This window comes from Castanea sativa, chromosome 7 (genome assembly GCF_040712315.1).
Source record: "Castanea sativa cultivar Marrone di Chiusa Pesio chromosome 7, ASM4071231v1".
NCBI classification, from domain to species: Eukaryota; Viridiplantae; Streptophyta; class Magnoliopsida; order Fagales; family Fagaceae; genus Castanea; species Castanea sativa.
Genome location: NC_134019.1, coordinates 37,714,170 through 37,775,117, shown reverse-complemented (window position 1 = coordinate 37,775,117; position 60,948 = coordinate 37,714,170). Strand labels below are relative to the sequence as shown.

The 60,948-nt window shown below is 32.6% G+C and overlaps 6 protein-coding genes across 9 annotated transcripts; 3 read left to right on the top strand and 3 right to left on the bottom strand.

Moving 5' to 3' along the window:
- The first annotated feature begins 728 nt into the window (after positions 1-728).
- LOC142643141 (uncharacterized) lies at positions 729-5,546 on the top strand. 2 transcript variants are annotated; one of them, XM_075817681.1, is made up of 5 exons: positions 729-892; positions 1,666-2,083; positions 3,761-3,807; positions 3,932-4,895; positions 5,023-5,546. In XM_075817681.1, the coding sequence occupies exons 2-4, from the start codon at positions 1,771-1,773 to the stop codon at positions 4,871-4,873; spliced, it is 1,302 nt and encodes a 433-aa protein (XP_075673796.1). In that variant the 5' UTR covers positions 729-892; positions 1,666-1,770; the 3' UTR covers positions 4,874-4,895; positions 5,023-5,546. The 2 variants fall into 2 exon arrangements, with proteins under 2 accessions (XP_075673796.1, XP_075673797.1); XM_075817682.1 differs by having other exon boundaries at positions 745-892; positions 5,005-5,546.
- Positions 5,547-6,420: 874 nt separating this feature from the next.
- Positions 6,421-8,122, top strand: LOC142643142 (uncharacterized). Its single transcript, XM_075817683.1, has 2 exons — positions 6,421-6,983; positions 7,658-8,122. Exons 1-2 carry the CDS (start codon positions 6,711-6,713, stop codon positions 7,925-7,927), a joined length of 543 nt encoding a protein of 180 aa, XP_075673798.1. The 5' UTR covers positions 6,421-6,710; the 3' UTR covers positions 7,928-8,122.
- A 6,290-nt stretch (positions 8,123-14,412) lies between these two features.
- On the top strand, positions 14,413-19,633 carry LOC142642298 (bifunctional phosphatase IMPL2, chloroplastic). Its single transcript, XM_075816650.1, has 9 exons — positions 14,413-14,884; positions 15,916-15,994; positions 17,030-17,124; positions 17,217-17,266; positions 17,719-17,843; positions 18,010-18,076; positions 18,506-18,595; positions 19,030-19,141; positions 19,295-19,633. Exons 1-9 carry the CDS (start codon positions 14,542-14,544, stop codon positions 19,363-19,365), a joined length of 1,032 nt encoding a protein of 343 aa, XP_075672765.1. The 5' UTR covers positions 14,413-14,541; the 3' UTR covers positions 19,366-19,633.
- Positions 19,634-25,331: 5,698 nt separating this feature from the next.
- Positions 25,332-26,750, bottom strand: LOC142643699 (protein CASPARIAN STRIP INTEGRITY FACTOR 2-like). 2 transcript variants are annotated; one of them, XM_075818404.1, is made up of 3 exons: positions 26,531-26,750; positions 26,089-26,144; positions 25,332-25,685 (listed from the first exon to the last, which is right to left on the bottom strand). In XM_075818404.1, exons 1-3 carry the CDS (start codon positions 26,610-26,612, stop codon positions 25,545-25,547), a joined length of 279 nt encoding a protein of 92 aa, XP_075674519.1. In that variant the 5' UTR covers positions 26,613-26,750; the 3' UTR covers positions 25,332-25,544. The 2 variants fall into 2 exon arrangements, with proteins under 2 accessions (XP_075674519.1, XP_075674520.1); XM_075818405.1 differs by having other exon boundaries at positions 25,332-25,673; positions 26,531-26,734.
- Positions 26,751-31,670: 4,920 nt separating this feature from the next.
- Positions 31,671-38,046, bottom strand: LOC142643564 (chaperone protein dnaJ 10-like). Of its 2 annotated transcripts, none has more exons than XM_075818245.1 (10): positions 37,860-38,046; positions 37,661-37,776; positions 36,104-36,163; positions 35,386-35,468; positions 34,742-34,907; positions 34,540-34,669; positions 33,023-33,181; positions 32,737-32,909; positions 32,132-32,212; positions 31,671-32,026 (listed from the first exon to the last, which is right to left on the bottom strand). In XM_075818245.1, the coding sequence occupies exons 2-10, from the start codon at positions 37,745-37,747 to the stop codon at positions 31,946-31,948; spliced, it is 1,020 nt and encodes a 339-aa protein (XP_075674360.1). In that variant the 5' UTR covers positions 37,748-37,776; positions 37,860-38,046; the 3' UTR covers positions 31,671-31,945. The 2 variants fall into 2 exon arrangements, with proteins under 2 accessions (XP_075674360.1, XP_075674361.1); XM_075818246.1 differs by having other exon boundaries at positions 37,855-37,912.
- A 20,269-nt stretch (positions 38,047-58,315) lies between these two features.
- LOC142644614 (bZIP transcription factor 44-like) lies at positions 58,316-59,888 on the bottom strand. The gene has a single exon (XM_075819194.1). The coding sequence runs from the start codon at positions 59,110-59,112 to the stop codon at positions 58,627-58,629; it is 486 nt and encodes a 161-aa protein (XP_075675309.1). The 5' UTR covers positions 59,113-59,888; the 3' UTR covers positions 58,316-58,626.
- Between the last annotated feature and the right edge of the window lie 1,060 nt (positions 59,889-60,948).

The following is a 60,948-nucleotide window of genomic DNA, read 5'->3' as shown; positions in this document are numbered from 1 at the left end:
CAAGTGGTAGTGGGTTTTAATCTCCACATATTATTTAGTTAATGGGTAATGTGACAATTTCTCATCAAAACAAGGATTTTACTAATGTGTGCCCTTAGGGCATACAATAATAATTTATTTTTAGAAAAAAATTTCTCGAAAATTGAAAAAGTATTGACAGTTTTTTCAATTTTCGAAAATTTTTTACCATAAATAGATAGGTTAATGTGTGCCCTTAGGGCACACATTAACCGAACCCTTAAAACAAAATGAGATTCATTTTAAAAAGGTAAGTCAAACCCTAGTTGTTTATCCCTTGATTCTTTTCTTTACGTATCTTTAGGATAGAGAAAATAGTGGACGATGATTATTACGTGTGAAAAAAAAAAATTTTTGATACATTAATAAAATATGATGTAAAATAGATTATAAAATTAAAAAAAAATATATATATATATATTAAAATAGACTAGAAATTTTGTACCAGCCGACCTGACAAAAATCTCCATGTACCACTTCTACTCATCAAGTTTACATTTTTTCCGACCAAAAATGTTTTATTTTATTATTATTATTATTTTATATATTTTTTGGACATTTACCCGACATACAAAATACTCAAAAATATTGCGTGGCATAAATTCCTACACAGTGCAATACTTAACGCCGTTAAAAAGTCACGGTCCAACCCTACCACAACCTCTAACGCCGTTACTCCCAATAAAAACCGTCAAAAACGACCTCAACCCAACTCCAACCCTCCCTTTCTTCTCTTCTCTGCAACGACAAAGAGAAGAGAGCACTCTCTCAACACAGCAGCCTCACTCTCTTTCTCTCTCTCTAAAAAAAACTTTCTCTCTCTAAAACTCTCTCTGTAACATTTTCTCAGCACTCACACACAAGAAAAAAACAGGTACGGTTCGAATTACCTCCGGTTCCTTCTTTTTCTTTTCATATAAATTAAATTCTTATATATATATATATATATATATATAGCTTTTTATTTATTTATTTGTTAGTTTTAATATTTCCAAATTTGTTTTCTGTGTTGTCCAAAATTATTTTTCAGTGTTGACTAAGAATTCCCGCTTTTCTAGCGTTAATTTCGGATCTCTCTCTCTCTCTGTCTTTCGATTTATAATTTTAATTTTAATTATTATTTTCCTATTTTTAGGGCTTTTTGATTTGGACTCACTCTAAAACTTTCCCTTAAGATTAGCAGATTGATTCGATTTTCAAAAACCCCTTATTTTCTGCTTCTATTTTCGTTTGTTTTTGTTTTTTTATAGTATTTTTGGTTTGGTGTGGATACTGAGTTTGTTGTTGAAAGCAGATAAAACTGTTTTATCCAATTTTGTGAAAATCAGATAAAAAATTTAGTGGGTTTTATTTTTTTGTTCACAAAGTCAAAGTTTTTTAATTTTTTAATTTTTTTGATTGACTTTGTAGATATAGAAATTGGGTTGCTTTAGATTAAAATGGAAATGGGTACTGCTTTGAACAAAGTGAAACCCTAGAAGAACTAATTCAATTCGAATCGAATCGAAGTGTAATTAACAATTGAAATTGATTGCGTTGTTAGGGATTTGTGTTAAGAATTGAGTTTTACTTTTGAAATCAATGCTATAGTTAGTGTTATTGTGGAATTTGATTAATTTGATTGTTGTTATGGTGATTGCTTTGTAGAGCGAACAGAGTATTGGGTAGTGGTGCCATAAGTGTTATGAGTGAGAGTTGATGGTTTGCTGTTAAGAGTTTGAAGTTGTGGTGGTGTGTAAAAGTGTTTTGAGTATGGGGTCTGTGTGTTGTGTTGCTGCTAGAGACAAGACTATACAGAATGGATCGAGTGGTGAGATTTTGCATAGGAACATTCGGTATTCGCCAACGTGGAGCTTTCGGTGGGATAACCGGGGACGAGTAGCTGGTGAGGAGACTTCTATTGGTTGGTTATCGGATGGGATAAGCCGGAATGATGGGTCAGAAAATAAATATGAACCTTCCTTTGCTGAGGAGGGAAGTCCTTTGGAACATTTTCGAAGATGTACATGGCAGAAGTCCCTGATTTCTGAAGGAACTGCTAGGCAAGTGAGGACTCCTGCTTCAGGTACTTTTTGAAAAGGGAAGTTCTTAATTTAAACTATATGGTGTTTCCTATGATGTTGGAGTGAATTTGTTAGATATGAAAATCTGAGTTAATAAAATCTGAGATAAAATGCCAAGTTTTTTTTCCACATGCTGCACTGGGTAGAGTAATTCCTATTCATATACCTTTCTTTTTTTGGAATGTTGTATATGATAAGTAAGTAATGTATTGAAAAGCACAAAACAAGTGTAAGCCTAGTTCACACGAATCATACAAGAGAGTAATGCCTATGATTTAATATCTTAAATTAATTTCTTGCATAATTGGAAAGTGTAAGATCTTTCATGTTTGCTTAAATATGTTCTTTAGTTCCTTATCAATTACATATAAAAATTTAGTTTCTCATGCATTTTTATTGATTTTAGGATGACATTTTTATAGGGGACTCAGTTGAAAATAAAGACAAAGGCCTTTCAGTCAATTGTTATATAGGATATCATTATAGGCTAATAGCCATATGGAAGAAATTAGACAAGTGGAAGGATTTAGGTTATAGTCGGGGTGTACAAATCTAAATTTTTAGGCGATCAAGGAGAAGGAGAGGCGAGTGTTTTCATTTTCTTGTACATGGTTCTTTTCTAAATGATGCCAGAGCTGAACACAATTGACTGTAAGTAATGATAGTCTTGCTGAAGAGTTACATGATGAATAAAGTGAAGGAAACTGGGAAATGAATGGTCAACTGCTTGAGGGGTTGTTTTTATTTGATAGAGACATTGTGAAACGAATATTTGGAAATTGGATGTTGCATTTCTTTCTTCTCTTACTTCCCCCCTCAAGAACACACACACACGCCAAAGAATTTTACGAGTATTACCTATAAGGCTACATTCCCTTTAGTTTTCCCTATATTGCTGAAATTCATATTACGCCTTGTGCATATATGTAGTTTTCACAAGTAGTTTGGGACATGAGACGGTGTACAATTTTGGTACTGTGTTGATATTTGTTAACTGTTCATGGCTATATCATCATCACTATTAGGTAGTTTTCTTCGTGAGTTGTTGATAGATAATCTCATTGAAGACATTTATCAACAAAAAAAAAAAAAAAAAAAGATAAACTCATTGAAGACAATGGGGTTAGATCCAGTCTTGGTGATGCCCAAAAGTTGTTGTCCACTAGGCGGGCTTGTTTTTCATTGCATAGTTCTTTTAATATTTCAAATTTATTTTTTGTCATTTTATATAAATATGGTCAACTCAATATTGGTTGTAAAAATAAAATTGAACTTTTCAGCTTTATAGGTAAAAAAATAGTTTTCTTTTTCTGTTTCTGCCAGAAACTGGTTTTTGTGGAGCTGTAACACCAATCTGATGGATGTCCTATGGATTTTGGATTTTCATTTTGGCTGGCCGCCTATAACATCTTAAGGATGCATGCATACATACGTATTTTATGAAAAGAAATGCATTCATACATATATATATGTGTGTGTGTGTGCATGCATAAGTTTCTATTCTACATTTTATTGAAAAAAGTGTGCTCAGCAATTAGGATAACGAGATCTATACCTATCAAAACGATGACCTTTCAAGTACATCCCCCTACCCCACCTCTTGTCTTGTCTTTTGCTGATTGTAATCTTCAGTAACTGTGAATTGAGGTATCTGATTGGTTTTTCTGTGTATATATCAGATCAATCTATTTCAAGGAATGTTTCTATGGATGTGAGTCTGGATCAGGTATAGCTTATCCAATGAAGGGAATTTATTCATCTGCTTTATGACTCTCTCTCTCTCTCTCTCTCTCTTATACTCTTTGTTCCAAATATGACTTTTCCCCCAACATTTCCGGATCATATTGTAGGTTAAGGAATCTCCAACAGTTTCATTTCCATCTCCTATTAAACCATCACTGTCGTTGCCTTCTACTTCTTCATTATCTGCATCCCCCTTGTCATCCCAAGGTCAATTGCCTCCAGCTAGCACAACTCCATCAAGGTGGCCCCGTCGTTCTCCAGGACACCAGCTTTTAAGGCAAGTATCTGATAGTCAAATCCCCGGATTCAAGTCACCAGACAGCTACTCAGTTTCCGAAGAAAGGCCAGTGCTCCCTTCTTGGAGTAATGAATCAGCTAGGGGCTCCCGGGGGGGTTCTTCAGATGGTTGGTCTATGCATGCCTTTTCTGGGCTTATGGCCTCTTCTAATAGAGACAGGTGGTCTTTTGATAGTGAGTCCTTTGGCTTTAATCGTGAGAAGTTAACCAGATCCAGTAGCCGAATATCAACTTCTCCCTCTGTTGATCTACAAACATGTGGGGTTTGCTCAAAACTTTTGACTGAGAAATCCTCATGGAGTGGCCAGAAGATTATTGCTAATAATGAGCTTTCTGTAGTTGCCGTGCTTACTTGTGGGCATGTTTATCATGCTGAGTGTTTGGAGACTATGACATCTGAAATTAACAAGTATGATCCGGCTTGCCCAGTTTGTACTTTTGGGGAGAAACAGACCCTGAAATTATCTGAAAAAGCATTGAAAGCAGAAATGGATTTTAAGGCTAGAAATAAGAGATCAAGGAACCGGGTGGTGGATAGTGATCTTGATGGTGATTCTTTTGTGCTTGAACGTTTGAAAAGTAGTCAAGGGAAAGGACCCAAGATGGCCTCCAGTTCCAGCATGAGAAGTTCCTTGGGGAAGCCTTTCTTGAGGCGGCACTTTTCCTTTGGCTCAAAAGGATCTAAAACCTTATCAGAGAACCACTCTACGAGAAAGAAGGGGTTCTTCTGGGTGAAATCAAGTAAGGAGTGAGCAAACTCTATGCTGTTAGGAGGTGAGCATTTTCTGTCTCTTATATATGCTTGCTTATGTTTATTTTTGAACCTCCAAATACCCAACACACAATTCATAATTGAAAATTTTGGGATTCTTGTTGGACTCAGTGTTGTTTATACATACAGATTCCAGTGTTGATATCTACAATCTCAGTTTGGACAAAAGAATTATGAAGATTGCAAGATGTCATTCATCAAGATTTTGTTATGAAAAAATCTTCTTCTGCATACACACTCTAAACTTCAACAGAGCTTGTGGAGTTAAGGACTGTAAAGAAGAGAATAGAGAATCTATAGAAGGAACAGTTCAATATAAAAAAAAACGAAAAATATATTAGAATGAAAATGCATATCATTAGACTGGTGATCTCATATTCTTATTTTGTACAGATCAATTTGTTTTTTGCATGGACACATAAATGAATTGATCCTAATGAGATTCTGTAATCTGTATGGTTAAGGGACCGTGGAGGTGCCAAAGGGCAATATTATGCCCACTTACCATTGTGTGCATTGGTGGAAGGGGTGGTACTTGCTAGGCAATAGGTTTACAATGTGATTTTCTGTTGATGAATTACATCACTGTTTACATACTTGATGATGAATTATTAATCCTTGCAAAGTAATGAAGAATTGTGGTTGCTGATGAACATAGACAATAGCTCGATTAGACTACTTCAGAAGTGCCTTTTTCTTTGTCGTACCCATTTTATTTTTATTTTTTTGTTTTTCATTAAATTCTCGATGAGCATTAGAAAGGAATAAAGGAATAACGTACAATTTGTCTCAAAGCATAAAGTTGTGTTGCTTTCACGACTGGCAGTATTTTCTAGACAATTAAGTTTTGATGTGAACGTCTTTTATGGTCGACCAAAAAGACTTACTTGTGGATGCGTTTGAGTTTTGACTAATTGCAATTGCATTGAGTTTTGGTGAGGTCGGTGGACGAAAATAATTGCTATGGAGACCTTTTAACAGTATAGGTTTGAAATTTGGTGTCATTTTTTTTTTCATTTCTTTTTTGGTTAACCTAATTAAGCAACAAGTATTTGGCATTGAACTTGAAGATGACTCTTCAACCCAAAAAGCAATACTATAAATATAAAAACTTTGATTATGAGGAACGAGGAAGTCAATGTACTCCTCTAAAAGATCCAACAGGGAAATTCTTGGGTATCAGTTTACACTATTTGCCTCTTCTATTTGACCAACAAGCTCTCCTTTTAAATCATACTTCCAAGAGCATAGCCCCATTATTTCAAATCAGCAAGAACCAGAATGTCTTTGAACACTTTGTCATTGTGTTGTGCTGTATATGCTCCCATTTCTCTTTAAGAAACTTTGTGTAATGGTCTGAATCTGGCGTGTGAGCAAACACTTTGGATACGATCTCTCAGAGTTTATCCAATGCACTTATTCTACGAGCTATTTTAAGTATAGGCAAAAATAATCTTGACTCGGAATGTATACAAAGTGACAAACATATGTCAGAAAATTGGAAGCAAATCTCAAACTTATTTTGGATTGGAGATAACTATAACATATTTAGGACTCATCTCTACCCAAAAGCCAGAGCCATGAACATATGTCACTCAATAGAGCAACACATGCCCTCCCTTAGCTAACGTGGCACTGTTGTTCATGTATTTTTTGCACTCTTAATGACACTTGTGAATACTCAAGCTACATGCAAAAACACTACCGCCGTATATATCATTTTCCCTTTTAAAAATAAGCTCCACCCTTGGCTTCAATGAAATAACTTGTTATTGCTATTTGGTAGAGCTAGAATTTCTCTGAGTTATTAGCAAAGAATGGATGAAATACGATATCAGTATGGGAAACCAATTCAGCTCACTGATGAACATGGCAACCCAGTCCAACTGACCGATGAACATGGTCACCCCATGCACCTTACTGGTGTGGCCACCACAAAAATCCATGATGAACCAGATAGAGAAACCACTGGGGGAACTTTTGCTAGTACTGGTGTTGATGGTGCAAAAAAGCATGATCAGCAGCTGGATCAACAGAAGCAGCAACATGAGCTCGGGTTTTCTCGGTTCAGTAGCTCCAGCTCTGGCTCGGTGAGCTTTAGTCTAAAAATAGTAAAGAAAAAATTGACAGATTATTATTGAAGTAACTTTACTTTCACATGGGATCATCACTAACATCACAGATTATTATTAACATCATTTTTTCCATGTATCATTCGTAACACTATTTTTATTATGGGATCATTACTAACATCACAGATTATTATTAACATCATTTTTTCCATGTATCATTCGTAACACTATTTTTATTATGTACCAATAATATAACTTAATAGTCGTTTAAAGGTTAAAGAAAATTGTTTTCTTTAGATATATAGTTTCCGTATCTTTGTTTTAGATTAGCCTAAGTAGATGGTAGTTGTGATTGGAACAATTTTATTTTCACATGAGATTATCACTTAACACTACAAATTATTATTGACATCATTTTTACTATGTATCAATCATAATACTTTTTTTTTTTTTTATAATGTACCAATCATATAACTTAATAACTTAATAGTAGTCAAAGGTTAAAGGAAAATGTTTTTCTTAAGATTTATAGTTTCTGTATCTTTGTTTTAGATTAGCCTCAGTAAGTAACTAAGTATATGGCAGAGATGATTTACAAGTCAGAAGTAATAAGTGATTTTAATCTGTTTATGCTGAAATTTTTATTTTCCATTCTCTTTATATGTATGTTTGGCTTCATTTGCAGTCTGCAGTCTGAGGATGATGGGCAAGGTGAAATTGAAGGACAAGGTGGGGAAGTTAGGAGAAGGAAGAAGAAGGGTTTAAAGGAGAAAATAAAGGAGAAGTTAACAGGTGGGAAGAGCAAGGAGGAGCAGTCACAGACAGCGAGCTTTACAAGCACAGCCACAACCACTATATCCGCTGGTGCCATCGGCCCTGGTGCTCAACCTTACCCTGAACATGAGAAGAAAAGTGAGATAAAGAAAATCAAGGAAAAATTGCCAGGCCACCATAGCCATTAAAAAAGCTGTGTGTAAATGTGCATGTGCATGTAATTTGCTGTCTATAAAGTTTGTTTCTTGCCGAGGTGTGCATGTAGGTCTAGATTTGTATTAATAAATTTATCAAGTTTTTACTTCCAAGTATTGACATGTAATAAATTTGTTGTAAGTTCACTTTGAATCTTTGATTTGCTGGTTTAAGCACTTTTAATGCATAAAATGTTCTTTTCTTGTGATTTTGTAAATATAGTAATATACACACACAATATAAACTGTCTTAACGATTGAATAAATAAAAAGAACAAATAAAAAGAACAAACAAAACTTATGCCTACTAGAAAAAAACGTAATGAAAGGATTCTCTCTTATCAAGGCTAGTATTTTATACTATCTAATTAATATAGATTTTGTATCTTGCAGTGGTGTTTTGAATTTCTTGAACGTTTGTTTTCTAAGATATGATAATTTTGTGTAATTTACACAGAAAAAGCATTATAATCTGGGTCCATCTCTAAAAGACTCTTATTCATGAAAATATGAAAGTTAAAAAGTAATTAGAATATTGGACAGGCCAATCTAGCTCGCCACCACGATCAACCTATCCCCAAAAATGTGAGAGAGAAATCCTTTCTTTTCCACAAACCAAAAATGTGAGAGAGAAATCCTTTCTTTTCCACAAAAATGGGATGCCCCTAGGGTCCAATTCAATATCCAATAATATGGTATAAACTATAATCTTTATGACGTGGGATAATGTATTCACCTATACTTCAAGAAGATTCTTTTGGAGTCAATTTTTTTTTTTTTTTTTTGAAAATTGGAGTCAATTTTGACCCTTTAATTGTTTTGAGCGAGTGTATTTTGTAATGTATTTTCACCTATATTTCAAGAAGATTCTTTTGGAGTCAAAAATTTTTTTTTTTTTTGAAAATTGGAGTCAATTTTTGACCCTTTAATTGTTTTGAGCAAGTGATTATATGACGTTATGCTCTTCGTGGAAGAGAACATGACCCAATACAGACCCACCTTAAAAGATGGGTGGATCTCACTTTTGTTTTGGCTCAAAGTTGGTAACCGCTTCTCAAAACTTTTTTTTTTTTTTTTAACAGTCTCTTACATGAATGAAATTGACTAAAAGCAATACAAATAAGAATGTAAACAAAAAGAAAGTAAATGAAAAGTAACTATATGAGAGGTAACTTGTGGCTTTCAACCTTCATATGTGAAAGACTATTGAGTTTATTATCCCATTAGCGAACATGATGTCAAACTATTCAACTGTTTGTGTAAACCAAGACAACAGAATTCATATTCACTTTTGAACATAATTTTTTCTTATGATTCACTTTTGAACATAATTTTTTCTTATGATTGTGATTGTTTTAGCTATGAACAACTTATGTATTTCAAAAAAATTACAACTAGGTAGAAGATCCATCAATTCCAATAAAGATTCTGTAAGATGGATTTAATTTCACCATTGGCAGTGTCTTTTCAAGAAGAAGACACTTCAAGTGTGGACATTACTTACTTTAAGTATTGAGGTTAATTGTCTAACATATATATTAGAAAATCTGAACTAAAAGATTTTGATATGTTGGCCCTTTTACCACATCTTTGTTCATTCACTCATTCCTTCTGTTAACTCTTGATCAGAATAGTTACTAGTTATTGTCTCAAAACTTCTTTTAAAATGGTTTGTCTCTTAATTTACAAGAAAATATATGCAAATCTTAATTTCAAAGAGTGAGTGATATTTCATGAAATGTTTAGGGTCATCATTTCATAAACCTTAAATAGGTAAAGTTGAATTCACCTATAAAAAGAAAAAAAAAAGAAAAAAAAAAGAAAAGGATCAAGACCATGTAGAGTTCTCTACTTAGTAAAGTTCTTTTAATCCTAATTATTTAATATAAAATAAATTGTCTAGATTATGCCATATCATAATTTCATTAATACAATTCCTAAAATAATTATGGATAAAACAGCAAAATACATTTAACATTCATGAGATGAGGTTAAACTAACGACAGCTAGGTTTAAAATTTTTCAAAACGATAAACTTGGTTCCTAATTACTATGAGAGAGATAAGAAAAATAAGTAACAATTTAGGATCAAGTTGGGTTTAGGAACTAAATTAGTCAGTTTTGAAAATTCTTAAACCTAGTTAGTATTAGCCCAAACTTTAGACCGCCGCGCGCCTTTAGTGTGATAGTCACTCCACAAGTATAAATACTTATAAGGTGTGAGGAGTAAGGATTGGGGTTTAAGTCTCCAAGAAAAAGTTTCACACATATATATACACTTAAATTAGGCTAGCGTAGAAATTTTATCTTGTTTAAAAAAAAAAAAACCCAAACCTTAGGAGTGTTAACAATATTGAATATTTATCAGTTAATTTTTCAATTTATATTTATATTTATATTTTTTTTGTTTTCACCAATGTTTTATGGACGGGGAAAATGGGCCATTAGGCATGGATGCTGAAGAATATAGTTAGTAGGCTCCGAAAGGAAAGTATATAAAATACTAACATCTCGACTCTCAGAGAGTCGATTTTCAACCTAAAAATCGAGTCTTTAAGACTCGATTTCCATGTTCTAATCAAATCTGATGTGGCCATTTTCCACGTGGTGGCCACCTGGAAATCGAGTCTTAGAGACTCGATTTACATGTGAAAAATTAAATACTCTTAATGGACCAAGGGGGACTCCAGGTAGATATCGAGTCTTTTAGAGTCGGTTTTTAAAGGAAATCGAGTCTCAGAGACTCGATTTGTAATGTTTGGTCCACTTTAGTCCACGTGGCTAGGGCAGCTGCTTTTTATCACCCAATAATAAGTTTCTGAGGTCTGCCGTTTGCCATTGCAAAACAAAATCCAGCAGCTCTCTCTTCCTCTCTCACTCTCTCTCTCTCTCACTCTCATACAAAACTTCAAATCAAACTCACCCTCCATTTACACATTCTCATGTCAAGTAAGGTTTTTATACACCCTCTCTAGTTGTTAGTTTTTTTTTTTTTTTGAATAGTTGTTAGTTACATATATGTAATGTTAGGGTTTTTTTATGGGTAATTGTTAGTTATATATATGTAATGTTAGATTTTTTATGGGTATGTATCATGAGTTTTTTTGTTTGGTTTGTTATTTTTCTTTATATTTTTGATAGAATGATTTGAAGATTTGTGTGTTTAGTTTTTTTTTTTTTATTTGAGTATGATTAATGATTTTTTTTTTTTAGAAACAAATGGTAATGATTGAGTATATATGCTAATGTGGGGTTTGTACATGCATATGATGTAACAAGTTAGTGTATATATGCTAGGTTTTTTTTTTTTTTTTTTATAAGAAGTAAAAAATATTTAAGATATATATATTTGTATTGTTAGGCTTTTATCATGGCTATTTTTGTTGTTGTTTGGTTTAATATTTGTTATTATTTTTTTGTTAGAATGATTTGAAATTTTGTAGTGGGGGTAAGTGTTGTCTTTAGTTTTTTTATTTGTTTGAGTATGAAATGATAATGATTGATTGTGTTTGTATGTGATGTGGAGTGAGTATATGCAAATGTGGGGTGTGTTGGATGTAAGAAGTTGTAATTTTTGTACTTTGAGTACATAAAAATGTTTTGTAATTGTGTTAAAATATGTCACTAACATATTACCCTTGACTCTAATAGGTTCACAATCTCTGAAGAATATTGACATAAATGTATACTACGGTGGTCCCCTTTTCAATCCTGAACAGATTGACGGATTCGCATTTCAAGGGCCGAGTATCGAATGCTATTACATGATGATACGTCGTAAGTTGAAGACATTGAATGATTTGAAGATGAAAATAATGAAAGAACTAAGTTTGAGCCCTACTTGTTATGACATAAATATTATTTATCGTTACCCACAAGAAGTCCTTCATGAACGGATAAATTACAAATACATGGCGATCAAAGAAGATAAACATGTAAAGGTCATGTTTAATAGGATCCATAAAATGCCCCAAGTAAATGCTGCTGAGTTGTACGTAAGTTCCGAGCCGCTCGCAGAAGTTGATGTCGAGGAGTTGCAGCAACAAACAACTACATCTTTGCAATTAGACGATGGATGCACTACAATGGGAGGTTACACATTCCCATCTCAAGATTATGCTGCCAATACTAGTGAAACACTTCAACCTCAAGAGACATATTTGGGGGTGGAGGACGAAGATCATTTTGCGAATAGTGATGAAAATCTCGATGATATGGATGAGTACGAAGAGAGGATTGAGCGAGGCGACTTTGAGAAGGATGTGGATGACCATGAACTTGCTTCCAATTTTGAAGAGGAAAATATGGAGTGCCATGATGAAGGTGATGCGGAAGATGATATTGGCGTCCAGCATGTTACAAATACGACCACTGCCTATACACCTCCTGCCGAGTCATTCTCCGCAAATACTTGGGAAAATATGGTTGATCCTTCACGTCTTCAGATACCATTTGTTTCTACTTGGGAAGATGGGATGCATTTTAATAAAGGGTTGACTTTTGTAAATAAAGAGGCGGTGAAGCGTGCATTGATAATATACGCAGCAAAGGATAATAGAAATTTTATAATCCGGAGGTCGACCAAAACTAAATTGTGCGCCGCGTGCATTGACACCAACTGCAAGTGGTACATTGGGGCATTCATGAAGGCTAAATTAAATGGTCTGTGGATGGTCACGTCTTATGTGGGTCCACACAGTTGTATACCCTTTGGCCTGCAAAGAGACGGTAAAATGATGGATTCTAATTTTGTTGCATCAGAAATTGTGGGAGAGGAAACAAAAGGGTTCAAGGTGTTAAACAAATTGGCATAAACTTCAAGAGCTCTTTTTGCAATCAGCCTTTTGTTTTTTGATAAGTAAGAATTAAATAGTTTTTACACCAAATGATCTTTCTTCTTCGTCTCTGACATCTTGAAAAAAAATTTACTAAATACTTGTGTCTTGTGCTTCAGGCTTATGAGAAAAGGTACTGACCTGATATATCTTTTAGGTCTCTGTGTAATGCTAATCTAGGACACTATAAACATTTAGTACATCTTCTGAAAATTCCTCACATGTGATTTCTTCTGTACTGCCCCCAGCTTTTAGAGCTACAGGCAGAATCTGTACAAACCATTATCACCCATTTTGTCCTTCAGTTAAACCAAACTGTGGCCTGCAACTTTTAAGACATTCCTCTCATCCATCATTTTTCTTAACCTCTCAGCATCTCCGAACTTTCCAACACCTGCAAAGATGTTGGACATGAGTACATAATACCCTCCATATGCCCTCTCCATCTCCAATATCTTCATGGTTACCCTCTCACCCATCTCAGCATTACCATGAAAGCTACAAGCACCCAAAAGCGTCCTCCAAATCACAACATTAAGAATCTCAGCAGGTATTTCTAATGCCATCTTCTCTGCTTCTTCTAACCTCCCTGCCCTTCCCAGCATATTTATTTGTCTATTGGTTCATTCTTTGAAGGAACCACACAAGTTAATGTAAACTTTTGGCTGTTTGGAATCCTAATACTGTATCTAATGCATGAGCAAGTTCCATTTGTGACAGTTGGATTCTACAGTAGAAAGCAGAACACATTCACGGATGACTAGGCCTCAATTGCTTAAACAGCCTATGAATCCGGATAAATATTTAACTTTGAGAACTACTTTTTGAGGATTCGTTGTAAATTTCACAATAATGCACGTAATTACAATTTGCCAAAAATAAAGATATATATAATATAACCCCAACCTATCCAGAGCTACAATTTTATTCTCTCAAAAAAAAAAAAGCCAAATATCATGCAATAATTAAATCAATGACATATATTTCCTCCTAAAATCAAATAAAATATATGACAATGAATATGTAGAAGAGCATACCTGAGAACTGAGTGAGAGTGGAGAGTGGAGAGGGTGCTTGACAGAGAGTGGAGTGACAGCTCAGGGGGCGAGTGAGAGAGGCGCGAGCGTTAGAGGGTGGAGAGCTATGAGCGTGAGAAGGTGGAGAGGTTGTGAGAGAGGCACGAGAGGGAGAGTGAGAGGGTGAGTGACAGAGAGTGGAGAGAGGTCAGGTCTGTGCGAGAGAGAGGCTTAATTTTGAAAAACCCTATTAGAAATCGAGTCTCAAAAACTCAATTTCCAGGTGGATCAACTTACTTCAACTAGCTTCCACGTGTTGTACACGTCACATGTAAACCGAGTATTCAAGAGTCGATATATAAATCGACTCTTAAAAACTCGATTTTCAGGTGGCCGCCACGTAGAAAATTGCCACATCAGATGTGATCAGAGCATGGAAGTCGAGTATATAAGAGTCGATTTATAGGCTCAAAATCGACTCTCTAAGAGTCGAGATGTTAGTAATCTATATTCTTCTGAACCACTGCCTACTAATTACATTCTTCTATAAATATGGCTAATTGCCTATTTTCTCCTTTTATGGACTGTGTTAGTGGAATTATGACAAGATTTTGATCCCATTTGATATAGTTCACTACATCATTCACCTCCCTCACTTCTGCCCCTCCACTCTCTCTCTCTCTCTCTCTCTCTCTCTGCTATTATTTAAAACCTCTCTTCCCTCTCTCTCTCTCTCTCAGTCTCAGAGTCTCTACAAATGATCTCACACTCACAAACCCACCTTCTCTCCCAAACCCCACCACTCCTCTCCTTCTCTCCCACCTCTTCTTCTTCTTCTTCTTCATTCCTCACTCTCAACACAAACATCTCCAACCTTCGCTTCCCACAAACACTCTCTCTTTCTCACTCTCGATCACCGGCTCCAATGTCCATCAACTCCAAGCTCTCCAATGGAATCGACACCCTTCAACTAGACCTCCCCCAACAATCCGAGCTCGATCGTATTGCCCAGGTCGCCAACACGGTCGCCGACGCTGCCGGAGAAGTCATTCGCAAGTACTTCAGGAACAAGTTCGAGATTCTCGACAAGGAGGACCAGAGTAAGCCTTTCTTTGAGTTGAAAATTTTGTTGGGTTTTGTTTGAATTGTTGTTTTTCTTTGAGGAAAATTGAAAACTGTAGAGATTTTTGGGTTGTTTTGGTTATAATTGTGGTAAGAAGTTAGTAATTTTGGGTTGTTTGGTTTGTGAGAAAAGGTTGGGGAAAAACGAAGTGATTGCATTTTTGTGTTGTTGGCTGTACTGCATTGTTAAGAAATTGAAACGGATATCAAAATTTATGTCTTTGATAAACAAAGTGATTTAGCTATATTTTGGCATAGAAGTTGGGAATTTAACTTGGGAGAATTTCAGTAAGTTAAAGATTTTATTTATTTATTTTAAAGAGTGGGTTGACTTTGGAACTGTGTGATGTGCTTCAAATGGTTGATGACAGGATGGAGGAAAAGAAAATGAATGGAATATCTGGGTCATGTTTGTTGCCTCAACCAATCCAAATGGTATGTGAGCTGGGTTGAGTGTTAAATCTTGAAAAATGGGAAAATTAAGAAGAATTTATAAGAAGAAAAAAAATATAAAAAGAAGAAGCTTAAATGTCTGTAGGTTATGCTGTTTTGATGTTCCAAAATACTTATGCATTAATGTGGTTCAGTTAATCTGCTAAATCTTCATTGGGGTTCTGGGAAATCTGAGGAGGATAAAATCTCTAACTTGATGAACTTTCATGCCTTATGCTGATTTGACTTCCTTGAACTGAAGTGCTTACATTATAAAAGGCTTAGTTGAAGAGAGACTACTACTTGTCCCAGAAGTGCATAATTTTAGAGAATCACAAGTTAAAGTTTTTCTTTTTGTACTTTTCTGAACACCCAGGCTAAGAATAATGGTGGTAGGTTTATATGATCTTGTTGCTATGCGCTGCTAGTACACTACCTGTGTACTAGGTGTTGTTTCCTTTTCTTTCTTTTCGTGTTCTATAAAATGTACTTGTAAAAAAAGGTTTATATGATCATAGTTGTCACATTAGTTCTTTTTACTTGTTGCTTTAGTCATGTTTCACTCGATTTGCTGTAGGTCCTGTAACAATTGCAGATAAAGAAGCAGAGGAATCTATGGTTTCAATTATTTTGGAGAATTTTCCTTCACATGCAATGTAAGTTATGTGAATGTGATTACTACTTATGAAATGCACCCCCCCCCCCCCCCTTCCCCAAAAAAAAAAATTCCTACTTAAAATAAGCAGAAAGAAAATATGCTGAGTCCTTGTACTTATTTTTTAGAGCCGTTCATTAGTCCGTGTGTCGCTTTTTTTTTGGTGGGGGTGGGGGGATTGGGAAGGGGGTTTGGCCATACCGACCTGATTGATTTTTCATGTTGGAAAGTCAAGCTTTGGTCTGCAATTTTCCATCAGTGCAGTTGGTTTGTGTTGCCAGTGGGCAAAAGGAAAGGAACATTTTTGTAAAATGCCTGCTGCGAAGAAACCAAATCTGATTGCTGGTGGGTTTCTTGACAGATTGGAAGCAAGCTCAGACAGTGAGGGTTTTTTGGCAGCCAATCTAAGTGGGTAGAGGGGCAGACAATGAGGGGTTGGCTGGATGAGGAAAAAGGATGAGAGGTGGCAGAGGGGCGGAGGGATAGAGGGGGAACAAAAGGGGAGCCAGTTGGTGTGGTATTCGTTGGTCTTCAAAACCTCTAGCTGAAGACTGCAACTAATTGGTTTTTTCAAAAATCCCTTCCGACCACTGCTTTGGACATCGTTGCAACAGTTGTTGCCAGTGGCCTCAATGTAGTTTTGTCAGTGCTGGCCGATTTGGTCAGAGAGTTGAACAGCCTACTTCTTTTTTCTTTTCCTTAAAGGATTGAAAAGATCACCTAACCTACGCCAAGTTCTTGTATTAAGCTTGTGAAGTCTAGACTTCCTTCTCTCAAGTCCCACATTATGATAATCTAAAGTTAAAGATATTATTATTTCTTTTCCTTCCCTATGTTTTCCTTAAGGACCTTAGCAATCCAATGGAAGTACTGAAAATAGTGGTGTGGGGTGAGGTTATGCATTCAAGACCCATTGTGTGCATTTGTAAATTACTAATCGAAAAAGAAAAGAAAGTTCAAGTTTGTATTATTATGAGAGATGATGTTTCATTTTTTATTTCTTACCTCTAACTTATCACAAGATTTGTAATTGCAGTTATGGAGAGGAAAATGGATGGAGGTGCAAAGAGAAGTTTTCAGACTATGTTTGGGTTTTAGATCCAATAGATGGGACAAAGAGTTTCATCACTGGTATATTTATTTCTGTTCTTTAAATATTATCATCATTGAGCTTAAGCTTTTCAAGCCATATACAACTAATTCTGTACTTCTCTTTGCTCCAGGAAAGCCCGTGTTTGGTACCCTTATTGCATTGCTCTACAGGGGTACACCGGTGAGAATTCCTTAAGCTACATTTTTTAGTCTAAAGTTTGAAATCACAAAATTTTGGCTTAAGAAAGCAAGTGTTTATTTTTTTCTTTGGATTTGGAGTTTTAAATACTCATTTTAGAGAATGTTAAAAAGTAAGAAAGGAAGAATGGAGGGAAGAAAGTTGCCTTGATCACATCAGTATATGTATTGCTACCAATTGATAAGGGTTTTGTCTGTATTCAAGTGGCAATTTGTAATCTCTAGGGCATGTGAGCTGTCTTTTCCCATTAACATATGTATGTGTGTAGAACTGTATATCATGCCTGTCCTTGTGCTAGATTTCAACCGTTTAATTGTCACCCTTGTTCTCATGAGTGGAAATATGCAAATTGATTTTAGATAATTACATGGTCAATTCAATTTGTGAAATTAATCAAAAACTTCTTGAAATTATAAGCATTTTTTTTTTTCCAGATTCTTGGCATAATCGATCAGCCTGTTCTGAGAGAAAGATGGATTGGGATAAGTGGAAGGAGAACAACTCTAAATGGACAAGAAGTGTCTACTCGCTCTTGTCCAAAGCTGTCACAAGCCTACTTGTATGATTAGATATTCTTCTGAAGCAAAAAAAAAAAAGAAGTTGTATGGGAAGTAAAACATGATATATTTTCCTTGCATCGGCATTTTAGGTGGACTGATATTTGTGCATTAGTTCTGTGAGTAGTGATCTATATCCTGTTTCATTTTTGTATTTTTGCTCTTTAGGTATACTACAAGTCCACATCTGTTTAGCGGAGAAGCCGAAGAAGCATTTGCTCGTGTTAGAAACGAGGTCAGTGTTTTCTGCTTAAAATTTATTTTGAAAAGGAGGTTTTTTATGGTATTAAAAATACTACCCAATAATATCTGGTATTGCTGGATGTGCCTATAATGTGATTTATTAAAAAAGAGAATCATGATAACTTGGATATATTGACTGCTTTTGTAGTTTTTTTGTTACTCATCCTTTTCCTCGTTTACTTCATTTTAAGATTGTGCTATGCCAGCATTTCTGACAAAATATTTGGACCAAGTTTGAGTCATGTCATTGGATAACTTGCCGTATAAAAGGTGCTTATATTTTGAGAAAAAATTAGACTTTTGACCAAATTACATAGTTTCCTCAGTAAATAATTCTACATAACATCTCTTACTCTGCCGAACAAATTGAAATATGGCTTATTGATACCCAATATTCTTTTATTGTTTCTATAATCTACAGGTAAAAGTGCCATTATATGGCTGTGACTGCTATGCTTATGCTCTTTTGGCTTCTGGCTTTGTGGATCTTGTTATTGAGTCTGGTCTGAAGGTAAGCCGCTTTCATTTTCATTTGACATTGTTATATTCCTAAGACAATCCCAGCATGTTTGGCGATGGTTTATCTCTGTTCTTGTCAAGTACAAATAAATGTTCCTAGGTATTCAAACAAAGGCAACTAGTGAACATGGCATGAGTAGCATCTTTCAAATAGATATTCCTGTCTGGGTTTTTGTCCAAGAAAACAAATAGGCTGGAGGGAATTTTCTGATCATTTTGTGATGGTTATTGGGGAAACTAGCTCAATCTTATTTTCTGTAATATTGACACCAGGGTTTTTCCATTCTGATTTGTGGTGCCCTTGACTCAATCTGGAATGGATAACATAATGTGACTATGTTAAAATCTTGTTGCTTTGTCAATCATATTTTGTGGAACATAGAGCTATTATGCCCCCACCTAATCGACATTGTAATTTTATCTCAGCCATACGATTTCCTTTCACTAATTCCCGTGATAGAAGGTGCTGGGGGAGTCATAACTGATTGGAAAGGAAATCAGCTTCACTGGGACGCTTCTCCTGATTCAGGCGCAACAAGTATGCTTATCAACTGCAAAGCTTTCTTATATGCTGTGACTGTACTAGTTGTTTCATTATAGTTTGGCAGAATTTATTACTTATTTTACATGGTCAAATCAAATTGATGAATTTAGTCATAAAATGCTTTCTTGTTTTTGCTTTATTTTCCAGGGTTTAACGTTGTGGCAGCTGCAGACAAACAGGTTCATCAACAAGCTGTAGATTCATTACAATGGCAATGAAATAATTGACAGCAAAAATCAGTTGGGACTTGGGAGGAACTGCTTGTCTTTTTCTATTTTAAAGATGTGCATATTGAAAATAAATACAGGCTACTTTTCAATTTTTCTTATGTCATAAATTTCATTAGCCATATTCTCCTTAATTTTTTTCTTTTTTTGATAATTTGATATATACAATGGGGGGAGTGGGTATTTAAACAACTGTCAGTTGAGCTACAAGGCTCTTGTCCCTTCCACCTTAATTTACTTTGTTGTCAACTCTTAATTATTATGTCTGCATTTTAATTTTCATCTTTTGTCATAAACACTTCTAGACAAGATTCAAACTCTAGAAAAAAAAATGCTCTTTTCATGGATGAGTGGCTGTATGCATGTATACAACAGTAGAAGTGTGAAACAATTTAAAAGCAATGCTTTTTCGATAGATCCACCAGTACTACGGTGAATTGGTGTTTGGCTCATGTATTTCTGCCTTGGACGGTTTGATGTCAAATGGTTGATCCAGAGAAACAGAGTAGTTCTTAATATATTATGGTTATACGTTTGTGATCAATAATACCTTATGGCTAGAGCACGAGTTGATTCAACATGAACTTAAAAACAAGTAGTTTATTGAAACCACCAAAAAAGCTGGCCTTAAATGTATAAGTAATGCTATGGACACAACAAATTTCACAATTTTTTCACACCTTATTGAGTTTGCAGAATATAATTGGTGGCAACATTGTCATATGAGATCACTGACCACCACTATCTTCACTTTATGATATACTAATTACAGATTGTTACATCAATAGGTGTGAAATTAGTTGTCACATTTTATGTACTTAAGACTTTCTCTAAACGTATTTGAAAAAAGGAAATGTTAACGGATGTCATAAGGGCATTAGTTTAAAAATATATATTTAAAAAATTTCTAATTGGAAAAGGAAAAGAAAAGAAAAAACTAATTTTTTTGACAACTTTATATATTTCTCATAAAAGTGGTATCAAATTTTTTTTAAAATGATCTATTAACAGATGCACAACTATAGCAAAAGTTGCACAACCTTTGCAAGAGGAAACCTCAATTTCCATCTCTCAACCACAATCTCTCTCAGTCGAAGCAAGCATAAGGCCTGCAAGCAGCATTTTAGTCTTCTGCCCTCACAAGTTGTCACCCAGCATAAAAAGGCCATCCATAAAGGTCATGCATGATCAATGACACGAGTAAAGAATTGTATTTTCCTGCGTAAAATTTTTGAAAGCATTTTACATTGAACTTACTATCAAAATGGCACGTATGGTCATTTCCATCTATACTTTTTTTTTATTTACTGAGTCTCCAAGACTCTTATTAGGACATCTAATTAATTATCTAGACGAGTATAGAAAGGAGATATGGCAATTTCACCTTAATTTACCATGCCTTGCACATGTTTTGCCATGCCTCATGAGTTTTTCCTACCCTTAAGAGGTAATGGATTAACGTAGGGATAGGGTGTAATCTTTGCCTTGACCATTGGAGTGGAGCAAGGATGGATTTTGGTCACCCTACCTACTTCGAACATATTTATTGAAATATTATTGTATTTTTTATAATTACAAAATTACCATTATGACCATTAAAAATATTTTATTTTCACTTTATTTTAATGGGATGTTGTATTATGTTTTGTTAAAGATTTTGAGTAAAATTTGCGGCTTGGTATTGGTGTTAAAATTTGTTTATTATTATTATTGAGGATTATTACTTTTTTTTTTTGAGCCAAGAGGATTATTACTTAGTAAAAACTTTAGTTGCTGTAATTATGTTGGTACATTGAGACTTAGAATTATTGTTTCTTTAAATAATTTGGTGTATAATTTTTTATTTATGTTAGTGTTAAAGATTTGTTTTATAACTTTGAGTTAATGTCATCAATGGGCCAGGCCGGGCCGGTCCGGCCCATTTTTACTCGACCCATGGGCACAATGAGCTGGGCATAGTAAGCAATTAACTAGATAACGGGCTGAATTGAAAGAGAAAACCCCAGCTCATGACCCTGCCCATGAGCAATGTCCATTTTGTCTTTAGAAAGCTGGGCTACTTGGTTGAGCTTAATGGACTACTCATGCGCTTGTGTTAACATCTTATTTTATTATTTTTATAAGAAAAGAATTAATTTTTTATAAGAGAATAATCAATCTATTTTTTTTAATGGAAAGAATCAAAGAATTTAATACTTAATTAAAAAAATTTATGGTCAAATCTATTTAATTTTTTTTTTTTTTTGTTGATAGAAACATATTTAATTTTGTTTATTAAGGCTTTATATGGTTTTTAATTTTTATCTTTAATAATAAAAAAATGTCATATGATTAATTCAGAGTTGCTAAACTACTAGAAAAATATATCTTTAGTAAATTAAATTAACATAATCACTCTACGTATCTTAGTGGTTTAGAGAGTTCTCTTAAGAAATTCTTTTATAATGTCTCAAGATTAATCCTTCATATTTATTCTATATATTTTGTTATGAATTCTAAGTTATTGAGTTGGGCAACTGGTTGGGCCAACGAGCTGAGTTATTGGGCTAGCCCACCGAATGCCCATGGGCATAAAAACTAGCTCATGGCTTGACTCACTAGGCTAGTGGGCTACCCATGGGCCTCAATAACAACGGGCCAGGCCGGCCATTAACCTAGTGGGCCATTGGGCTTTTGGGTCAAGACTTGAACCATGGGCTATTTAGTGACCCTTACTTTGAGTATTATTATTTATGTAAAGATTTTGTTTATGTTATTAAATATTGATCTTTGTATTAATGTATATTTATGTAAACATTTTTGTTATGAATTCTAAGTTATTGAGTTGGGCAACTGATTGGGCTAACGGGGTGGGCTATTGGGCTAGCCCACCAGGTGCCTATGGGCATAAAAAAACTAGCCCATGGCCTAACTCACTAAGCTAGTGGGCTACCCATGGGCCTCAATAACAACAGATCAGACCACTCATTAGCCCAATGGGCCATCAGACTTTTGCGTCAGGCCTTAGGTCATGGGCTATTTGGTGACCCTTACTTTGAATATTATTATTTTTGTAAAGATTTTTGTTTATGTTATTAAATATTGATCTTTGTACTAATGTATATTTTATATTAGGTGTAGGAGAAGTTAAGATATGTTTGGTAACTATTTTTTACCCCTTATTTTCTATTTTCAAAAACAATTTTCTATTTTTGAAATTTAAAAAAACTTGTTTGGCAACTCAAAATGGACAGAAAACAAAAATTATTCTCAAAACTCAATTTGTGAAGGAAACTGAAAATGACATATTTTCAGTTTCTAGTTATTAAAAGTCGAAGAAAACATGCATTTAATTTAATGAATCTGTCTCATTTAATGAGTTAGTATTAAAGTTTAAATCCTAATAACAACATATTTAGTACTTTTTTCTTAAATTTTAAAAAAAAAAATCGACTAACCAAACATGTTTTTTATTTCAAAAATATAAGAAATTTTTTTTTCTTTATATTCCCCAAAACAAGTTTTTATAAATAAATTTATAAAAAAAATGGTTTCCAAACATAACCTTAGTATCTCATAGGGCAAGGTGGGCCCCTGCTTGGTAGGGGTACAAGGTAGGGTAATGGCTCAATGAGGCACTCATGATTTGGTCTCATTCCGTTCGTTGCCATCTCTAAGGAAGAGACTAAAACACATGATCTCGTGGATTACAAGAGATCTAAAAACCACTAGACCAATCACGCAAAACAATCAATAAGTGAACGTTTGCATACAACTGAAATGTTTTTTCAGCTGCATTCAGTGTCTGTCAGTGGGTCCTGTGCACTGTTCACGGACCCACAAACCTCTTTTTTCAGCAAAACTTTCATTAAAAATAGGTCTCATAACACTATTTACACATTTAAAAATTATTTTATTACAGTGTTTTTAGTTTTCAACAATAAACGGTATCCAAACAGACCCCTAAGTACAATGAAACAGCGAAAAACGTTCTCCATATTGGAAATTCTTAGATTAGCTTAATTAAGATATTTAGAAATCGAAACTGTTCTAGTTAGACAAAAACCCAAATAAAATAAAATTTCAGAGAGTTTCCTTGCAAAGTAGCAGACAACTGATATTATTGAAGACCCCAAATTCTTGAGAAAAAATGTGTTCCTATATAATACCTGCATTGCATGGCAAGGCATAGTGTGATGAGTCTAAATGGTAGGAACCACTGCACACGATTGTTCTTCTTTTAAGCGTTATAGGTAGTACACAACCTTTATCTTTATTTTTTGCTTAAAAGTTAAAACAGACAGTTTTTTTTTTTTTTTATAAGATAGAATTTCTACTTCAACATAATCTATGTGTATAAAGTTCTCTCATGGAGATTTGACCTCCGGCCCTTGGCCCCCCTCCTTTACACCCACAAGCACTTATACTTATGGAGTGACCATCGCACCAACGGTGTGCGGTAGTAAAACAAACAAAGTTTCAATAGTTTTCACATTCTCCAAACACAAATTTGATTCCCCCTTCTTGAACACACATTAATTCTCTCTGTGAATGAGCATTATGTAGACAAATAATGTTAGTACCACAACTTGTCAACGTGTTGAATTGTGAGTGGTGGAATTGTGAAAAAAAAATTGAGAGTTTTGTGGTACTATAGCATTATTCTATGAACTTCACCCCATATATTGGGTTCTTGTAATATATTATTCCGAAAACAACTAAGAACTTATTGATGGGGATGTATCACGTAATTCCTTACTTCCGCTCTCTCTCCTTCTCTCTTTCCACGTCTTTTATTTTATTTTTTCCTTTGATTTCAAAAAAAACAGTCATAGTTTCTCGTTCTTGTAACAACTAAATCCAAACTCCGGAGATGCATGCAAGTTTACATATTTAAACTGTTTGGTGTTGATAATGAAAGGTGTATACGTTTATTTATGTGTTTTAACTCCCATCAGGAGCAATACCTCATGTATATATGTTTATGTCATTACATGGTTACCCCAAAAAAGTTATAAGCTATGGAAAATAATGCCATGATTTGTGTTTCAACATGTACGCCATTTTTTTTTAACTAACAATGCCAATCCGAATTGCAACAAAGCCTGATCATGCCAAGTTCAGTGTTGCTTAACCTCTTGCTTGTTAAGAAATAGGGGTAAATTTGAGCTAGCCTTCTTTAGAATGGTGACCGCCAGGATAGTTATATATCAACTTTAAGTGCTTTTTTTTAGCTATAATCAACCTTAAGTACTTATTAGTTATTACAAGTTTACAACGCAATGAAAGTGTATGATATTAAGCACCTTGGTTTATGGTTCTTTTAAGGATTAGTATACTGTATATTAACCATTTATTGTTAAACAAGTGGTTTAAATTTTTATCATATTATTAGCATCTAAACAAAAATTTATAAACTAGTATATTTTGATGCAAGTGCGCGCGCGCACATCAAAGTTTATTGGTCAATACATGCAACTACTATACACTATGGAAACCTAATGTATTGCACTTATGCCTAAATTTTATATTATTTTCTTATACAAATCATATTTCTAATTTATTTTTTTGTACATATTATTACTATCTCCCAAAATATTTACTTTTTGTTGCTTTTAATTAGCATCGCCACTTCATTATAGATAGCAATCTATCTCAAACCCATCCCGATCTTGTCCCATGCAAGTTTTTCCTACCTCTTGAAGAGAGGTCACATCCTTAATCCAACTTTGCCCTACCCTATTGCCATCCCTAGTGGATTTACCTTATAATTTTTAAAAGATCTCAAATTAAGTTCTCCCATAAGAGAAGTTTAAGTACAAATGTATATGTTTTGCGAAGATTCATACTCCCCATCATAACTTTGGGGATTTTTTTGGTCTATGGTATGCTTTTGATAAAACAAAAGGAATTAGTGGACATAACACATTTCATAAAATCCAGTACATGTAGTTCAATATTAGTATAAAACATGCCACTTTAACTAAATCTGACACATCCACTCTTCTAAAGATAAAGAAGCTGTATAACACATTATAAAGGTTCAAAACTTAGTACGTATGTTTTTATATGCCATATAATATAATATAGAAAAATACATACATAATTCTACTACGTAGTGGATATCATCTACTTCATTTATTTAGGTACTAGCACTCAGATTCTGCCAATCTGTTTCGCTAAACCATGCATCAGTTGGGTATGAGTTTGAAAGGAGGCTTAACAAGGGCTGGTGTTGGATCATAATTTCCATAGTCTTTGGTGTTAACCTTAAGAAGCCTTTCATGGATACTCTTCTCTTCATCGTGGTGTAACAGTTTCTGTGGTATTCCCTAGCCAGTAAAAATCAGACAATGAATTAGCAAATATGGCAATTAATAAGGGAAGCTATTGTGCAAGAATACTGATCTTTAGGTTTCAACTGCGGACATGTGTGTTGTGCTTTTCACAAAAGAGAGATAGAGAAAGAGAGGACGCTATTCATCAAAGTAATTTTACATGATTGCTACCAAAAAGTTTAGTCAGCAAATTCTCAGAGAAAGGCAAACTTTTCAAACCAATTATGACAGTACTACATCCTCACTTGGTGCTTATTTATGATAGTGCATGGATCATCATTTGAAAGGGAAAAGATGCCTCTCCATTTGAAATGGCTAACAGAAAGAAACAATAACCCCAAAAAATGGAAATAAGAGATGAAGAGTAAGTAATTTTTATTATAATCATTTTACAAACCTCATTAATTGCATCGGCTTCTTCAGCTAACTTACTGACCCACTTGGAATCTCTGCCTGCAAAGGCAAGTCAAGCATATAAATGGTGTCAACTTCTTCTCTGGCCATGCATATTTATAAAAAAATTGACATGCTTTAATGTATAGTAGATATGCAGCAAGAACAGCTTATTTTGTTCACATGCTTTGCACTAGTAATAACCATATCAAGTAAAGAAGATTAGCATCAAGCCCATGAAACTTTTCATGAACAACTTAACACCCTAACATGGTGAGTGTCAGAGATAGAAACATAATCTATTTAGATTTTTGTTCTTTAATTTTATATATCTAATAAGCAAACTTTAGCTGTTGATAAGTGTTGGAACACTTTCTTTTATAAAAGCTGTGACAGTGAGTACAATTTGCACCAAAGGCTGCAGCGAGTGAGTTAAAAAGACCCACCTGCAAGACAAGTTGATAAGAGTGATGCTGAAATAATGAGGAGGAAGAGAAGACTGACTTTCTTGAGCAGCATGAGACCCATGTTAGCTAGGCAACTTTGGGTTTTCTGATTGTTAAGCTTTTTTGTTTTCTCATGCAAGAGTGCAGACCAAATGATGCTTTCCTTTCTTCATTATAAGGAGCTTGAAATTTACTTAGCTAGGGAGTCTACGTCAGAGAGAAAAATGAAATTGACAGTCAATTATAAATAATGTAAGTTTTAGGGGGTGTTCGGTACATAATTTCAAACAATAATTTTTAGTTTTTAAACAATATTTCATGTAGTTCTACACACTTTTTCACCCACACGTATTTCAAAAAATCTTTTAAATTTGAAATTTTTTGTTTAAACACACGTACCAAACGGGCCTTACCAAACGGGCCTTTATGCTCTTTTAGTTAAAAATTCAAACAAAAAGGGAAAGGAGACCACTTTTCTTTTGTTGGGCACCAATAAGTCTAGGTAGTTAGTGGATTCACTATTGATATGTTAAATTAAGAAGGCCTCTAGTGGAAATTATCTCAATACCCCTCACTTTTATAAAAAGAACCAAAGTTTGCTGATATTCACAACTTTTTTTCTTGATTTCAGTGGAATAATACTCAAAGGTAGGGCATTTTCCATTTTTATAGGAACTTCTGTACCAGAAACAAAACCCATGCGTATTGCAATCTGTGGCATCCAAGTGAAACGACTTCTGCTGATGCCAAAGAGACCAAGGTGATAGTCATGATATTTTCCATTTCCAAATAAGCTTATTCAAGATAGATTTTAATGGGGGTTGTCTTATTGTATAATTTCAATTAATTCTGTGGAGGCGGATAACGATAAGGTGCACATGATGAAAATGTAATTATGATCCAATGACCTAGTAACCTGATTAATTATCACTTGAACCAATTTAATTAGTAAAAGTTTACCAAACATAATGATGAAGCAATCACAAGAGTATCACTACAATACAAAAACAGTAATATATAGTAAAAATCAATGAAAGGACTCAGTGGCAGAATGGAGGATCTCTTGAACAAATCTTCAAAGCAACAGTTTATACTTAAAATTCTCTCTTGGATCTAGTGGTTCCCCTGAGTGATCCAGTACGTGCTTTTCAGGTGCATTCTCGATGATTTTTTTTTTTTTTTTCAATTTGTATTGATGCTTCTCCTCAGTGGTTTGGATATAGTGCTCATTTATTATTGATTGGTTTTGTTCTCTGGGAGTTTGGTCTCTCCAGCATACTTTAACAATTATTCTAGCAAGTAGCAATAAATAAGGCCCTTTTTCTCAACAAAAAGGAAAAATTTGCTGATGTACACAACATGTAACTAAGCAAACAATTTGTTTGCCTCCCACTGTAGCAACTTCAGAACTCTGATCTCTTCTATAGAATCTCCACCAGGAACAAACTAGTCTCTGCAGCAATCTAAAACTTCAGCACGTCAATGATCACTTATTAGTGAGTTCAAGTCCTAGTTCAACACTTCAACTAAACTAATAAGCAATAATTACAACCCTAGTTGACACCCATTTTGACAGAAATTCATCAACAAAATCTAAATCCCAACACAAAATAACTAAAGCACCTACGGCAATCATTTTCATAAAATTTTATGTGCCTCTCAATATGCAAAATCTTGTATGCATGAGGCTAGAATTGTATTTTGGGTTTCAGTTATACAACCTAGAAAGGAGTGCAGTGCAAACTTGCAAAGCATGCTTGGTGTGATTAGTGGATTATTACACTATGCTATGCTTTAAAAAAACATATTAGGTTGGCATAAAATAGCTTTTATGGATGACTAGTGCTGTCAATTATCGTCAACGACAAGGACCACGCACCAAATGCCACTAAATGGACAATGGTGGAGAATAAAGAGCAACACTTTGAGGTTTAAATTACTCTTATCCATGCTTTCTTTTCTGATAAAAATGGGGGTTAGGACAGGTCCCCCTTATTCAATTAAACCTTCCCTTCTTATCAGCATTCAATAATTGGTCATTCTAATCCCTAGTGGTAGGCTCATTTTTGAAACACCAATCAATGTTGAAGGCCAAATTGGACTAGTCTAGGTTTATGTGATCAAATGGTTAAGGTCTATGTCTTTATCTTGAACAAGTCTTGGTAATTCTATAAATTATATGCATTGTGATGTTTTGTCATTACAAGAATGCCAAAGGATGAAAACATGGCACTTTTGCAAAAGTTCCTCTTTTTGAGTTCTTCCTGGAAAAGAATATCCTGTGTGGAACCCGATTAATTTGTGATGACTTTAACAATCATCTTCAAGAATAAGTTTTAGATTTTGTAAGGTTGGCATCCAATAAAGTGAATTATGTTACCTTTTTTCCACTTCTTTTTCTTACTTTTTGGTCGTATCATTGTTTGTTTGTTTTTTTTTTTTTTCTTCTTCTTGTGTGTATGTATATAAAATCATTCTTAAATTTCCAATATAATAGTCATCTTACGTTTTCTCCTTTAATATCTTTTATCCGAATATGTTTATGCCTTTGATAGTTGTCACCATGAAAAAGTATTTTATAAGAAGGTTTTATGAGACGTCTCTCACAACATATGTACATCTAATAAAAAGTATCTTATGAGATGATTTCATGAAACTTTTCTCTCACAATATTAAATTCGTAATTGTTAATAGGATTAATTCTAAAATTTGTTATATATATATATATATATATATATATATATATATATATATATGTTAAGAAGTACAAGAACTTGTAATATAATGGTGGAAATTTTTTAAATATTAATCCTCTAAGAAGTTATTAAATGATGTAACATTGTTGAAGAGTTACACAATGTACAAATGTGTTGCATTAACAAAAATTATGAGTAAATTTACAAGGGTTTTAGCGTTTAGGAGTTGTTATGGTCATTTATTAATTTAGACGAAAGAACCATTTACTAGAATAAAAGTGCATATTAGTAGAAATATATTAATTTGAAAAGGAAAAAAAAAATCTTATTCCTTTGAACAGAGACCCTGCAAAGCGAAACTTAGAGAGCTCAGAAATAATATGAAGATCCATTGGGGAATGGAAATAGAAAAAATAGAATACAATTGCTTAACAAAATATTTAAATGTTAAAAAATTACTGAATGAGAGATATCCAACAATCATTAGTCAGTGTATGAAATTAGAGGTGCCCTAGTCACCATGATATCTTCTTTATTTTTCTCTGCTTTTTTGCTCTCTTTTTTTATAAATGTTTTTGGTCCAATAAGTCAAAGTTAGTGTACTTACCCTTAAAAGGTTGAGGTTAGTTTGCAAACAATTAGTCTCATTTTAATTTATCTTTGTTCCCTAAGTTTATCTTTTATGGATCCTAGGTTTATCTCATGGCTTTAACCTTTACACTATGTTTGGTTGGAGTGAAACAGGAGAAGATGAAACTTTTAAAAATGTGATTTTTCATTGTTTGTTTAAAGTGAAAAAAGAGAGTAAAGAAAATAAGGTGGATGGAGTTTTCCACCCGAGTCCATTTTTTTTCTCTCCAAATTGAGGAGAAAAGAAAAGAGAAAATGGTAATAGAAAGAAGAGTACAAAATTACCCAACTTTTTCATCCATCTACTTTTAATAATAAGAGCATAATAGTGACTTTATTCTTTGTACTTCCACTTTTCCATCCTCTATCGAACACACGTTATTGAAAACACAATATTTTTTATTCTCCTACTTTTCTGTCCTCCCAATCCTCTATCAAACACTCATTATTGAAAATACAATATTTTTTATTCTCCTAATTTTCTATCCAAGCAAAGCAAGCGATCCATTCTTTTTCCCTCTTTCTTTGAAAAAAAGTTCTTTGAAAAAAAGGAGAAGGGTTGGGACCGGGCCTTTTCTGTGCTGAAATTCTCAGTGGGGCTCCATCCCCATGTTACCAAACTTAATGTCATAGTCAATCATAAATCCCTTAGGTCCATGTTGATAAAATTACGTCATTGTCAATGTCAATTCCATACATCCCCTGGCCGTCGATGCTATTTGCCATAGATTTTTCACCCACAGCCACAGGACGAGGATATATAGAAGCAAATTGCTGCTGTCAATCTCCATTGTAATTTTCTAGTTTATCATGCAATTACAAATGGCCTTGTTGCTTTATCTTATTTAAGTCAGCTTGCATTATGAGTCTTCCACGCTTTCTCAAGATGATAACCCAAGTTGCATAAGATAAGGTTTACTCATTGGTTTTAGAACGGATTAAGATCATAAATTTGCTCCAGAAGGTATAATGATGCTCATGATGATATAACCACCCAAGAAGAAGCCACAAAGTCAAAAACTAATGTAAATCACTTTAAAGTGTGATTTGATGAGTTTGCATTCCTTTAATGTCAAATCAAAACCAACAAATATCATGAACTTAGATTAACATCCTTTAAAATAGTAGTCCGATTAAATTTTTATTATATTATCAATATCTTGAATGAAAATTAAAACACCGCGCACCCTTGGTGCGATGGTCCCTCCACAAGTATAAATGTTTGTGGGGTGTGGAGGGCAAAGGTCAAGATTCAAGTCTACAAGAAGAAATTTCACACACATATACACTTAGATTAGATTAGAGTAGAAATTCTATCTTGTACAAAAAAAAAATTAAAATTAAAATTAAAATATTGCTAATCAATATTTGTTTAAATGTTGAAAATGTGACAAAGTTTGAACAATTCATTTAACAATAACCATTTTAAGAACTTCAATGATCCTAAAAATCTAGAGAATCTCAAACATATGAGAAATTGCTATCAGTTTTCAACCACATTTTTCTCAGCCTTGTCATTAACAATAGTTTCTGAAATTGGAAAATTCTTGGTCCTACCATCTTACATATTAGAGTCCCATGTTTCACAGTCACAGAGAGAATATTTGCTGAAAATGAAATTATTCAGTGCCATAACAGCAATATAATAATTTATAGGATTAAAAAGTAGGGTTGACATGATTTTTTACTTTGTTAGCCTTGTTAATAACATTACTCCAGTTATAAATAAAAAAATTATTTAAACTTGTATGATACTAGAGTCTGGAGGTTGAAATATATCCCCCTCACCTACACACATGCACACGCAAATAATATTGGTAATGAAAATAAGAACCCTCAGTCATTAAATTGTCTACTACTGTACTCGAGAATTTATAGAATGCTAGCTAAAGAATCCATTATCTTACAAATGGACAAGATGTAATCCATTAGGGGGGGTGGGGAGGTCAAATATAATACAATCACCAGCAAAAAATACTGCTCAACATCCACTAAATGAATAAGAAGATGCACAAACAAAGCCCACCACATCCAATATGCCAAACACATCAATAAAATGAAACTGGTGCCCAGATAAGTGACAAGATTACTATGATGATGAAGCACCGGCTATTGCTAGGTCGCTTTCACGTCGCAGGCTGTTTTCTCTACCGTAAGGAGCCTTGGCTCCCTGAGAATAATGGAGAATTTACTAATTATAAATGAACTAGGTTTCAAATAATAAGGAATGAAATATTTGATTCTAAGATACTTCAATATTATCCAAACTACCTACTTGAAAGATTGTGCCCAACTTTTTCAATGCTTTGGCCCGTAGCCTCAGAACATCCTTGGATTCAGTAGGGTCTCTGAGAACCTGAACCATAATAGAAAGTCAACAAATCATTTCTTCAAAATTGCAAATAGAGTTTTTTTTTTTTTTTTTTTTTTTTTTTTTGGGTTCCCTCATCCCTGTTTTCTTTGACCTTTAGTTCAGTAAGCACTTAAATTTCAGTTTATTACATCCTGTTGATCTACTGGTATTAATAACTTTAGCATGTGACCAGATGTACGACTTATATTCCCACAGGCATTAACAATAGAACTACCCAAGTACAAATCAGTTAAGGCTTTAAGTGTTGAACTTGAGGCTCTAACAGCTAGCAGGTCAGCAATATTTGTGATAGTTCCTAAATAGTAAATAGTCCCTTTAGGACTAAACAACTGATGTTTTCCTAGTACCAAGGGGTGCTAGGAAAACTTCTCTACATTGATTTGTGACATTGCAATTTTGTGTGGTAAATAAAGAAGAAGTGAACGGCAAAGGGAGGATGAGGTCAATTATTTCCATCATTACTTATTTACTATTTTAAGCTAAAGAAAGGAAAATTTTAAACTCACTGCATGGCAGACATGAGATAAAGTTGACTCGATATCAACCACATTAATCTGCCAAAGGGAATTAAGCATGGCATCCTTCTTTTGTTCAAGGGTTTTCAGTAGGTTCTCTTCATTGCTCTCTGATTGGTTCATCTTCTTCAAGTCCTCCTGTATCTGAATTAAAGACACGGCACCTACACATTCAGAAAAGCATAAGCTGGTTGTGTTCATTAGAAAATTTCAACAATAACAGGACATAGAGCATATTATTTCAAAATAGAAAACCCTGATTGCAGATATACAGTACCTGAAGCCGCCATCACTTGTGATTTTATCTGGTGTCCTTTATCCCGAACCCATTCTGCTAAAAAGGGTACCTTCATATACCTTTTGTCTTTTCCAATTTCTTTTGCAGCTTTCCTTGTGTAGATATAGCCAATTGTATGTAGCATAGCCTCACCGAAAGCTGAAGAGTGGCAAAGATGAGAAAGAAAATAGCAATAGGTGACAGGGAGTCAAGAAAAGTTTTTATTGGTAAGTTACACATGCACCCTGTGGGTCTTGAACCAAGACCTTACACTTCATTCCATTATTAAGGGAAGAGGAAGTGCATATGAGCTAGAGCTCATTTGCAGATGATGGGGAAATTTAATGTACTGTTTTCTTAACATCTAGAAAATCTTTGCTGCTTCTACATGCAAATATCATGAAATTTTTTCTTTAAAAGGCAAGAAAAATAATTTTAAAATTTGACCAAACAAGGCCAGAACAGATTTTTTTTTTTTTTTTTCCCAATAAGTACAGAGCAGATGATAATATCAACCATGCATGTAACAATTGCATGCATTTTTGAAGGACACTTCTCCCTTGTAGTCACATGGAAAGTGACTAGAAACTGAAAAATGAATGTTTTAAAAACCACTAGGCCCCCAGCATAAGTCTTTCAAGTTACAGAGGTGGTAATTCAGTCTGCTAATATGGTCATCCAGGTGGCCTGGTGAACATTGTGGATTTTGTGCTTGGTGAAGAGAGGGAAATAAATAACACTAGGCCTTGTTATTTGATAAACCTCTAATGTTTCACTTGGTCTTGAAGCATTCTGGTTTCATTTGATTTTTTTATTAGTTTAGCAAAACAATCTTAAATTAGGAGATCAACAGGTACTCCTAAAATAAGGTACCTGCTTCTGAGATCACACAGCAAAATTTATCTGTATTTTGTACTCATCAATTGCCTTATTGCCAAATCCATTGACCTTGTTTTAGAAAACTACGCAAATAAACCATTTGAGCTTTCAATGTTCAATAAAATTGCAATCTAGAATGGAAAAGAACAATGTCAATATTCCTTGAGCTTCAACTTAGCATGACTGAAACATCCAGAATAATAGAAGAGTAGAGAAAGAAGAGGAGGGGAAATTGAAAATGTTTAAATACCAATAGATCTCTTTTCAGGATAAGCCCCAGGATATCTACTTGTAATGTCATGCTGAGAAATAAATTAAAGGTCCATGCAACAAATCTGATATTCAGAAAGATTCGAAAATGCATTGGAGAATATCGAGGACGAAATGACAAGGAAGAAAATTTCAGGCTATATGTCATGTTATTGTGTGCAAAAAACTGTAACTATAGAGAATAGAAGAACACTATTGATATCATTCTGATAAAACTTGATACCATTCTGCTAATTAATGAAGAATCAAAAGACATGTGGATGATCTGTAAATGGCTTGACAATGTACAAAGAGGCCAAAAATTCCAAGTTCACTCTCATCAAGCCCTTCTAAGATGATCTTGCCTTAGTAATAGAACATAGAATTACCAGCTTGTGAGAGACGCCGTGCTTCTGAATTTGCCCAATTTAGGAACTCATCTCTGCTACCTTGTACAAATGGTTGAAGGCGATCTTTCAGTATTGTTATGAGCTTTACTTCCCTTTCATTCTGCAATGCCTGCACATAAAGAAACAGACATAAGTTTTAGTTAATTGAATCGAGTTAAGAGCACTAATTAGAGAGGTATACCTTTAATTTCTCCCGAATTCTTTGCTTATTGACCTCAGGATCTTGTGAGAATTCATCCATGTCCACCGACGCCAAAGAAGCTAATGCAAGTTGCCCAACATACTCATCAAAGAACTCACTACCAAAAACCATCCCAAACACAGCTGAAGGGTCCACCATGGAGTCCCTGGCAAAGAAAAACTAGTCATTAGGTTCCACATGTTTCCTCTATACTCCTGACAAGGAGAAGGCAAAGCTTGATGTCCAAGCATATCTGACTATGCACTTGAAAAAATGTTCAAAATGGGATGACTATTGCAGCCATTAAACTAGTTCAGTTGATACCTAATCAGTACAACTGATAATCAATAGGCCAATAGCCGGCCTAGTTCAGGTTCCTTTTTTGTGATAAATATTATGGTCAATTTGTCATTTTTTATTTTGATATTAACAGCTCTCTTGCAAGCATCAAAAGATCTTTCAACCAATAGATCATGTTGCTTTCTTTCATAATCACTTCATTGCTTAGCAACTAACTAAAGCACATGCCATTTTTGTAGAAGAGTGAATAGTCTAAACCTACACTCAAAGCAACTTCAACCCCCTCCCCCCACCTCTCCCTTCCAACCCCAATTCTTTATTGGAAAAAGTTGGCATAAACTTACGATGATAGTCCTTCCTTTCCATGCTTGTCATATGCTTCACGCTTCTCAGGATCACTTAAGACCTGATAAGCCTCACCAAGTGCCTTAACATAAACCATAACCAGAAAATTAAGTACAGCAGAAAGAAAGAAAACACCAAAAAATGAAAATAGAAAGTTTTTTTTTTTTTCTCAGTTATGCTTCTAATGTGTAAAGAATCGAGGTGATTTAATAAAAAGCTATGTGCATTTATTACAAGAGAAGCTAGACTATATAAGAAGTATTAGGATACTCTCCATTTGAAATAGATCCATTTCATGGTTCAACCTAAATATTACAAATCTAAAAGTGTATCTAGTGCCACTTCATTTGAAATTTCAAATCAAGTAGCACTCTGTAAACTGTTAGATCTAGGAAATAAAAAATTTAACCGTGAATAGACTCTCTCCATTATAAGATTAAAATGGAGAGGATCTTGTTCCATATAATAACCTATTTACCAAATCCAAATGATTCTAAATAGACTTGGAAAATTGCATTCTTTAATCTTTATTTTTGATAATGCAGACTTGGGATTCATATTAATTAAGTAGAACACGATGAAGAAACAAAAGCATTTGGTCTTCACATTATTCTCTATTTATCAAGATGAACCTACTAATAACAAAGTGAACAATTATGAAGTTAAATAACTCAGAAGCAATTTACTATTCATTAGTGTTTAAATTTAGAAGCATACCTGGAAATTTTCAGCAGCTTTTGGATCTCCCTGATTTTTGTCAGGGTGAACTACCCTTGCCTGGTAGAAACATACAAAATATTACCATTACAACTAGACTCTTTCTTCTAGATTCAAGATGGGACAGCTATAAAACAACTGAAATAACTTAAAATATTTTAAAGCCTCACTTTTTCTAGGTAGAACTATACCGTTACACACTTTTAGCAAATCAGCAAAAAGCTAATCCAAACGCACAATAAATGCTTAGGGTAAATGGTAAAATTTAAGGCTTCACTAAGCAAATTTGCTTTTATTCACAGCTCAAGGCACATTGAAATGTTAACAAGGGCTCCTAAACCCAAACCGATATGCGTGAACAAGAAAAATGAAAATTCCTTTCCTTTCCTTAATTCCTTTAGGATAGTGTCTATCATTTTCTATCCCTTCCCAACTCCAATCCAAAGACAATGTAAAAGCTAAATTGCTATAGCGACTAAATCACAATTAGGCTTCCTGTATGTAATTTTTTATATATTGTAAACAAATCTAGTACGCATACACAATATGAGACTCAGCACAAGCCTGCATAACACCTTTTTGCCATCCAAATGCACACCAAATCTATAGTACACTCTTCTTCTTTTTTCTTTTTTTCTTTATCCATATCCAGAGCTCTTCGAGCACCTAACAATCCACACCCCCCCGTCCCACACAAGGATGGACCTATATATTGACTAGGAGGGGCAATGGCCCCCCCCCCCCTCCTAAATTTTTTAAAAAAAAAATATTAGTATATTTAATAGGTACTAATTTTAGTAATTTTGTTCAATAAAATTACATTTTGCCCCCCCTTAACAATGTCATTAGTTCTTTTAAGAGTTATGTTATAGTTACACACATTTTTACAACATTTTTACAAACTATTGAGGTAGCAAATTCTTATTAGTTCGCACACTAACATCGCTTTTTACTTATTAATAATCCCTTACCGCATTAACAATTTATAAAAAATTTGTAGTTTTAGCATTTTCTAAAAGGCCATCATAAAAATTAATAGATTAAATCTAAAACAAACTAAACAAGTCCAAAAAAATTAGCCCAACAATAAAAATTATCAATAATAAAGCTAAAAAAATTAAGTCAAATCAATCTATTTTACCCCAAAACAAACAACTTGGCTATTTAAAAAGTTTTAAACAAAAATCCTTAATAATAAAATAGTAGAGTCAAATTACGAAGACACCGCACACAGCTAGCAGCAAAGTTAGCCAATAACTCCAAGTTGTGACTCCGTCCGGGGTCCCACACTTACAAGAAGGGACGCCTAGACCTAGTTAGTAATTTTGAAGTCGAGACATCTTGGATATCATGAGGCATTAGGAACTACTAAACCAATCCCTGGGGTTTTCGCTACTCTTAACATACACAATACACAACAGGAGAAACCGGAATTGAATTGAATTGAATTGAAAAATATGTCTGTCTATTCACAAACTACCAAATCCAGAATTGGAAACTTCACGAGCTCTAATTAGAAATATGGAAAGAAATTGTAGTAGTTATTATTATTAATACCTTGAGATAGTAGGCCTTTTTAATTTCGGCGGCAGATGCGTCGACATGAACGCCCAATATATCGTAATAAGCTGTCTCCTTCACCATGTCTGTTTCTTTAAAACTTAACACTACTACTGCATTAGATTTGAAAGATGTGAGAATTAACGGTGAGAGATGAAACGAATCGCGAATTTGGAAAGAAACCAAAGAACCTGACCTGAGATTCGATTTTCAAAAGCTTAGATTTGTAATAATAGTGTGCTTGCTTGCTTCTTCTTCTTCTTCTTTTATCGAGATCAGAATATCGCGTGATACGACGCCGTATTTGGCGGAATTGATGCCTTTCTTCGTGTTTTGATTTTTGATTTTTGATTTTTTTTTTTTTTAATTTTTGGGGAAAGGATGATATAAATGCTCATCGAGTTGGTTGTTAAAAAAAAAAAAAAATTATGTGGGGCACACACGCTCCGCCACCTTGCTTCGTGTTGCTGTGTTCGTTGCTGTCGTTTGGGTTTGTGTTAAAAAATAAATAAATAAAAATGTGTACATTCTCATTTCTCAGTCTCTTCGTTTTAAAGATGGGAAGGTTGGTATATTTGTATATTAGTTCCAATTTACCCAATTACCCTTTTTAAAATAAATTTGTAAAAACCGACCTGAAAGGCTGAAAGGACTGAAATTTTGATAAATCTAAAAGAGTACTAATAATACTATTATATTATAATAAGCTAAATATATCGTACTGATAAAGTGATATTAAAAATTTTGGTTTATTTTATTTTTTTCTAACATTATTATAATTTAATATTACAAATTTATTATATTACTTTAATCACATCACCTTTCTAAATAATATAATATTATATTTTTGTATTAAAATTATATTAATGTGAAATTACAATAATGTAATATGATATTACAATGAAACAATCGCGTTCAAGAATCCAGCATCAATTGTTTTGAAATTATCGCGTTCAAGAATCCAGCATCAATTGTTTTGAAATAGTGTGTTTCACTGCTTCTTTTATCAGATCAGAATATCATGTGATACGACGTATTTGGCTACTTCGTGTTTTTGTTTTGATTTTGATTTTTCTTTTCTCTTTTTTTTTTTTTGGATGATTTAAATGTGTTCACCGAGTTGGTTGTTTATGTGGGGGCGCACACGCTTACCTCCTTTGCTAAGTAAGTTCTCTGCGAAGTTTCGTTTATTTTTTTTATGGCAACACGTAGTGTTATTGTGTTCGTTGCTTTCGTCTCGGTTGGGTTAGTTTGTGTTACAAAAATTATACACTTCCACTCATTCCCTTCTCTTTACAAAGGTGAGAAAGAGTACTAGACAATGACAACGGTTTCACTTGGTAAGACCCACTTAACCAATCTTCCCCACAACAGAACATTACCTAGCTACATGAGAGAAACTCAATCTATCGTACAATTAATCATATTGACTTCTTATCACTCTCTTTTCTTCTATTCCTTCTCCTTTCTACTATCTATTTGCTAGCTCTATAATGCCTTGTCACCTTTCTTCCCCCCCCCCCCCCTTCAACTTTAAACGAAATACTTACACTTCTATTAATAGGCATGGATGTCTAGTTACATGAATTCACTTTCAAGGATTTGGTGCCAAGTGTCACCATATCGATCTTAAAAAGGCTAGTTCTCATATGGTGCCAAGGAACTCCCATTACAATTGTGTATCGCTAATCGCCATTAAGGCTCATTCCCAATAATGGTTTCCACAATCTCTCCAAGCTACTATTATCATGTCATTCCCTTGACAAGTCACACCTAACCATAAGGAAAATGTGTCTTGATCCCTATCCAAGGTCAAGCTTGTATGCATGTCTTTGCTAAGTATACCTAGATGATCCAAATTCCGTCTTCCAACATGCAAAAAAATGGAATTTATGATCATTCTAAGGTTATTAGTGGACTAATTAAACTTGCTTGTTGTAATGTCAGACTACTCACATTTCACTAAACTCATTATAATTTTAAGTTAAATGTATCCAACGTTGTCAATGTCCAAATAATGATATTATTTAATAGGTCATATTGGAAGATAGTTTAACCTCCAACTTCCTTTTACCAATTATTTTGCTTGTTTGGATAGTTTCTGTTTATTAACTTATTTAACTTAAAAATAAGTGGAACAAAAATGAAATTCTATCTAGGCAGCATAAAATTTTAAAAGTTGTAGATGCCAAATAACTTGCATAAACTGTGACAAACAAGCGCCCATATCAAACAATAGAAACCATCGCCTCTTTTTCCTTTCCTTTCATTCATTTTCTATCCATCCTGAAAGTCTCTCCTACCAAATGGGTTGATATTTCTTTTAATTAAACGACATGTAGCATTTTTCTCACCAAACTAGTAACTACTTGCACTATTCCATCTTTTTTCATCAAATGACCTGTAGCATGGATTTTAACGAAACTCCTTTTGCCTCAGAAAGTCACAAGGGCTTAATGCCACCAAAGGCCCTATTGGTATTTCTAGAGCTTGTTGCTGCTTTGAATAAATGCTTGATGCTTCAACTTTTAAAAGGCAGAAGCTATACCCATTTTTCTAAACGAAATGATTCTTTATCTTTTCATTCTGTTATTCTTTTGTTGGGCTTGTTGCTGCTTCTTCATAAATGCTTGAAGCTTCAACTTTTAAAAGGAAGAAGCTATCCCATAACCCATTTTGTAAACCAAATGATACAAGCTTTTCATTCTATTACTAAGAACCAAAGAAGCCTTCATTCGTTTTTCCTTTTTAGTCATCGAGAAGCACTTCAAAGTTCAAAGATACGAAGATTTAAAATATATATATATATATATATCTTTTTCTTCTTTTTTAGAGTAGGTTCCAAAGAATTAAAATTAACAAATGGTAGCTTAGCTCTCGATGTAGCTTGGGCCAGTCCAATGGGCATGACCTACAAATTGACCACCACAACGGTTTTGGTTGGGTACTAATTCACCCTTTGTTTTGTTTGGGCCATACCACTAATTTCATGGGCCAAACTATGAGCCCCCAAAGGGCTCATCTTTTTCTTGGACTCAAGTTTCCAAAACTGTTATCCTGGAATTAAAAAAGAAAAGAAAGATAGAGCCATAGAGCCCACCTAAACAAATACTAAACATACCTCATTGTTTGTACTTGGATGACAATGCAATGCGAGTAGGCCTTTTTAATATTGGGCTGGGCAAGAGTAGATGAAATTAATGATCCTTGCCGTTTCAGGGTTGTAAAAGGCCAATTGGTCGAGCTGCATAATGTTTTAGTGGCTTCATCCAACTTGTATTAAAGAATTTATATATGAGCCCACATCACTATATGGGTAGGACATAGACATGCTCATTTGGGCCAATCATTTCATAAGTGGGTTATGCCCAAGCTTTGTTTAGAGTCCCTCCGAATTTGATTGGGTCAGGTCCTGCTCTTTCCTGTGTGTGTATATATATATATATATATATAATTATTTGTGTAGGTGTATTAATTTTTGCCCCTCCAAGTACCCCAGGATGATGGATTTAATGAACTTGAAGGACATGTTGTACATCCAAAGGTCCCAAGTTCCATCCACATATTCACCCCACTATCTATTCAAGAATGATGGATTTAATGAACTTGTAGGACATGCTGTACATTCACAGGTCCCAAGTTCTATCCACATATCCATTCACTATCTATTCAAGAAATTTATAGTGTTTCATGGATAAATAATAGAATGGTTTAACAATTATTATAAAGTGAACCTCATAGGTTGAAATTATATTGTATATTTTAAAAATAAATAAATAAAATTAAGACACTATTTTCTTTTTCTTTTTTTAAAAGTGCATTAATTATTTTTATACACATCATATTTATAAAATCTTGTTTTATACATGTATTATTATTATTATCCTATAACACTTGTCAAGTTGTCTCTCTCACTACTCTTGCCCTCATTCTTCATTTTTTCTTTCCATCTCTGTCTCATCAATATCACCTCATTAGTGATGACAAAATGAGGCGATCCCTCTTTGCTACAACACATGGAGATTTCTTGTCAGTTGTCACAGAAAGTAGGCCAAATGAAGATGGGAACACACATGATTTGAACCCATCCCACCTGTTGTTATCCCTAATCAGGTCTTGTGTAGAGGGGACCTACCCTAAACGGCTAAACCTAACAATGGGGGGCCATTCCCTGCCTTGGTGGCTCTCTGTAAGGCAGATTATCCACCTTCCTCTTGTTTTCTTCAGTAATAAATTGTAGCTTATCAAAAAAAAACAATAGGGGGCCATTCTTAAGATCAGGTAACGTAACGTCACCAAAAAGCAAAACGTGGTCCGTTCATTGCGTTAAGAGGATATAGCAAAAAGAAATCATTATCAGAAAGTTGTTTTTAATCATTTGTAGACTAATTATTCTTTTATTTCATTACATATTCATCCGTCTAAGTTAACATTAACATTACGTACTTTATAATTCCATTTTTCTCTTGTTACGTGTAGTCTAAACTCTAAAGTCTAAAGTATTAGTTTAATGAGTTCATAAACAACACTAATTAAGAAATGATCCTCTTACATCACCAAAGGTTATGATCAAACAAAGTAGGGCTTTTGTTTATCTTTAATCTTCTTGTCCATTGGATGAAGTAAAAGAGCAAGAAAAAGCAGCAAAGAAGTAAAGTAATGTGCATATAATTTTACTACTACCAGTGCCATTTTGCCAAGTACTGAGAAAAGTGTGAAGCTTACATCAATGTGTAGGTCGGTAAGCATTAAGCCAAGGAAGAAGAAAACAATATAATCACTTTTTCTTTTTTCTCATGACGTTTTCAGAATATTAAAGGGTTGTTTGGCACAGTTGTTTAAACAACAATAACACTTCTGATACGTATTTTAATAACACTTAAACACATATTTCTATAATACTAAAAACTGAACAACAATACTTAAATACTGCTATGAGACATGTCCTTCATGATTCCATTCATATTGTTGTTAGGTTGTATATGTCAATGCTAATTGCTTTTCAATTTCATGGCATAAATTGATCCAAATACCAAGGCAAAGTCTCAATTTGGGACTGAAACTATATATATTACATCGTTCAGCAATTATCTCTTACCCTTCAGGGAAAAAAAATCACTCTCTTTCTCCCATGCCTTTTTAATTTTAAATTGTATTTGATTCATACTCATCCTTAGCAATAAACTAATATCAAATATGCTTCTTCCTAATTAAGTACACCTGTTACGCATTTGAAGATAAAAAAATTGAGGAAATGAACAAATTAAACAAGAACCACAATTTTTTAGTACCAGTACCAGTAGGAAACATGCACATCAGCAATAAACATCTTCAAACCCCCACTGCATAGATTGGACGTAAGAGATTCTTTCTCAAACACCACACATTTGAGATTTTTTTTTTTTTCTAAAAAAACAGTGTAAATAAATGGAATAAGAAATGTCATTGAATGACAAATTACACTTTTGCTAAATGAGCTTATATGTATCTCAAATGGCACCCTTTATCAACCCAAAAAAATAATTCAGTAATATAATATGATTATTGTGATTAGTATGATATCACATTTACATAATTTATCATGAGTGTGAAAATTTTATTATACTAATAAGTTTCAATTATGCAATATACTAATAATATTAATAGGAAAAAGTTAACAGACATCTTAAGGGCATTGAAAATTTTTATAAGAAAATAAAAAACAATTAATTTCTTTACGGCTTTTTATATTTTTCATAAAAATGGTATAAAAATTTTATTAAAATAATTTATTAACAATTGTTTTAAGGCAGGAACTTGTATTAATATCCCACAAAACAAAAATCTAGAATTTTTTTGACAAAGGGTACTCCAGAATTCCCGTGAGCCTTTCAAGTGCAAGGCTGGCCACCACATGCATGCCCTTACAAGTCACAACTCACAAACTAAATGTCTTTTTGGTCTCAAATAATTATGTGTCTTTAACACTACTTTCCAACATGCAATCAAATCCAAAAAGAAAACTTTCTCAAAAAAAAAAAATCCAAAAAGAAAAAAACATTACGAGAGATTTCATCACACATTATTCCTTAAAAAAATTGAGATGGGTCTACACTACAGTACTCTACACTATAGTGTTGATCCCATGGATGCTTTTTTCTTTAGGACCTAATATTTGGATTTTAAGGAACTAACCTAACCTAAATACACCTTCCTTTTCTTCACTTTATCCATTGTTTAGTATCTTTTTAGGTTTAACTTGTAAACCCCTTTTCTTCTTCTCTATTTTTAAAGCTAAGGGAGGTGGAAGGGACTAGGCCACTTGGCACAATTGAAAGTAAAGTGTAGAAGAAAAAAAAAAGGAATTCTCATGTCTTAACATTCCAAGCTAAGTATAAAAAGAAAATGTAAATTTCTTTAATTTTTTTTTTAAAATTTGATAGTCATCGTAAGAGAATCAACCACAACAATCTTATTTTATTTTAATGTTTCGATGGGCTATAAACCATAAAGAAAAAAAAAATTGGGAGTTTAGGACAAACTTGTGGATTGTGTATCATATCTAATTCATAGGAAAAATCTTACCTCCAAACCTGTTTGAAGGAAATTTCCTCCAACAAGCTATGTGGTGGTTAAAAAGACCATACACATGTATTTTTAATCATATGATATTTTGATAAATTATGTGAGTCGTTTAAATAATATACATGGATAGTATTATAAATTGTTACGTAATGAGTTAAAGAAGATTTCTCCAAACTAATTTAGTGGAAACATTATCCGTCTCAAATCTCAATATTCAATTAGTTTAAAATTATATTTTTGAAATCCATTCTGTTGCAATATATTAACTTGTGCAATAAATCTCCTATTCTTTTTTGAATACATTCAAATTTGTGGTGGATTGTACTGGCCATTCCAACTAGATTTCAACCATTCTAATGAAATTCTTTTCTGACTTGTACTTTTATGTGTTGGAATTTACGAATTTATTTTTATGAATTTGTTTTGGTTAACGGAATTACATGACTATGAAGTTCTGTTAAAGTTATTGTTAAGTAATAATCCTAAAATGATATATTAGTGTAGGTTGATATCAAAATATTCTGTTTTAGTAGCTAAACCAAAATGATTTCTGAAACAGAATTCAAAACATTACCTTTTTTTTTAGAGAGAGTTTCAATCTATGGTATCCACTCCTGATAATAGCTCTTTATCAATTATCATCTAACCAAGATACCAATCAGTTTTTGGTGTAGGCCGAGATTGAACCCAGATCTCTTATTCAACCGTCAAAGACTTTACCAGTTGAGCTAATTAGAACCCACAAAATTCAAAACATTACTTAAAACCAAAAATATTTTACTTTTAGTTGATCCTATCATATTATATATCTATACTATATATAAAAGGATTTCATCTTTCAGCTGAACTTTACGTGGTTCAAAAATACTCTCATTAATGAATGGTAACTTTATTTAGAAATAAAGTCATAAATGTCAAATAACAAATTTCATTTTAAATTCAAAAAGAGAATTCATAAAATTTAGGATTTTTTTTTTCCTTCACGTTCAAAAAAGAAATTGCAAAGTTGTGATTTACAACTATATTTTATGTTGGCTTTACTTCGTGACAAAAAGTGTTGTAAGTGCATTAAATTATTTTCTTGTATTTTGTGGGATTTTATTGTATTAGGTTTTGTATTAAGTTGGTGAATAATCGAGCATAAAATGAAGATCAATGCAGTTTAGCGACTAGCTCGCAAGAAGTTTCGCGAGAAAGGTTCTTATGAAAAGGGCACATAAAAAGCACGTGCTAGAAGTTGCAGAGTCAAGTGTCAGGCTACATTTTGCGAGTACTTCGCGAGATAGGCTATCTTGTGAGGTACTCGCGAAACTCTCTGCTTGGAAAATTTCAAGTATGACTTTTTTACCCTTCACCCATACTATATATATCATCATTACCCACAAAGGTAATAGAGGCTATATTCAGAGAGAAAACTCTAGATAAGTTTTTTCAACACAATACACCTATCTTCTAGAGAAAGAGCTACTCACCCTTAGTGAGAAATCATTGTACCCTCATCTCTTTCTTTCTCCCATTGTCATACCTTGAGAAGAGATTTGTATTCAAATACAACCCACACATTTTCAGAGTGTAGAGTGTTTTAGAGCTTGGGAAGTTTTGGGGATTTGCCAAAAGAAGCCAGTGAGGCTTGGCGGATGCAATCGGGCGTATTGCGAGATCCAAAAAGTTAGTGAAGACAAGACTCGACTCCGAGAAGTTCATTAGTAGCTGGAGTTTAGAGGGCTCTAATATATTAGGTAGACTAGGCTTAGAAGGTCTTTTATTATTCGTGTACTCTAACTTATTCACTAGTGGATCAATTTTGACTTGGAGGGTCGCGGAGAGGTTTTTCATCAAGTTCTTCAGTTTCCTCTTCTATAATACGTCTTGGTGTTATTTTGTGTTTGCATCTATCTTCCTTTACTCTTTAAGCTTTATATTTATTGTTGCTTGCTTGCTTATGGCTTAGAGAGTAGATCCGGTGATTGCGCTTCTTTTACTCTTGTTCCACACTTAGATGAGTGAGAATAAAAGCAATCAAGCTGTAATTTAAAATTTGGATCTAAACAAGCTCTTGGGTTTTACTGTTTTATTACAAATCTGAGCTTATAGAAATTATAGTTACGGCTTATCTCTTAAGTTTATCATTTTTATTTGTTTGAAAATTAAAAATATATATTTATAAATTATAATATATGTAAATTATTAACCTTTACCGAAAAAATAGAAAGGCTTCTGAGCACGCGCACGTGCGTGCTTAGAGGCTAGTACCATATAAGTTTTTGAGGCCTCACAATTTTATAAAACATTGTTTTAATTTTTTTTAATATATTTAAACCTTCCGTTAAAATTTTTCATGCCATATTTTATTTAAGTGGTAAATACTAAATAGATAAATCCATAAAAAAAACACAATCATAATAAAGGCCTATTAACAATTCTATACTTTTATCAAATTTCATATTCTTTTTAAAAAAAAGGTAGATTTTGTTGAATTTTTTTCGTGCATTTTATAAGTTAAATATGTATATAATGCAACTATGTTGAAGGGTTATAAATACTCTTTTTAAATTTTAAGGTGTACTTAACAGTGTATTTATCCACTCAACCTAACAATTTAGAAAAAAAGAAAAAAAATTAATTTAGTAATATAATATGATAATTGTGATTGGTATAATATCACATTTACATAATTTATCATGAGTGTTAAAATTTTATTATAATAAGTTTCAATTATGCAATATACTAATAATATTAATAAGAAAAAGTTAACATATATCTTAAAAGCATTGAAGATTTTTATAAGAAGAGAAAAAACAATTATTTTTTTTACAACTTTTTATATCTTTCATAAAAACGACATTAAAAATTTTTTAAAATAATTTATTAACAATTGTTTTAAGGTAGGAGCTTGTAGGAACATCCACCAAACAAAAATCTAGAATTCCATGACAAAGGGTACTCTAGAATTCCCGTGAGCCTTTTAAGTGCAAGGCTGCCCACCACATGCATGCCTTACAAGTCACAACTCACAAACTAAATGTCCTTTAGGTCTCAAATAATTATGTGTCCTTAACACTACTTTCCAATATGCAATTAAATCCAAAACGAAAAAAACATGACGAGAGATTTCATCACACATTATTCCTTCTTTAAAAAAAAAAATTTGAGATGGGTCTACACTACAGTACTCTACACTATAGTGTTGATCCCATAGACCATAGTTGCTTTTTTCTCTTGGAGCTCATATTTTGGATTTTAAGGAACTAACCTAACCTAAATTCACCTTCCTTTTCTTCACTTTATCCATTGTTTAGTATCTTTTTAGGTTTATACATTCAAATTTGTGGAGGATTGTACTGGCCATTCCAACTAAATTTCAACCATTCTAATGAAATTCTTTTCTGAGTTGTACTTTTATGTGTTGGAATTTATGAACTTATTTTTATGAATTTATTTTGGTTAACAGAATTACATGACTATGAAATTCTGTTAAAGTTATTGTTAAGTGATAATCCTAAATGATATATTAGTGTAGCTTGATATCAAAATATTATGTTTTAGTAGCTAAATCAAAATGATTTTCAAAATAGAATTCAAAACATTACTTAAAACCAAAAATATTTTACTTTTAGTTGATTCTATCATATTATCATTACTATATATAAGAAGATTTTCCTCTTTCAACTGGATTTTTATGTAGATCAAAAATACCATCATTAATGAATGATGACTTTATTTAGAAATAGGGTTATAAATATCAAATAAAAAATTTCATCTTGAATTCAAAAAGAGAACTCCTAAAAGTTATGATTTTTTTCTCCTTCACGTTCAAAAAAGAAGTTACATGGTTCAGAAATACTCTCATTAATGAAAGGTAACTTCATTTAGAAATAGGATTATAAATGTCAAATAACAAGTTTCAATTTGAATTCAAAAAGAAAACTCCTCCTATAAAAAAAAATAATAATAATAAAAAAACTCCTAAAAATATTATCTTTTCTCATTTATTGTTTATCTCTAAAGTTTATCATTTTTATTTGTTTGAAAAATGAAATATATATATATTTCTAAATTATAAAAAAAAAAATGTAAATTATTAACTTTTACCATAAAAAATAGAAGAACCTTTGAGTCACGTGCGGGCTCAAAGACTACTACCATATAATTTTTTGAAGCCTCACAATTTTATAAAACATTTTTTTGATTTTTTTAATATATTTAAATTCTTTATATTTAAACCTTCCATTAAAATTTTTCACGCCATATCTTATTTTAATAGTATATAATAAATAGATAAATCCATAAACAAACACAATTATAATAAAGGCCGGTTAAGAAGTCCATACTTTTATCAAATTTCATATTTAAACAAAAAAAAAATGTAGATTTTGTTGAATATTTTTCGTGCATTTTATAAGTTATTGACTGATATATGTATATGATGCAAGTATGTTGAAGGGTCAAAAATACTCTTTTTAAGGTGTACTTGGCAGTGTATTTATCCACTCAACCAAACAATTTAGAAAAAAATGAAAAAAAAAATTTTAAGAGAAGCATTTCATCATGGGGTGGTTGAAAAGAAACACTTTTTATGTTTTTAATTTTGTCTTCATCCAAGATATTTGCATGATATGAGATGGATGAGCTACTTGCAAGCGTGCCTCTATTTTTATTTTAAAATCTAAAACCTTTTCAAAACATAAAAATGTAATAATGGTGATGGTCAGTTTTGTTTGTCACTTCACCATTTTTATTCTCATCAGAAAAAAAATAAATAAATAAAAAAGAGCTTTGTTTGTCACAGTCCCACTGAGTTTTTCTAGAACCATCTCCTTATATATATAACACTCATGCATTGCATTGTTCATGCTCTCATCAAATAATCTATTTCATCATAAAAGACACTTGACCCCTTTTTTTTCTAATTTTATGTTGGCCCATTGTTTCTTCATTTAAATTTATAGTTAATCTAGAAAGAAGGAATATTTAGCACAAAACCACAAAAAATAATAATTAAATAAAAAAAAAAAGGTGAAGCTACTTCAAATGTAGCCACTAATATATGTATCTTATAGTGGTAGTAAAATAAATAAATTGTATAGCTTAGCTTGAAGATCTGCCAAAGGGCATTTCTAAGTAAAGCAATTGATTATAATTTCTGGCTCTTTTCCAATAATTTAATATTGGTCTCTAAATCTTTATATGATCTCCTGTTAACTTCAAAACATACATGCCAACCTACCAATTCCTATCATGGGTCCATTCTTCATAATTGCATGCTTTTTTTAACCTTTTCGGACCCCCCCCCCCCCCAAAAAAGTTTTGATTTTTTTACATTTTTTTGTAATGAAAAATACAATTATGACAAGGATCTATTCCCACTCAAAAATCTCTGAGCCCTAAATAACACCAAGAGAATAACCACATTGTACTTTCTAACTATTTTAGATATAATATATATAGTCAGACTGTTTGCCTTTTTTTTTCTTTTTACACCATGCACCACTGTCGTGATGATTTATGCAAAAAATAAAAAATGATAATCAAATACTCAAAATTAAGTTACTTATATATTAAATTTATTAATAGTTTTACAATAAATAAATAAATTTGTGAGCTAACATGACAACATATGTTATTAATGTCATGTCAACAACATAATAAATAATTTTTTATTTTGTATTTATAAGATGACACCTCCATTTGCAAAACTTATATAGTTAAATTTATAGTATTTTTAACTAATTAATAGATATGTATTCAAATCACTTCTTTGTTTGACTATGTGCTGTGGTCATATAGCTGGAATTTCTAAATGTACCTTGGCAGTTGGCACACAAGTCACAAGGTATAGTTATTATTATTTTTTGTTTAATCTCATATAAGTTAATTGATCATATATTTTTTATCTGATTTTATTTTATTATAATAATTAGTGCCCACCACATGTTTTCCAGCAAAGCCCAAACTATTATTATTTATATATTAGACACAGCTGACGAATACAAGAATAATTTGGCCATTTCAATAGGCGTGCTAATTTGTTTTGTCTTTTATGATTATTGACTAACTTACATTACATTAACATGGTTCACTTGAAAAAAGAGATTTAAGGAAAGTATATTAGTTGCAAAAGTGCTTACGGAACCATGATTTAGATTGTGACCATATCGTCTTCATGACAGCCCTTGTCTCCTTCCAATGTTTTGTATTTTTGTGGAAGAAAAATGGGTCATTGAAAGAAAAGGATGCTTAAGACAAAAATAGTTACACACATTTTTTAGACTGAAATCATAAGCATGAAAACACAATTTTAATTTTAAAATTATGTTCAATTCAAGATTCCAGTTTAACTTTAGAAATCACATGGAACTTTTGTAGCTTAATTGACACTTCTCTATACACAAAATGCTTGAAGATTTGAGAAAAAATAGTTTAAACTGCAAAATTAGTAATATATTATAAATAAAAAATACTAACTATTTCAGCTCAAAAAATAGGCTCATAACAGTGTGCATGACAATACGACCCTTTATTTTAATGGTTTTAATTTCTCTTTTTAAAAGAAAAGCTTTTGTCTTTATCTTTATCTTTCTTTTTTATTTTCTTTATTTGAGAAGAGAAGTGCAATTGGTAATGGAATCTAAAGAAAGCTACACCCTCTCTTTCTCTCTCAACAAAAAATCAAGTTTGGAGCCCACTTGCTGTTTCAATTTGCTTTCTCTTCACACATAAAGTGCTCATGTTCATCAATCTTTTTTCACCTGTTGGGTGCTTTTATGAATGTCTAATTAGAAATGGAAACAGTTTCATCTTCTATACATTTTTTTTCTTGTTCACTAGTTGGGTGCTGTATATGTTCATTTACGTTTTGCCACTTTTACCCTTTGTATATGATCATGTTCAAAGTATAATACAATGTATTAAAATAATGGTTTGTTGATGAATTACATCATTTTTATGACGGTTTACGTTTTTTTTTTTTTTTTGGTACTTTGTAATACCTCTTAGTATCAGAGCACGGGATCTTGATTCTAAACCTTATTTCTACTCTACATTCTATTTAAAAATATTAAGACTCCCGTGTGTTAGGCCCTCCTCATTACAGGGGAGTTTAGGCATGCCAGTGAGGGGTGCTGTTAAAATACTAGTTAAATGTTTTTTTTTTTTTTTAATGAAAACTAGTTTACTAGTTAAGTGATTAATTTCGTCTTTTCTTGACTTCTTAAATTTTTTAGACAATTAGTAATTTATCACAGTAAAAAATAAACCGGTTTGAAATAAAGGCATTTTATATGAATTTTTAATTATATCTTTATTCAAAAGTACAAAGAATTCTTTCACTATTTATACAATTCTTCCATGAGATTCCTATTCCTTACTCTTAATCATGTCTTCGAGAAGACACCCTAAAAATGCCAAAGTCACCTTCCCTTACGCATGATTGAGATTAAAAATATATATACAATAAAAAAAACAAAATGTGAATTCGACAATTTTAATGTTGAATTTAAGTGATATTACCAAGAAAAATAAATAAATACCGGAGATTTTTTTTTTTTATTCAACAGAAAAAATAAAACAAAACAAGACAAAATAGTGGTGATTAAATTTAACTGTTGAATTCCTCGTTTCTCCTTTACCCACTAACTACTCGGAAATGTTTATTCTTCGTTTACTGTTATTTTCTGTTTACTTGCATCAATTATTTGCTTATTTGTCTATATCTTCATAGGCAATCATGGCCTAGAAGATTTAACTTATAGCCTTTACACCTACTACATTTTTATAACAAAAATTCTACAGCCGTTCTTTTAGGTTCACGTCATTTGTTATATTTTATTGAAGCAATAATGATTTCGAGCGGTAGATAATCACTTACACATAAATTTAACAATTTTTCTCTAATACTTACAATCAACTATATCATAGTTGTAATAAAAATTGTCTCTAAATTTTCTCACGGCATACCTAAGTCCACATCTTGTTAAGTTGTCAACAAATAATAGGAGAAACGTCACATATTAGCCCCCTATAGACGCTATTACGATTATACACCAATCACAACTTAGTACATTAGTTGGAATGGATTTGAAATAGGGTATATGATATCCTTATAAACTTATTTTTTTCTGTAAATATGATGGCATATGCTTGTTGGAGATCCAATGTGTTTTCTACTTTCTAACCGCATGCCGAATAGCACCTGGCTACTTGTGTTCTTGAAAGAACAATTATAATGAAACTTTCTTGCTCAACTGATGATACTACTAAAGCCATTAAAAGTTAAAACACACACAGAAAATGCGATTACTTTTACATGTAATTGATGTGTAAGATAACTTTGGCAGCAAGGACGAAACTACTCAAGGGCAGAGGGGGGCCCCCCCCCCCCCCCCCCCCCCCTCCTTCAACCTTTGAAAAAAAAAAATACTAGTATGTATATTAACAAAAAATAAAATAAAATTAATTCCGGCTCTTAAATTTATGTACTTGGCCCCCTTTTTCAAAAAATTTACAAACTAACCCAAGAAATCCAACTAATATATAACAAGAAAAATCTATTAAAAAAATTGCACATATCCAAATAATAAGAAAATCTTTTGACAAATCATAAAGTTGGTCTAAGCAAAAACAATATCAGCAAATCAATTACAAATCCTAACAAAAAAAAAAAAAAAACACAAAAACCCAATAACATTTACCCAATTTATCCCTCTCACTTGAGAGCTTTATTCTCCTCTCAAATGACTCCAACCTCATACTCATAGAGACAATTCTTATGCCACATATTGATCGCTTTATCCAAACATTAGTTAGACTTTGAAAATATTAATACATGTCAATTGACTACAAATAATAATTAACAAATTAATACTAACATGCAACTTTGTTAATCTCTAGTATTGATATTCCAATTTTTTAAAATATTTCAACAAAGAACTTCGGCCCCCCTTAAGTTTGAATCCTGGTTCCGTCCCTATTAAACTTGTAGAATAGTAGCTACTATTCTGTATTTCAACAATTAAATTCAAACCAATAGCAAAAAGTTTTTAAGTAAGAAAAAAAAATCTACCAATATCCTCCAACTCAATCTCTATCAATCGTTGGTATGAGTTAGTATTGATTTTTTTAGTGGAGGGACACATATTTTCAGCTTGTATGGTTGTCAAATTTATGCTGTTTAGCAAGTAATCCATCTATAGTAAAGATTGGCAATATTGGCAAACACACCCAAACAACTCAACTTTCTATGTAAATATGCACCAATCGAAACATGTATGTCCTAGTTGAGTCAAGTCTGTTTCTTTACTCTTCTTTTTTTTCTTTTTTCACTTCTATCAAATAATTTTCTTGTAAACTTGTGTTAGTGGAACATTTTAGCCTTTGTGTAAGGCGTTTGTTAACAAGCGCCTATGTGCATTCGTGAACAACTTCAAATGCATCCCATCTTTATTGAAAAGTAGCAAAATTAATAATCAAATATCCTTTTATTGAAAGTGGGTTGACTTCTTATAAAATAAAATAAAAATCAATCAATTGTATTATAAAAAACAGCCTTTAACAAATTACCTAAGACACCAATTAACTAAACCATTTCTCTAAAATGTCATGTAACAAAAAGTAAATCAAAAAAATACTTGATCTTGGGCTATATAAAGTCTTGTTTTGTGTTCAATCCGGTTTGTAACCTAAACCAATTTGGAAGAGTGGCGGTTTTAAATGAGATATTTTATGAAATATTTAAATTATATATATATATATATAATGTTATGTCCATAATATTTTCACAACAAATTTTAAGTAGCAAATAGTTACTAGTTGTTATTGTTATGACAAAAAATTAATTTCAGTGATAAATTCAAATTTGAACCAATAGCAATTAACTATTTATAATTTATTGTGAAAATATTATTTTATAATTATTTTTGTATTTTTTTCTTAATATAGTGAAAATCACTGCAATTATCGAACCACATATATTTTTGTGTATGATCATTTTTTTAACATATTTTTATAACAATTTTTTGCTTGTTCTGAAATTAGACATTCCATGTATTTGGACACAGCCGCACTCTCCAATTATAGTAAAGTATTTGTGTCTGATAATAGTACAGGTAGATCTGACAGAACTCAAAAAAAAAAAAAACGGTAACTTTATTTTTTGAACCGAATCATGTGAATTTGAGTACTTGCACTGAAAATATTGTTCCCTGCACGTGTGACTTGTTCCTCAACAACATGATCTCTCCCATTTCAGCTCTTTTTATAGAAACCAATGAGGCCTAGATCTGACATTTTACTACTAATACTTTTTAACCATGTAATCTTTGATAGCTTAAAAAGATGTCAGTTTATATAATTTTTTAAATAATTTTTTTTATCGAAAAGTAAAAATATAATTAATTTTTTATATTTTTTATGAAAGTAGAATTAAAAAATTTTTAGAATAATTTAGTAACAAATGTTATAGGAGCTTTCGTTAATTAGAAACTTAATATATTTTATTTAAATTTTTTTTCTCTTCATCTCTATCTCTCCCTCTTTGTTCATTTTCATTTGTTTTTGTGTTTAATTATTGTGGATTAAGATTCTCTAAAGTTATTTGGATTATTCTGATATTAGTTTCTAAAATAATTTATTTCTACTTTGAAATAGATGGATTAAATTTTGCTATATCATCAATAATTACCAAAATGACAACACTCAATTTATATTTAACTAATGATGGCGTAACAAAAGTCCAATTCACTTGTTTCAAATGGAACACGATAAGAAATGAGATAGAGTTGAAATAAAATAATGAAAGACACTCAATATTAGTTGACAACACTCAATATTAGTTTCTAAAATAATTTCTTTCCTACTTTGAAATAGATGGATTAAATTTTTCTATGTCATCAATAATTACCAAAATGACAACACTTAATTTATATTTAACTAATGATGATGTAACAAAAATCCAATTCACTTGTTTCAAATGGAACATGATAAGAAATGAGATAGAGTTGAAATAAAATAATGAAAAAGCAGGTAAACAAAGAGGTTATAATGGAATAGAGAGATAACATATGCAAATCTAAAAATATGTGTTTTGGGGCAATGAATGAGAAAGAGTTAAAAGGGAAGAAATACAAGAAGAGTTGATTTGGTTTGATGGAGGGAAGAAGAATAGAATGGAGGAGAATGAAGTTTGGGAAAGGGGGGGGGGGGGGAATGAGCCAAAAAAAGCATCAATTAATGGGAAAAACCGAAAGTTTAATAAGTGGGAAAAAAATAATGAAAGAGCAGGTATATAAGGAAATAATTAATTGTATGAGGCAATTGAACCAGTTTGATGTAGAAGGAGGATAAATTATTATTTACACCGGGAGGACTACTGATGTGGTCCACCCTGACTAATGAGATGATGTCGTCTATGCAAATATATATGTGAGCTTCTTAATCAGCACAAGGAATAAAAAATAAAAATTACCAAATGATGTCACATTTGCATAAATAACAGCATTTTATTGGTTAGGATGCCAGGGAGGACCACGTTAGCAGTCCTCTTGGTGGACCTAGTAATTTCTCTAGAAGGAGAGGAAAGCCAAAAATTATGAAATTATTTATTTTATTTTATTTTTATAAAAAAAGGCGTAGTGACTCACAAGTTACATAACTAACAACATTCTTAATAAAATTGTGAAATTATTTATTAATTAAGAATGATTGAAGAAGAATGAAAAAAAAAAAAGCAAAATTAAATTATAAATTTCTAATCAAGCTTTCATTTTTATCTATAAAATAGATAACTTTAACCACAAAGAAACCTATGGGCAGTTCCCAAGTAGAATTGCAAACCACATGAAAAACAAAGCCTGGATTAACTTGACTTCTCCCTATTTTAATAGAAATTATTTAAACCATGTCTCTTTCACATATAAGTATATGATGATTACATTCCATAAAAAAAAAAAAGTATATAATGATTACATTATATAACAAACACTATCGCAATTAGACCCAATACAGCAATTCCTATGAGAAGAAAGCAAATGTAGGTGTCTTTTGTACTCAACCCACTTTTAAGATTTGTTCTTTAATTGATAAAATTCTCAATCCGTAAAGTTTTTCAAATTCTATTGAATATTGTAAATCAGTTTATGTATAATGACATTCAAATTCTATTATATTTATAAAATTAGAGAAAAAAATATTGTGAGCACCATGATTAATAGCGCAAACTTGGAGATTTAATTACTCCAATTCTTTGCATCTTAACTTGTGCTAAAAATAAAAAATCTTTTTTTTTTTTTTTGGTTGCATTTGAGAGAGTCATTTTGACTTTGACTGTCCTTCTTTACATGAGACTGTAAAACTAAAGTTACAAAACCATCCCATATATACAAGTTTCACGCATCTTTTTTTGTAATATCATATTATTCAATATTTGTTTTATTAAATAAGTATTTTATAATATCATCACTAATTCACACGTTCTATTATACCAAAAAATATAATGTCAATCGAATTTTCATTTACTGTACAAATTTATTTTCTAGGTTTAAATTTAAAAGTAAAAAAAAAAAAAAAGTTTAGAGATAAGTTAGTTATTAATCTATAACTATATTGTGAAAAAATATAAAGATAGAATACAAAGCAACCTAATGGTGATTTGTTTAAGAATTACCAATTACAAAGTTATGAAGTGAAGTGAACCTAACTTATACAATGCCTTTTAGAACTTCACTTGTGATTTGCAAATGTGTTATGCGAGTACATACACATAGAGAAAGAAAGAACTAGCAAGTAAATTTGGGCATATTAAAAGAAAGGGCAATTGTTTAGCCCATGCCTTTTCTAGAAGAGCAGTTTTATCTACATGTTTAGATGTTTTGAAAAAGAGCTACTAGGCTACCGCCTGATTTGGAGGCTATATTTCAAAAGATTTAAATTAATAAAGTTTCCTTACCTTTTACTCAAAAAAAAAAAAAAAAACTATCAATTATCGATCTATGGATTAAGACCATTTAGAATTCCTAAGTAACTATAACACAAAGTTCATAAAATCCTATCAATTTATAGTAAAATGAATGAATTTGATTTTACCAATCATCAATAATTTAAATAAATTCCAAATCAGTGTTAATAAATGGTGCAGGTGATAGTATTTGTTCAACTTGATGTTGAGAGAAAATTGACTCCTAGATAAAACGATAAAAAGAGAGGGCTAGAGAAGAGAGAGTGCTAGAGAGCAGAGCGGGTAAATAAAAAAGAAGATAAAAGATTTATAAAAGTTGCAACTCTCACGTGTATTTAGAAGAGAACTGTTGCTTTTAGAATCTTTTGAATAGTGATGTACAACCAGATGTGTGGCTATTTTTGTGTAATCTGGTGTACATGACTCTATGCAAATGCTCTAACTCTAAAAGCTCTAGAATATCTCTAAGTTCCAATCCTTTGCATATCGTTGTAATTTATTGTTTATTTTAATGATAGATAGATGGATTATAATGATAGATAGATGGATAGATAATGGGCGAGAATAAGGTGGAATTCGAACAATAACCATATCGCATTGTGATTTATTATCTATCTATTTTAATGATAAATAGATGGATAGATAGTGGCTGAGAATAAAGTAAAATTCGAACAATAACCATGCCGTACCACAAAAAGATAACATTACCATTTTACTAACCCAGGCATGATAACTCCATGAGGTTGTGAATGTTGCACATGATGACATTGATGCTGATTAAGGAGTAAATCTGATAACTAATTGATATTAATTAAGGGGAAGTGGACTAAATTAAAGACAGCTCAGAGTTCCATTAAGAACATGATCACTGTTTAAATTGTAGTATTTAGTTCTCCATTAACTTTGTCAAACCACAAGGTAAAACAAGGCAGAATGAATAATGCATAATTAGCTGGCAAGAAGACTGCCATAATTTTCAGAACCACACATTGTTGTGTACAAATTGTCAACATATACAAAAAGACAATTTTTTAATTTCAACCATAATTTGTACGGAGTTAGTCAAACAAAAGGAAAAAAAAAAAAAAAAAAGATATATTTTTATTAGAGTATTTAGGCATTCACACAAGTTGAGCAGATTATTACAAAAACTTGCACACTATTATTATAAAATAAAGCTTACAGCAACCAACAACTACAATCTCAACTAAAAAAGAGAGAAAAAAGAACAACCCAAGTACAATAACACAACAATAACAGCCACCATTTACAGACCAAGTACTAAGGCCATAATAGCTTCAAGCTGCACTAACACATTAATATAGTGTTTATTCCTTAATCACACCCCCACATAGTGATATTTCTTACCAAATAGGCTTAAGCACTAAATAAAAACTAACACAAAATCCCTCTCTTTTGCTCTATCTTACAACCAAGAAGCCCATTGAGACTAGTACTGATTAAAAATGTCTGCAGTAGCCATAATAGGCTGGTTCAAATATGACAAACTCAATGGGTTCAAAAAGCTATCAATAGGCTCAGGACTGAAGGTGCTCGAGTCCCCAACGCCAGCAGCTCCAAAAACACCAGTGTTTGCATTCAGGAAATTGATAATATCATTCAGAGCCTGTAGTCTGTGGCTAAGCTCACTGGCTTGAGCTCTCAGTATTGAGTTTTCAGTCTCAATATTCATGTAATGCTGCGTGGTGATATTGACATTTTGAATGATCTGATGGTTCTCTTTCCTGAGCTCAGCCACCTGGGCCACCAGATCATCCAAATGCTTTTGTTTCCTCATTCGAGATCGCCTTGCTGATTCTCTGTTTGATATCATTCTCTTCCTCTTCCTCTGATCCATCAAAGCTTGCAAGTCTTCTTCAGAACCTGAGTTTTGAAGCAAAGATGACCCTGAAGATGTTCCACTGGAGGAAGCCATGTTGAAACCACAGCAAAGTTTGTAGCTTTCTTCACAATTAGAGTAGTCTAAGAGAGAGATTAACAGGACCCAGATACTAAATTACACTAATATAGCAGATAATAGTAATACAGCTAATATATAATAATAATAATATAGCCTAATTTATCAGAGATTGGCAAATATCATGAAACGTAGTACAACCAGTAAAGGAACACGACTGAGAAGGATTGAACTAAGTGTGTCCTGCGCCTAAATGTGGAATTTATCATACACCCAGAAAGGAGAATCTCACTGAGAATCGGAGACATGAATCTCAAACATCAAGAACAACAAGTTGAGCATGAAGATCAATCTTGTTTAAGAACCAATAATATTTGATAAAAATTGGAACTTGGGTTTTTTGCAATAGACTCAAAAACTCCAACTCAGCATGAAAAAGTTGGAATTTTTTTGAGTTCTTTAAGGAACAAAGGGATCAGTAGAAAGAAATCAACAGGTTTTTGACCAAAGATGAGTTGTGGATTTTGAAACTAAAGAAACCCAACTTGAGAATATGTGACTAAGAAAATCACAATCTCAGAAAGTGGAAGATAGCCAGAGCTTCTTCAGAGATTTGGGAAATAGACCAGAATATCTGCAAGAGTGATGCTAAAGAAAGACAAGGAAGAGAAAGCAGAAGAGGAAGAGGTCTATAAAAGTTTTGGGGGTGGAATTTATAGAACAAAATGGAGTAACAAGTTGATGAAATAAATTATTTTTAAATTAAAAAAAAAAAGTGTAAAAATGAGAAAATGAGAAATAAAGGAGAAAAAAGGACATTGGAATCTACTCTGAAAAAAAGTAGTTGAAAAAGTTGATGGGACATGTGAGGTGGGGGGAAGAGAAGACTCCACAACTGTCCAGATAGCCAGCTGTGAGCCAACAATCTAAGATTACTTCATGGGTGGTTAAATTTCATTATTGATACTGCCTCAGCAACCTGTGAAAATAAAACCAATAAGATTAGGGGAGAAAAAGAAAAAGAAAAAAGAAAAAAAAAAAAGGAAACCCACAGGAAGAAGTGTATTGCCTTTGTTCTTGTGGTAAGTAGAAGTATTTTTTGTACTTGATAGTCATATTTTGTTTTTTCTTTTTAATAATAATGAATAAGTTACCCACGTTCCTAATGAGTTTTAAATCCAATACACCATTTTCCATTTATCGCTTGTAAAGAAGGATAATTAATTGAGGCAAGGTTCATTGGCAATTCTATTTTGTCAAAATGGCAAGAAATACTCAATTTTTTTTCTGTAATTATTTTTTTAATTGTTGGCGTATAATAAAAGTGACTTGTGATGGGCTAACACAAAAGGAATATTCTGTAAACAATAAATTGAAAGATATATATTTCATAATTATTGATAAGTAGACAATGAAGGAAAGGGATAACTCCACATATTGATTCAACTTTTATGATTAGTATAATAAGGATAGACTCCGTTTGTGAACAATTTATTTAGTTAAAACTAAAATTTTTGTTGTTAAAAATATTATAGATAAAGTTAAAATGTAACTACAATAGTACAATAAAACTCATGAATAGTATCAAAATGTACAATAAGACCCATTAATAGTAGCAAAAATAAACTAAATAGTAAAAAAATATAGTTTTTTTTTTTTTTGTTGAGAAACACACACATATATGGCTTTTTAAGGTAATGTCAAACGCAGCTATAGTGTTAATTGTGTGTATATGTTAAAACGATGTTGTTGCAATCTCAATTTACTATCTTAATGATTTATCAAAAAAATAAATAAAAAGAGCTTACTACCTTAATAATTTTTTTTTTTAATTATGACCCTAACATTTTTTTT

Bases quoted from the DNA above. Each gene is read 5' to 3' on its own strand.
- LOC142643142 (XM_075817683.1), top strand. From the start codon at position 6,711: ATGGATGAAATACGATATCAGTATGGGAAACCAATTCAGCTCACTGAT. The intron at 6,984-7,657 runs GTGAGCTTTAGT...TGCAGTCTGCAG, and splicing joins GTAGCTCCAGCTCTGGCTCG to TCTGAGGATGATGGGCAAGG.
- LOC142642298 (XM_075816650.1), top strand. From the start codon at position 14,542: ATGATCTCACACTCACAAACCCACCTTCTCTCCCAAACCCCACCACTC. The intron at 17,267-17,718 runs GTGAGAATTCCT...TTTTTTTTCCAG, and splicing joins TGCTCTACAGGGGTACACCG to ATTCTTGGCATAATCGATCA. The intron at 19,142-19,294 runs GTATGCTTATCA...TTTATTTTCCAG, and splicing joins TCCTGATTCAGGCGCAACAA to GGTTTAACGTTGTGGCAGCT.
- LOC142644614 (XM_075819194.1), bottom strand. From the start codon at position 59,112: ATGGCTTCCTCCAGTGGAACATCTTCAGGGTCATCTTTGCTTCAAAAC.
- LOC142643564 (XM_075818245.1), bottom strand. From the start codon at position 37,747: ATGGTGAAGGAGACAGCTTATTACGATATATTGGGCGTTCATGTCGAC. The intron at 33,182-34,539 runs GTAATTCTATGT...GCCACTCTTCAG, and splicing joins ACGGCGTCTCTCACAAGCTG to CTTTCGGTGAGGCTATGCTA. The intron at 32,027-32,131 runs GTAGGTAGTTTG...CATTATTCTCAG, and splicing joins AGTTGGGCACAATCTTTCAA to GGAGCCAAGGCTCCTTACGG.
- LOC142643141 (XM_075817681.1), top strand. From the start codon at position 1,771: ATGGGGTCTGTGTGTTGTGTTGCTGCTAGAGACAAGACTATACAGAAT. The intron at 2,084-3,760 runs GTACTTTTTGAA...TGTATATATCAG, and splicing joins AGTGAGGACTCCTGCTTCAG to ATCAATCTATTTCAAGGAAT. The intron at 3,808-3,931 runs GTATAGCTTATC...ATCATATTGTAG, and splicing joins TGGATGTGAGTCTGGATCAG to GTTAAGGAATCTCCAACAGT.
- LOC142643699 (XM_075818404.1), bottom strand. From the start codon at position 26,612: ATGGGTCTCATGCTGCTCAAGAAAGTCAGTCTTCTCTTCCTCCTCATT. The intron at 26,145-26,530 runs GTGGGTCTTTTT...TTGCCTTTGCAG, and splicing joins CTTATCAACTTGTCTTGCAG to GCAGAGATTCCAAGTGGGTC. The intron at 25,686-26,088 runs GTTTGTAAAATG...TTTACTGGCTAG, and splicing joins AAGCCGATGCAATTAATGAG to GGAATACCACAGAAACTGTT.